Genomic DNA, 72,089 nt, shown 5'->3' with positions numbered 1-72,089 from the left:
TGTCATCTCATTTGTTCATTTTTGTTCTGTTCTTGTCTGCAGAGACAAATGAAAAGAAGAATGTTGTAAAGGCCAATGTCTTAGGAGGGGAGGCCGTCGTTGGGACACTGGCGGCATGGAACTCACAAGTCCTCTTCCAGTTCAAGCCTCTCATGGCCAGGCCCAATGGTCAGGAAGCAACATCATAGAGAGGATGAGGACGCAAAAAGTTATATCCAACCGCAACAGCGGGAATCACATAGAAACACGCTCTGGATTCCGATTTTTACGGGATTTTAAAGACCTCCCATTGCCAGGAATCTGCATTTCCCTCAATAGCATCGACCCAATCAGCTGGTGTATGATCCTCTCCACCAGCCTCTGGATGCTGGCAGTTACTAGCGCAATTTGAATCACTTAGCTCTTCTATGACACTCTCTTAGTCAGAGTATTCAGGCCAGCTTCCAGTAATCAGGTCTAACTCTCTGAACAGGAGACTCACTTATCAAGTGTCCTGTTAAATTCAGGAAGTTCTGGCCATTCCCAGACTTTCTAGTCTACTCTGCCATTCAAGGGAATCAATCAAACCGCAGACTGTCACCTTTGGACAAGACTGAAGATGCCAGTCCCTGTATTCTCGAGTCACTGTAGCAGATGCACTGAGTTGCAAGACATCGCCTCCAACTCCACTCACTTTGCAATGAGGGGGAAGCTTGTCCCAGGGGAGAAGGAGAACACAGCTCCTTGATAACTCCATGAAAAGATCCTCCCTCCCAACCCTCCCAGTTCCTAGATTATTCTTTGCCTCTTACACAGACTAAAAGAGGGTGAGGGGTTAATTCTGGAAGAACAAGCTTCTCCCTCTTAGCTAGAACTGCAGAAATAGTCCACCTCCTAGATTCATGAGGTGGGCTATCCATCACTTATTTTCAGAAACTTCAGGCCTCAAGAAAAGTTGAATTTAATATCCTCTTACCATTGCAAATGGTAAGTGAAAAGTTTGGCTTGAAGCTCAACATTCAGAAAACAAAGATCATGGCATCTGGTCCCATCACTTCATGGGAAATAGATGGGGAAACAGTGGAAGCAGTGTCAGACTTTATTTTTTGGGGCTCCAAAATCACTGCAGATGCTGATTGCAGCCAGGAAATTAAAAGACGCTTACTCCTTGGAAGGAAAGTTATAGCCAACCTAGATAGCATATTAAAAAGCAGAGACATTACTATGCCAACCAAGGTCCGTCTAGTCAAGGCTATGGTTTTTCCCGTGGTCATGTATGGATGTGAGAGTTGGACTGTGAAGAAAGCTGAGCACCGAAGAATTGATGCCTTTGAACTGTGGTGCTGGAGAAGACTCTTGAGAGTCCCTTGGACTGCAGGGAGATCCAACCAGTCCATTCTAAAGGAGATCGATCCTGGGTGTTCATTGGAAGGACTGATGCTGAAGCTGAAACTCCAGTACTTTGGCCACCTCATGTGACGAGCTGACTCACTGGAAAAGACTCTGATGCTGGGCGGGATTAGGGGTGGGAGGAGAAGGGGACGACAGAGAATGAGATGGCTGGATGGCATCACCGACTCGATGGACATGAGTTTGAGTGAACTCCGGGAGTTGGTGATGGTCAGGGAGGCCTGGCGTGCTGTGATTCATGGGGTCGTGGAGAGTCGGACATGACTGAGCGACTGCACTGAACTGAACTGAACTGAACTGAACTACCATTGCAAAAAGCACAGGGCTGGGACAGAGGGACGCGTGCAAGGCATCTAGGGCTCAGGAGTTAAGGCAGTCTCCCTCCTGAAGACGTGCAAGTACCGGGTGGGCGTTTCCTGACCCTGGCGAGACCCTTCTAAAATACTGTTTCCCTTGTGCCTTGTATGGCTCACCCTGTCCCAATCTTCACAAGCAAACATAAATCAACTAGAATTAACTGAAACAGAAAAGGTATTTGCTAGAACAGCTTTTATTTGGGCAACTCATAGAATCAAAGAGGGTTGGGGATACAGGTTTGGAGGCTACGTGATGAGGAGCAAGGCCTCAAATAACGTGATGAGGAGCAAGGCCTCAAATAACGCCACAGGTTCAGCAACAAATCCGCGGACTGTACTGTTGAACAGACACAGCCAGGCTTGGACTGTCCACCGCTCTGTCTGGAACTGGATTGCACACCAGTTTCACTGTAACCGCGGTCCCTGTCCTTTCTGGAAATGAATTTAGCCCCTGCTGCTGCTGCCACCACTGTGAGTGAAATGAATGATAAGGTCCCTCTTTTGGCTCAGAGGTTAAAGTGTCTGCCTGCAACACGGGAGACCTGGATTCGATCCCTGGGTCGGGAAGATCCCCTGGAGAAGGAAATGGCAACCCACTCCAGTATTCTTGCCTGGAGAATCCCATGGACAGAGGAGCCTGGTGGGCTACAGTCCACGGGGTCGCAAAGAGTCGGACACGACTGAGCGACTTCATTTTCACTTTCACTTTTCATGGCTTCACTAGTTTCTGAGTCAGAGGAATCCGAATGAACAATCTAGGTTAAGTGTCCAAGGTGCCAAGAGCTCACAAAGTGAGCACTGGCCATTTTCAACTTCTGTCCTGGAGATAAGCCTTCGATTCTCTAGATGGGAGTGTTTCCAAATACATGGAGGGAATTTAGAGCCTAGGTAGCCAAAAACTAATGACAAGTAGCCATCAATCAGTTAATCAATCCAGCAAAATAACTGGAAGTTGCAGAAAGTTCTATGAAAGAAACGAACATGAAAGTTAATAAAGAATGCAAGAGTGAGGATCTACTTTGGTCAGTGAGAGACCTAAGCTGAGACTTAAAGAAAAAATGATCTGGCTATGAAAGGAAGGGTTACAGCAGAGGAGAGAACGGATGTAAAGATGCCTAGGGCAGAAAGGGGCTTGATGTGGTCCTATAGCTAGCTATAGCCAGAGCATAAATGAGGAGTGTGGAGGGGGCAGGAGATGAGAATTACAGTCGGATCACACAGAGCCGTGTAGGCTGGGGGTAAAGGTTTGCATCTGAGAAAGCCATTGCAAGCTTTCAGGAAGGGGAAAAAATTGATCCAATTTCCATTATTTAAGAAAATCACTTTTGCTGCTGCCTGGAGGAGTTGGTTGGGGAGGAGTCAGATCAGAGAAACCAGCTGGGAGGCTGTGGAGGTATTCCAGGGAGAGAAAGTGAAAGAAAGAAGGAAAGTGAAGTTGCTCAGTCGCGTCAAACTCTTTGTGACCCCATGGACTTGTAGCCCGCCAGGCTTCTCCAGCCATGGAATTTATTCCAGGGAGAGAAAATGACCCTAAATAACATGGTGACAGCAGAGTTGGAGATAAACGTCTGGATCTCAGGCATATATTTGGAGAAAGAGTCAATGACTTGAATATGGGAAGTCAGGGGATAGAAAAGAAACCTGGATAACTGCTAGGTTTCTAAAGAAAGTAATCAAGTGTATGATAACTTTTGCTAAAATGGAAACGTGGAAACCAGACACAGTGGGAAAAGTTCAAGAGTTCTGTATGGAACATGTTCATCTTCCAATGTCAGTATGTCATCAAAGAGGCAAGGCTTCAGCTCAAGCTGTTAAAATAGGTCAAGAGTTGCCACAAACTAATTTGCAAACAAGTAAAACCAGTATTAAACATTACAGGACACATGGAGTCCAGAAACATGTTGGCTTTTGTCTTTGTTTCTTTGTGTTTTTCCCCTTTATTTCTTAAAAATAACCAAATGTTTCAAACATACAGAAAAGTACAGGAATAAAAATTTAGGACACACCTGTATGATCACCATCCAGATTTAACAAATGTTAGCATTTTACTATATTTGCTTCAGATCTTTTTTTAAAAAAATAAACAACACAACATACAGCTCAGCTCCCTCATCCCGTCCCTCTCAGCTGTAGGATACCATTTATATAAAATTCTAATTTATATAAAAGTCTAAAACATTCACAACAATTCTATGTATTTTTACGGATGGCTGCATATGTAGTAAAAGTATAAAAACCAGCATGTGAGGACACTCCAGCAGTCTTTATTTTTTACTTTTCCTAGGAAAAGGTGTACGTCAAGGTTGTATATTGTCACCTTGCTTATTTAACTTATATGCAGAGTACATCATGAGGAACGCTGGGCTGGAAGAAGCACAAGCTGGAATCAAGATTGCGGGGAGAAATATCAATAACCTCAGATATGCAGATGACACTACCCTTATGGCAGAAAGGGAAGAGGAACTCAAAAGCCTCTTGATGAAAGTGAAAGAGGAGAGTGAAAAGGTTGGTTTGAAGCTCAGCATTCAGAAAACAAAGATCATGGCATCTGGTCCCATCACTTCATGTGAAATAGATGGGAAAACAGTGGAAACAGTGTCAGACTTTGTTTTTTGGGGCTCCAAAATCACTGCAGATGCTGATTGCAGCCATGAAATTAAAAGACGCGTGCTCCTTGGAAGGAAAGTTATGACCAACCTTGATAGTATATTAAAAAGCAGAGACATTACTTTGCCAACCAAGGTCCGTCTAGTCAAGGCAATGGTTTTTCCCTGGTCATGTATGGTTGTGAGAGTTGGACTGTGAAGAAGGCTGATCGCCAAAGAATCGATGCTTTTGAACTGTGGTGTTGGAGAAGACTCTTGGGAGTCCCTTATACTGCAAGGAGATCCAACCAGTCCATTCTAAAGGAGATCAATCCTGGATGTTCATTGGAGGGACTGATGCTAAAGCTGAAACTGTAATACTTTGGCCACCTCATGCGACGAGTTGACTCACTGGAAAAGACTCTGATGCTGGGAAAGGTTGGGGGCGGGAGGAGAAGGGGACGACAGAGAATGAGATGGCTGGATGGCATCACCGACTCTGTGGACATGAGTGTACTCCGGGAGTTGGTGATGGACAGGGAGGCCTGGTGTGCTGTGATTCATGGGGTCGCGGAGAGTCGGACACGACTGAGCGACTGAACTGAACTGAACTGAACTGTACCACAATACCCACACACCACTTGTTCCAATAAATCATACCTTCATTCTTCTGGAGAGCAGTCCTCCCCCTCAGTTGAAATCTTACAGGAAGATTTTGCTGTGGCCACCTCGGGACACTGGAGGGGACCTCCGACTCTCGAATGACTGGGGTCACGTGTGAGATGCTCACTGCCTGAACCCCCGTGGACCGCTTGAGAGCAGGGAGGCTGGATCTCTGCAGCGTCCACCCCCGGCGTCAGGTGCGCCTGGAGAAGCTGCAGCTCCCAGCGTCACCACCACTCCGTGTTCGCGCGGCATTCACATCGCCCCGCCAACCAAGGTCCCCAAGCTTGGCACAGCTGCCTGGGCTCAAAGCAAAAGGGCTTCGCCACTGCCTCCAAGCTCCCAGGCTCAGGGACTCTAACTCTTCCCACACTTGGACCTCGCCTCTGCTCCTCGGCGTGCTGACCCTCCAGCTTTGGAGCAAGGAATCCTCAGCCCTCGCTTAGCAGAGCAAAGGCCTCCTAGCGTCCCCCCATGTTAAAGGAAGCCAGTGTTAGGGACAATACGCTCCACCAACCCTCGAATGAAAACCGAAACCTCTCTCCTCCCCGCTGAGCTTATGTCCACGTGAGTCACACTCGGTCCATTTCTGAAGGTCGCCTTGCTCGCCCCCGCTCCCGCGGCCACAGGCTCCTGCGGGGCCGGCGAGCTGCGCTTGGGGCCCCTTCCAGTGGGATTTCCTCTCCTTCCCGAGGCTTCTGCTCTGCGCGGCCGTCCTTTCGCGCGTTGGAAGCGCGTTGTGCAAACGCGGGGCCTGCAGGCTCTCCAGTCTCCCCCTTCGCCGACGGTTCCTATTCCTCCACAGTCTCCCTTGAATGCTTGGTCTCCTAAACTCCAGTCACTTCCTCTTCTCCTCAGAAAGATCTCCTTTCTGTTCGTCATTCTCCTGCCATTCATTTCCTCGGGAAACCTCCCAAATCACCTGATGAATAAACGTGTGGGGTTTTTTTTTCCCCCCCATTATATCAAGATTTGGAAAAGGAAAATAAAATACCTTCAGAAGGACTAAACCTCTCCCCACTCATCCCTTCCCAAAAGAAACAGGAAACAAATGCTCTAATTTATTCATGCCCACTGCAGAATCAAAAAATCCGTCTCCAAATTCCCGCCAAAGCTATCTACACCTATATTCTCATGTCCTTTCTAATTAAACCCACTTTTCTCAATAATAGCCAAGTAAAACAACATGGCTTCTGGCTTATTTTCATTACGAAAATATATCCATTTAACAACAACAAGCATGACACAGGATGCTTGGGGCTGGTGCACTGGGATGAACCAGAGGGATGGGATGGGCTGGGAGGTGGGAGGGGGGTTCAGGATGGGGAACACATGTACACCCGGGATGGATTCATGTCAATGTATGGCAGAACCAACACAATAATGTAAAGGAATTAGCCTCCAATTAAAATAAATAAATTTAAAAAAACAGATGTTGTAAAAAAAATTCCACATAATTCATTGAAAAGCTGTATTGCACAACTTTATGGAAGATACTGGGAACTACCCACCACTTGCAGCAATACTTCTCTGACGCAGTGAATCCCCAGTTTCCAGTTAGAGAAAAACTTGAGCAGTGTAACCTTTGATGATTCCCTGCACACACAGTGAGGTGATAAAACAAAGTCATACTCCCAGTTTGGAAATGCTTAAAGTTTCCAGAAACACATTTTTTATTTCAGCATAACTATTTTATTCAATTGTTAGAGAATTATGCAAGTAACTTTTCCCCTTAACTCTTTTATTTACAGGGTAAATATTTATTGACGACAGATTTAAGACTCTCAGAACTAAACGAACAAGATGGGCAAAACCCCGGTGTTTTAGAGACATTTTCCCTCTTCTTTCTTGTTTTTATGTCCAAAGTTGCTAAATGATAGAAGTAGAATATTTAGTTCCTCTTATTTTGAGTTCATAGAACGAAGATCACAGCTGCTAATATTTCCACATTTTCTAAAGCTTTCAGATAATAAGAAAATTCATTTTCAAATCTCTCATGCCTAGGATATGCATGGCACACAACAGGCATGCAATAAATATTTGAGAATGGAAAATTATCTGTCTAGAATCCTTTTAGATATAGCCCTGCCTAAGGGAGAAAAAAAATAATTCACAATCTCGTCCAATCCTTAGATTGTATCTTTTCAGCAGCGTGGTGGTATTCCACGTTCCCTTTTCCCACACTCTCCCAACCCCAAATCCCTAAAAGGCTGAATTCAGGAAGGCAGGACTGGACAAATCAAATGCCTCATTAAGAATGCCTGAAGAAATATGCCTAAAGATGAAATTATAGCTCTTAGACCAGCACTCAAAACCCTGGAATAAAAGAAAAGAGAGGAGGAGGGTGTGGGGGCCAAATTATGTGATTTGACCGTGGTTACTTATCCAGCAAATGTCTCCGAAAGCTGCTAACTACTGACTGTGGTGGAGGTTCTTAGGCCGAGAACTGGTGAGTGGCTCTCTCTCTCTCTGATGTTCTGTAATTCATGTGCACTTTGGGGATGGCACTCTGTCTTAAATACAATAATATTTTAGAGAAATTTTAACACTCTAAGTTAACAGGTATGCCAATTTGGAGCCATAAAAGAGATGCAACTCCAGAGGTTTCAAATAATTTAATAAGGCGTAACCATTTTTCTGAAATTCAGTGCTATTTTTTTCATCAGCTGAAAAGGCTCTACCATGTGGCCTAATTCAAAGCTACAAGCAGGAGAAATTACTGACTTCATTATGCCTGCCGGGTGCCCTCCAGTAAAAGCGGTCGGCACCAGGTACCCTCATTCTAGGAGGCTCTGTGGAAAGCTTTTGCCCTGCCAGATCCCCTTCGGCTTCTTGTGAAAAGCAGCAGAGGGGAGGAGGTTATGTTCTATTGTGTGCCAGGCCCAGAGGTTTGTGTCCCCGTCTTTGCTTAGAAAATTCCCACAGTGGCTCCTAGTCACACCTGAGTCATAATGGCCCTCAGGCCACCGAACACCATTCAGGGTTTGCTGAAGAGAGGTTAATGTTTATTATTATTGCCATTAATAGTATTACTGTTATTTTGTTATTCTCCATTGCTTAGTGGAAATGAGCACTTTGTGGCCTTTGGGAACATTCGTCTGCTTTCCCTGCAGTGCATAGAATAGTCAGTGGCTTGCCTACAAGGGAACAAGAGTAAAAGTGAAGCTATCGCTTGTCCCTGAATCCTTTTTGGTGTGACCGGGCTTGTGTTTTCCTTTGCTGGGATAGTTAAGGAAGCAGGAAAGAATGGTGTAGTGGCTAGAGTGAAGTTCGGCTTCTCTGAGAGAATAAACCCCCAAATCTCAGTGGCCCAATGTGATGTCTCTTTGCTTCCCACTCATCTGAAGCCTAAGCCAGGCAATACCCACAGGCTGACAGCATCCTTCTAAGCACCAGGCAAGGGACGGGGGCGTCTTTCTTTCTTAGACCACCAAGTTCACCTGGTGCTTGACGCCGTTCCAGCCATGTGAGGGGGGAGACCACACGTGGGAGATCTCAAAGCAGCACACGTTACTTGTACTCGCAATCTGTTGGTTGTCCTTAACAGCAAGAGAATCTAGGAAACTGCACTCTTGACGTGTAGTGAATGGGCTTCCCAGGTGGAGCCAGAGGTGAAGAACCCGCCTGCCAGCGCGGGAGACGTAAGAAATCCAGGTTCAATCCTGGGTCGGGAAGATCCCCTGGAGGAGGGCACAGGAACCCACCCCAGCACCCATCCCTGGAGCATCCCACGGACAGAGGAGCCTGACAGGCTACAGCCCACGGGGTCACCAAGAGTCAGACACGACTGAGCGGCTGAGCTCCGCACAGCAGGTAGAGGAGACAGAGGCCAGGAGCAGAGCAGCCTCGCTCCAGAGGTTTGTCCATCAAACGCTGGGGTGCTGTGTCAAAGCGCATCAGGGTTCGCTCACCTGTGGAATCCAAAAACAAAGAAGGAACAGGAACTTCGGTAGAAAATTTCAGTAGAAAATTCTACTCATAGAAAGCCGAAAGGCGATTGCCAGGGGAATGGGGAGATATTTTCAAAGGGAACGAACTTTCACTTATAAGATGAATACGTTCTGGGAACCTAACGTACAGCGTGAGAACCATAGTTAACAACACTATATTGAATATTTGAAAGTTGCTATGACAGTAGAGCTTTAATGTCCTCACTCATAACAGCAACAATGCAGAAATAGCAGTTCTGTAGGGAAAAGGCTGTGTTCACTAGTCTTATTGTGACAAGCTTGTTATGATACATACAGGCATCACATGATCACATTGTCCATCTTGAATCTATACAGTGGTGTGTGTCAATCATCCCTCCATAACGTTGAACAGAGAAACGCACAGGGAAAATTCTAGGTACCCTTCTCTGAGAAGGTGGCATTTGTGTGGATACATAACCACAATGGAAGCAAACCGAAGAGCTCTTGGCAAGTGGGACACACCTATAGCTGTTTCATTGGTTATCGTTTGAGGAAGGTCGATATGAGCTCTCCCAAAGGTAAGTTCCCCTTGAAGCAGCATTTGCTTTTCTAAGAGTCAATGATACGGTACTAGACATACAGAAGTAGTTCAAATGGCAGTGTCCTTTATCTGGGCTACAGAGATAAATTTCCAGTATGCTATCCAAAGCAGACTCCAGCGGGAAGCAGGGAGGTCAGCTGTTCCAAGCACAGCATTCGTTCAGTTCCCTTCTGGTTTTAGGCCACAACGCGCTCCTGCCGCTGTCCCGCCGCATCTGTGCCGCCGAGCATCAGCGCCCCTTCTGCGTCTCTCTCTGCAAACACGCAAGCTTGTGCCGTCCTCTGCTTTCTCGGTTCCCATGCCTTCACACACTTTCCATCTCCAGGACCTCTATTAAACCTCTCGTCTGAAAATGTCTCCCTCCCCCTCCTGTTTCTCTTGGGTTTAAATAATATTCTTAGTTTCTTGACAGGCTTTTAAAGACAGATTTCTTGGCTCAATCCTTAAAAATTCAAATAAACCTGAGTTGGAACCGAGGTATATCTTATATTATTAAAAAATTTAAATACACACACAAAAATAGAAAAAACACAACAACTCCCCATTTAGTCAATACCCAGATTTAATAATGATCAAGTTTTGAGATCATTTTTCGTTTTTCCCCTTGCTTAAGGCAATCACGAGCGTTGTGTCATTTTGTCTCTAATAATGCAATATGTATCACTTAAAATTAAAATGTTTTCTTATGTAGCCATAATATAAAATTAACCATATTTCTCTGGATTCATCTAATGTTCGAGTCCACTATCTAGTTTTCGTGATTATTTCAAAATGCACTCATAATTTTTCAAAACATGAGAAAAGAAAGAAAATTTTCTATTTTTGAAAAATCAAGTATAACGTTGACACCAAAGGTGATGAGGGTTGCCCAATAAAAGAAAATTCTCAGATCAGTCTCACGAATATCAGCTAAGACAGGATGTCATGCAAACAGGAAGCTTGAGAAGACTGCTGGCCACACTAGTAATCACATGGAAAAGACTAACACAAAAATGTGTTGTCAAGAAGGACACTTTATAATAATGAAAGAACCAATCATTAGGGATATAGAACAATCTTAAGCATGTAGGCACTTAGAAATAGAGCCTCAAAAGTGAAGCGAACGCTGGTAGAATTGAAAGGAGAAATAGACAATTTAACAATAGCACTGTGGTCTTCAGTACTTACTCTCAATAATGGAGAGATAACTGGCCTGTCAACAAAATCAATAAAAAGTTGAAGCCTTCAATACTGTAAATCAAATATCTATCAAACATCAATAGGTCACTTAACACAATAGCAGCTAAATTGTATCCTTCTCACACATGGAACGTTCTCCAAGATAGACCATATTCTAAGCCATAAAACAAGCTTCAATAAATTAAAAATTGTTTAAATCGTATAAGTATGTTCCCCGAGCACACTGAAGTGAATAATAAGTTAATCAATAATAGAAAATTTGGGAAATTCATAAATATGTGGAAATAGAAGCTCCAATTCCTAAAAAAATGAGTCAAGAAAGAAATCAAAAAGAAATTTTAAAAATATTTTGAATGAATGGAAGTTAAGATAAAATATAACAAAACTTATGTAATGCAGCTATACAGTACATAGAGAGAAATTGAGAGCTGAAAATACCATATTAAAAGAGAAGAGAGATTCAAATAAATAATGCAATCTTCCACTTTTAGACACTAGAAAGAAGAAAACTAAAGCTAAAGCAAGAGAAAGGAAGGAAATAAAGATTAGAGTGGAAATCAATGAAACAGAGAATAGAAAAGTAACAAAGAAAATGAGTGAAATATATAATTAGTTTTTGACAGTTCAGTTCAGTTCAGTTCAGTCGCTCAGTCGTGTCCGACTCTCCGCGACCCCATGAATCACAGCACGCCAGGCCTCCCTGTCCATCACCAACTCCCGGAGTTCACTCAAACTCATGTCCACAGAGTCGGTGATGCCATCCAGCCATCTCATTCTCCGTTGTCCCCTTCTCCTCCCGCCCCCAACCTTTCCCAGCATCAGAGTCTTTTCCAGTGAGTCAACTCGTCGCATGAGGTGGCCAAAGTATTGCAGTTTCAGCTTTAGCATCAGTCCCTCCAATGAACATCCAGGATTGATCTCCTCTAGAATGGACTGGTTGGATCTCCTTGCAGTATAAGGGACTCTCAAGAGTCTTCTCCAACACCACAGTTCAAAAGCATCGATTCTTCGGCGGTCAGCCTTCTTCACAGTCCAACTCTCACATCCATACATGACCACGGGAAAAACCATAGCCTTGACTAGATGGACCTTGGTTGGCAAAGTAATGTCTCTGCTTTTTAATATACTATCAAGGGTGGTCATAACTTTCCTTCCAAGGAGCAAGCGTCTTTTAATTTCATGGCTGCAATCAGCATCTGCAGTGATTTTGGAGCCCAAAAAAACAAAGTCTGACACTGTTTCCACTGTTTTTCCATCTATTTCCCATGAAGTGATGGGACCAGATGCCATGATCTTTGTTTTCTGAATGTTGAGCTTCAAACCAACCTTTTCACTCTCCTCTTTCACTTTCATCAAGAGGCTTTTGAGTTCCTCTTCACTTTCTGCCATAAGGGTAGTGTCATCTGCATATCTGAGGTTTTTGATATTTCTCCCAGCAATCTTGATTCCAGCTTGTGCTTCTTCCAGCCCAGCGTTCCTCATGATGTACTCTGCATATAAGTTAAATAAGCAAGGTGACAATATACAACCTTGACGTACATCTTTTCCTATTTGGAACCAGTCTGTTGTTCCATGTCCAGTTCTAACAGTTGCTTCCTGACCTGCATACAGGTTTCTCAAGAGGCAGGTCAGGTGGTCTGGGATTCCTATCTCTTTCAGAATGCTCCACAGTTTATTGTGATCGACACAGTCAAAGGCTTTGGCATAGTCAATAGAGCAGAAATAGATGTTTTTCTGAAACTCTCTTGCTTTCTCCATAATCCAGCGGATGTTGGCAATTTGATCTCTGGTGCCTCTGCCTTTTCTAAAACCTGCTTGAACATCTGGGAGTTCACAGTTTACATACTGCTGAAGCCTGGCTTGGAGAATTTTGAGCATGACTTTACTAGCGTGTGAGATGAGTGCAATTGTGCGGTAGTTTGAGCATTCTTTGGCATTGCCTTTCTTTGGGATTGGAATGAAGACTGACCTCTTCCAGTCCTGTGGCCACTGCTGAGTTTTCCAAATCTGCTGGCATATTTAGTGCAGCACTTTCACAGCATCATCTTTCAAGACTTGAAATAGCTCAACTGGAATTCCATCACCTCCACTAGCTTTGTTCATAGTGATGCTTTCTAAGGCCCACTTGACTTCACATTCCAAGATGTCTGGCTCTAGGTCAGTGATCACGTTATCGTGACTATCTTGGTCGTGAAGATCTTTTTTGTACAGTTCTTCTGTGTATTCCTGCCACCTCTTCTTAATATCTTCTGCTTCTGTTAGGTCCATACCATTTCTGTCCTTTATCGAGCCCATCTTTGCATGAAATGTTCCCTTGGAATCTCTAATTTTCTTGAAGAGCTCTCTTGTTTTTCCTATTCTGTTGTTTTCCTCTATTTCTTTGCATTGATCACTGAGGAAGTCTTTCTTATCTCTCCTTGCTATTCTTTGGAACTCTGCATTCAGATGCTTATATCTTTCCTTTTCTCCTTTGCTTTTCGCCTCTCTTCTTTTCACAGCTATTTGTAAGGCCTCCTCAGACAGCCATTTCGCTCTTTTGCATTTCTTTTCCATGGGGATGGTCTTGGCTCCTGTCTCCTGTACAATGTCACGAACCTCCGTCCAGAGTTCATCAGGCACTGATTGATAGAGTTTTTGACAAGATCAACTTAATTAACAGACCTTTAGCTAAACTGGCCAAGAGAAAGAGATGATTAAAATCACGAAAAGCAGGAACAAAAGGGGGCATCACTGCTGATCTTACAGGAATGAAAAGGGTTAGAAACGTGTGCTGCGAACGGTAGGATGGTAATCTAGAATGGGTGGATTCACCCAAAAGTAGAAACTTCTGAAACCGATTCAAGAAGAAATTGATACTCTGAATAAATCTACGAAATGACAGTATTCGTAGTCTGAAATTTTCCCACAAGGTCCAGATTCCTTCATGAGTGAACCGCACCAAATATTTGAAGAAAAATGTTACAGTATTATCATATGAACGTTATTCTTCCTTAATTTGATAACAGCAATAAGATTATGTAAGAGAATATTCTTGTTCTTGAGAAAGATGCTCTGAAGTATCTGCGAGTAAAGGCGTATAATGTAATTCCATGAAATGATTCTGAAAAAAAGAAGCATATATATGTGTATGCGTGGTTGGGTATGTAAGGCTATACAGAACTCTGTGTGTGTGTGTGTGTGTGTGTGTGTGTGTGTGTGTGTGTGTGACTACACTGCACACATGTGGAGAGAGATGAAAATGATGCAATAAATGTGCCGAATCTTAACAATCAGAGAAGCTGAATTAAAAGTACAGAGTTTATGTAGTTTTTCACATTTGTCTTACACTATAATAAAGTAAGTTTTTTAAAAATAATTACACATTATGACTAAATCAGAACCATCGCAGGAGTACAAGGACAATTGGATATTAGGAAATCCATACGATAATCTATCACGTTAATAGAGTTAAGGGAACATTACACAAACACCATCGGCATAGATGTGGAAAGGCATTGGACAAAGTTCAACAATCTTGATAAAATATTCACTGAAATGAAAATCAATGGATATTTCTTCGACACAATAAAGGAGAAATATAGGGCTACCAGCCCTAACAGATATTAAAACCTAGAAATAAATATTTACAAAGTCTTGAAGAGTTAAACAGTAGAGTAGATGTTGCATAAATATTAATAGATTCAGCGACCAATAAAGGAAAAGGCACAAGTCATGGCAGGAAGGAAGTGCTTTACAAAAATGGCAACATACGTCAGTGCAGGAAAGATGGAATTTTTAATAAATAGTACTGGGTTAACAGACTAGTCATTCTGAAAATAAGCAAGTATGAAATTACATGTGTACCTCATACAAACATGGATACATTTAGACTACCAGACTGCTAAATATAAACTTTGACACCGTACAGATACTGAAAGAGCATTTTATAATTTGAGCATGGGGAAATTCTTCCTAACTGTGACTCAGAGTGTAAAAGCAACTAAAGGGAGGTAAATGTTTTAAAGGCAGAACCAGCAAATATAAAAGACAAAACCACTAAAAATTTTGTATCACAAAAGACCAACATCTCTACTCTGTAAAGGACTCCTAAACTCTGAGGGGCAGAAGGAATAGCCTAGTAGATAAATAAGGAAAACATGAGCAGGGAGCTCACAAGTTAAGGCATAAAAATAGTTCTTTTAACACATGAAGTAATGCTCAACATTACAACTAATCCAGGAGTTAAAGTAGAAAGTAGTTAAAGTAGAAATAATGCTACATGAGGCTCTTTTACCTACCAGATTGGCAAAAATCACAGCTCAATAGGTGCTCTGCTGTCAGAACTGTATGGAAATAGGCAATTTCTAACCTAACTGATGGGAATATGAAACATTAAGAGGCCAGAGAAGGAAATTCTGTTAATAACTAGAAAAATTACATATGTGTTATCTTTCCAAAACTTACTCCTCTTTTAAAAATATATGCCTAAATTAAACTGACAAAAAAAAAATAGATCATGTGCAGTCATTCCAGAAATTTTTAAAATATGGAAAAGTTATAAGCAGTTCAAATGTCCATTTTGTGGAGATGGCCACACAATGGAATACTAGGTAGTTATAAAAAAAAAAAAGAAAGAAAATTCGCTACACATTGAGATGGAGTGATCTTCAGGGCATATTTTTAGGTTAAAAAGAGGCACAAAACATGAAATATGCCACCTTTTATGTAAGAAAATGGAATCCATGAGTGCATGCAAATATAATAAATTGAAGGAGAATTGGCTTTTTTATCATGATAGAGGAAGGTTAATGAGGCCTCCAGTTAAACCTGGAGGAACGTGAAAAATCGTGTTTGTATTAGGTTCTCTAACATGGAGCTTCCCTGGTGGCTCAGAGGTTAAAGCGTCTGCCTCCAATGCGGGAGACCCGGGTTCGATCCCTGGGTCGGGAAGATCCCCTGGAGAAGGAAACGGTAACCCACTCCAGTATTCTTGCCTGGAGAATCCCATGGACGGAGAAGCCTGGTAGGCTACAGTCCACGGGGTCGCAAAGAGTCGGACACGACTGAGCGACCGAACGCAACGCAACGCAACGCAACATGGAAACAAAAGGCGATAGAGACATGAATATATATAGACATAAATCTATCGAGAGAGAGATTTATTTTAGGGAGTTGACTCGTGCTATTGTAGAGGTTGTGAAGTTCAAAATCCGCAGGGTAAGCTGGCAGACTGGAAACCCAGGGAAACACTGATGGTGCATTTCTAGTTCAAAGGCAGCTTGTTGGCAGAGCCCCTGATCCGTTTCCTTAAGACCTTCAACTGATTGGATGAGGCCCATGCACATGATGGAAGGTAATCTTCTTTGCTCAAAATCTACTGATTTAAATGTTCAGTTCAGTTAGGTTCAGTCACTCAGTCGTGTCGGACTCTTTGTGACCCCATGAACCGCAGCATGCCAGGCCTCCCTGTCCATCACCAACTCCCGGAGTTCACTCAAACCCATGTCCATTGAGTTGGTGATGCCATCTAACAATCTCATCCTCTGTCATTCCCTTCTCTTCCTGCCCTCAATCTTTCCCAGCATCAGGGTCTGTTCAAATGAGTCAGCTCTCCACATCTGGTGGCCAAAGTATTAGAGTTTCAGCTTCAACATCAGTCCTTCCATGAACACCCAGGGCTGATTTCCTTTAGGACGGGCTGGTTGGATCTCCTTGCAGTCCAAGGGACTCTCAAGAGTCTTCTCCAACACCACAGTTCGAAAGCATCAATTCTTCGGCAATCAGCTTTCTTTACAGTCCAACTCTCACATCCATACACGACCACTGGACAAGACATTAATTTAGGGAGATGGCATCTGTATAACAGTGTTTGCTTTGTTTGCTTTTAAGCACAATGATGATCTCATTCAGCTCCCATGATAACCTAAAAGTCTGCTGCTGAGCCTACCTGCAGGCAGCAGTCGTCTGGTCCTCAGCAGACCAGGAAGAAACAAGCTGTCTTTCTGGCCGGCTCGTGCGTGTCCTTAAGGTGGCTCCCCAGCTTGTTGCCTGAGATGGTCCTCCGAGTCTCTGCTCCTCTATCGCTCTTCTCATCTACCAGTGCCACTGGCATCTATTCCCAGCAGCACTCCCTTCATCATCATTAGAGGATTGCCTTTGATCAGGCTCACTGATGTGATCTAGGAGAGCGCCATATAAAAACTGAGACTCTGGGTGGTATCCCAGACTCATGCTCACCCTGCTTTTCCTTCAAACAGGGCTGGATATTTGTAGAAATGCAGACAAGGGTGTACTCTTTGCAAATAACAGACTTTGATGTCTTCCGTCTGTCCGTTCCGGACGCTCAGTCGTGTCCGACTCTTTGCGACCCCGTGGACTGTAGCCTACCAGGCTTCTCCGTCTATGGGATTCTCCAGGCAAGAATACTGGAGTGGGTTGCCGTTTCCTTCTCCAGGGGATCTTCCCGACCCAGGGATCGAACCCGGGTCTCCCGCATTGGAGGCAGACACTTTAACCTCTGAGCCACCACAGACTCTCAAATGACTCCTCAGAAGATTCTACAGTGTAACCTGAAAGACAGGAGGTGTGGCATTCCAGCTCTTCCTTATGGTAAGACCATGTGAAGTGTTGCCGCAGCTTTGTCTTAACCGTCTCTGTAGCAGTGACTGTTCTCAGCTGGGTCCTCTAGCACATATCGTACTTGATAAAACAGACATGAGTTTCTTACTGATTCAGGGACATGTGACTTCTGTCTTCAACAGGAACTCACCTGGGTTCCTGGGAGTCAATGTTGACGTGAACTAAGAAAGCCAATAATTTAAATTTCATTTAATTGTTGTGAATGAAAGATAATTGTTACTATAAACATTTGGTGAATCTGTCAAAGTACTTTAATATTTGTTGAAGAATATTCTTAGCAGCTATTACATCGCTATTTTCCTGTCCCACCTTCATGATTATATTCCATATATCATATAGTTTTATTTTTGTTTGTTAGATTTTAATCTGGCAAAAAATCCATTACCAATAATACAGCTTGAATGTTTTATTTTTTTATTTTTGAGTTTCAGAGCAGCAAAATCTATTTGGCAACATTGTAACAATTTTAAACTATTAGCTTGTTAGTTTTGTTTGTGCTTTAAGCACACAAGCAAAATTTACTCTGCTTTACTTAAAATTTATCCTAAATAATCCATGAAAAGCAGAATGCAGAATATTGGTGAGTATGGAAATCTGAGCACAACCAGCAGCTTTTTTTTTGGCCTTTGTCATCATACAATCCAGCATCTGTAGCAGGGAAGTGAATGGAACATGCAATCCTAAAAACTCCCATATAGCATGGCTGCTTACTTAGCACTGTCCTTAGAGTGGGTAAACCTTACCTGAAAAGGAGTCACTCAAGGCTTTAGAGGTTAAATGATCCAGTCCTCTCAGTTATAAAGTCCACAGCTTAGTCATTGGTTGGACATTTGAAGGGTCTGAGTTGACTAAGCACTCTGCCTGCAGCAGCACTCACCACCTCCTTCAGGTCAGACTACGCTGGTCTGGACATACCACCTTTACCCCTCTGGTCTGTGCCCTGGGAGGCTGACTTGTACAGGCTTCATCAACTGATTCCCTTGTCCTCTGGCTTTCAGTCGAGATGGACCAATGGAAGCACCACTGGGGGACTGGAGTGGCTTGACTCTGTGCCTGGTGGGTCACCAAAATTTTGTTGCATCCTCTTTCAGCAGCCACAGTTCTTCCCACGTAGACTTTTTCTGCTGCCACACAAGTTCTCTCTGGACTCATTAACCATTTCCTCCACTGAATCCCTTAAGACCTAAGGGTGGCCGTGGCTCCCACTGTTGGTAGTTCTTGGGTAGCCAACCCCTCACTGGTCTCCTTAGACCTGCCCACAGCACAGTAAACAGTCCCTTTACCACATCCTTCTCAGTCCCCTTGAGTGTGCGCTGTCTTTCTTGCCCAGATCCTGACTGAAACACTGTTGTTCCTGTTACTCAGAGGTGGAGGGCTGAGCCTTGGGTCAAATCCTGGTAGACCAGAAGTTCCAATGTAGGTGCTCACTGTCACATCCAGTACACAATGTCTGCCTCCCATCAGCATCCTGGGTTTTACAGTACAAAGTGTTGCCTGTTCACACTACCACTTTGGCAAAATGTATTTCTAGAAGCGCTGAAGCCATGGCTGGCTGCAGACCTTGATTGTGAACAGACCGTGGCGGCCTCCTGAGTTTCATTTATGAACCTCTGCTTCATGTTTGCATCTTTCTCTCATCTTGTTTGGCCCGAAGACGCATCCCACTCACCAATCCCTGTTTTCTCTGCTCTTATACTTCACCACTTTGACAACCTTTCACCAAAATAAAAGACATGCTTGTCAAGGTAGCACTGACATCCAAAAATGAAGAGATTTGGGGCAGCAAATTAATATTCACTACTCATACTCTGCTCAAGTTCTCATAATAATTTAGCAGTACATATGGTAGTTATGAATAAGCATCGATAAGAGGTTTCCTAATCTTTTCCATATGAGCCAGTAAAGAAAGATTTTTTAAAACTTGAGAGAGTCGATTAAGTTGAATGAGTCAATAAATAACAGTTCCAAACCTGTGTCCAAGGCTCTAACCAGTAGAAATTTGGAGTTGGGGATTTGCTTTGTTGCAAAGTTATAGAGAAGTAATTACTAGTTTTCTTATATTACTGCCATCGGTGGCCTTTGGACTTCCGAAGGGGTCTTGGCACTGAATGAAATGTCTAGAAAGGCAAGATAGGTGACTGCAAAGAGTTTTCATTCTAAAAAGTCACAAACCAAATAAGAGTAATAGAAGAAGTAAGTTACCTTCACTGTTATTTTCTCATTTCTTTTTGTTCCTTCTTATTACACACAACTGAGGTGTCCGGCAAAAGCCGAGCGTGTGCTCACAAATTCAGATTGTCTGCAGTTCCTCAGCACTGACTGAACGTGCCTCCATCTCAAACGATATTCCTAAACATGATGAAAACAAACACTAACCTGCTCAAAAACACAAGTAAACAGGTAACTTGAAATCCCAACAGAGAAGTTCACTTGAAAAATTTTGCCTTAGCAAGAATCTCCAGCGGTCAGAAAGATCCTCCAGACCTTTGGCTAAATAGTGTCTAAAGCTAGCCAGTAAAACAACACACTGCTATTGTTTTTCTCACTTGAACATTTATTTTTAAAAATTCTCAAGGATTCAGATCATATATCAACTGTAAATTTAATAAAAAAAAGGCGCCCTTTAAAATACAGCCTACAAATACACGTGCTATATGGTTAAATCCCTGAGGAGCCTATGTTCACTTGAGGATGGTATTTTAGTCTCACTGAGAAATGCAGGCACAAGAAAAGAATAAATCATCATGCTATGAAACAATTTATAGTGTTTGGGAACCATACATTTACCTATAAACTCTAAGGACAAATTACATACCAGTTAGAGTAAGGAAGAATGACTAATAATGTTTAATAAACAATAAGAAACACATCATGTGATGAAGGGAAACAACTCCTACTTTTTCTTATTTTTGAAAATAAACCATGTAGAGACAATATTGTATCTCAAGGATAATTAATGTTGTAGAACAGGAATTGGATTTTGTTCCTAGATTCACCATGAACTAGTTGAAGAACCTTCCCTGAGTCCTCATTTTTGTCAACCTTAGAATTTGGAGGAAAAGCTGTGAGGGGGTAGACCAGATGATCTTTAAGGTTGCTTACTGTGCCAGAATCAAATGCATTCTAAATCTATCATAAGTTCCATTTCACACACACACACATGAGATAAAAACGCCAGTTGTTATCTTTTTCCTACGGCTTTGGTTTTGTTTTAGACCCTATTTTGAAAAGGAAAAAAAATCACAGATGAATCATTGCAAATTGTGGTATCAGTCATGGATCTTATCAAAATTGGCGACTCATCCATTTTTAGCAGTTTTGCTAGCCATGGGGAAAAGGCAATTTCTCTTCTTCCTCCAAAGGCCATAGGAACATGATCACATCTTTTCTCCAATCTTAAAAAAAACAAGAAACAGCTATGTCCATTTTTTTTTATATTGGTTTATATACTTCCATGCTTAGTCTATAGGAATAAAACTGTTCAAGTACATCTTGAAGTCAGTGTTTCCAAAAGATTAATGTTCATGTCTGGATTTTCTAGCTTTGGAGTAGGAATATTTATTATAACATTTATTCTAATTTGTTATTACTATTACTTGTTTAATGCTCAGTTTTATTTTGGTTCATAAATACGTGAATTTTGTGTAGTAGTAATATCATTGAATTTTGAGTTAACAACAGATATGTTTGTGTCTATCTTTGCTATTTACAGCTGGGTGAACTTAGGCTTGTCATTTGTATCATTTAGCCTTAATTTTCTTACTGGTAAAATGAGGAAGGTCTTAAAATCTGTCAAATATACTTCCCAAGGGTATTGTAAAATTAAGTAAAATAATTGTGAAAAACCGTTTAAAAGTTGCTGAGCATGATATAACTAATATTTATACTAATTATTATTTCTCTCATTGTTTTGTTCTAACTGATTCTGTACTCCAAGGAGCATGGAAATTCTATACATATTTCAAAATGGGGCTATTAATTTTATAAGTTTTTAATATTTTTGGACTTTTGGTTGTTCAGTCTTACATATGCATTCAAATTCTTAAAAACTCAAAACGTATCTAGCTAATCCAGAATCAGTATTAATATAAAGTGTGAAGAAGCAGCATGGCTCAGGTAGTGTGCTGATAGGTAGTGAACCACACACCTGAATGTCCATGACTTGTGGTTTATTTAAATGCACACTTTAGAAATGTCCTCAAAGAACTGAAATCTCAGTCAGACTACTGTAACTGTGATGGCAGTAATTTAGAAGAGCAAATTTTCAAATATGACCCTTAATCCAGTTCTGTCCAAAACTTCAGTCCTTTCAATTCAGCAAAGTTCAGTTCAGTTCAGTTCAGTTCAGTCGCTCAGTCATGTCCGACTCTCCGCGACCCCATGAATCACAGCACGCCAGGCCTCCCTGTCCATCACCAACTCCCGGAGTTCACTCAAACTCATGTCCACAGAGTCGGTGATGCCATCCAGCCATCTCATTCTCCGTCGTCCCCTTCTCCTCCCGCCCCCAACCTTTCCCAGCATCAGAGTCTTTTCCAGTGAGTCAACTTGTCGCATGAGGTGGCCAAAGTATTGCAGTTTCAGCTTTAGCATCAGTCCCTCCAATGAAGTGACTATCTTTTATTTCCCTGGGCCTCCGCAACGAAGCGGGTTTTTGGTTACCAAATCCACTGCCAGGAAATAAACTGAGAGTAGTGACTGCCATAGATCTATGGAGAGATTAAGAATTTGCAAAGACGGTGGAGAATGCTGCTGCTGCTGCTGCTGCTGCGTCACTTCAGTCGTGTCCGACTCTGTGCGACCCCATAGACGGCAGCCCACCAGGCTCCCCCATCCCTGGGATTCTCCAGGCAAGAACACTGGAGTGGGTTGCCATTTCCTTCTCCAGTGGAGAATGCTATCAAGGGCCAATTCCATATGCAGAAACACGGTGCGAAAGTTCCTTTCAGCTTTCACAAAGAAAATCACTATAGTAATTTGGAAATTTAATAAAGTTCCGTGAATATAAGCAGTCCGGGGAATTATTGGTTTTGAATTACTGGCAGTAGTGAAGAGGGTTAAATACAGTTTCAGAATGAAAATTAGTTTTATTTTGTCAGGAAGTGAGTGAGCACAGACCTGCAAAGTCAAGAAAGAGAAAGAGAAGGTCACTGGGGCCGATACCAGAAAGTACAACCTAAATTCAGAGATGACAGAGCAGGTGGAGGTGTGCAGTGTGGCCACCGCAGCGTCACCTACAGCTGAGACTCAGAGGGGGAGAGGGAGGGGAAGCCGCCATGCAAATGGGAAGCAAATTCACGGCCGTCCAGCTGGCTGCTCGGTTTCTGAATGAGATCTGATCTTCCCTCTCTTCCACTTCTTTAATGCCCTCGTCACAAACAGTACAAAGAGATAAAATCACCAAAATTGTGGTTCCTCCCTTCCTGCAGAAAACTCTGTGGAGGTACAGTTTTAATGACAATTAGTTGTGAAAGAGTAGATCTAAGTTGAAGGAAAATCTACAAGATTACCTAACAAAATGGATATTAAGTGTGAAAGGGAGGAGTAGAGAGACCTAGATTCTGGTCTGGGCAAATGAGGAAACAGAACTGTCCTCAGCCGAGATGAGGGTGGCTTTGAGTCAAGCAAGTTTCAGGGAAGAGAGATCAGGAATTCAGTTCAGGCATAACAATCTCCAGGTGTCTGTTAAGCATAAAGGAAAGCCGTCCCCTGGGCAGTTGTGTCTAGAAATCCAGCGCTCAAAAGGAAGTCTGAGTTGGGTGTTTCGACTCACAAATCATCAGCACTCAGAGATTCTAAAGCCATGAGACTAGATGGGATCAACAGGCAAGTGAATGAAATTAAAGAGGGTCAGAAAACTAACGACCAGAAAAATAGACTTCTGAGAAGTAAGATATGGGAAAACCATGGGAGTGCACCTGGAAGCCCAAATCAAGAAAGAGTATCTAGTTGGGAAGCATCAACACATAAATATTGACAGCCAAGATTACCTCCTGTAAGAAAGAGCTGACAGAAAAATCAGATAATACTAGCTACCAAGCAACAGTCTGGTTCCAGGAGAATGCCTCACATAATATCAATATTCAATATTCAACCATAATTTCTTCCAGATCAAAAGCCCTTCAGTTAACTCCACTTCTCAGGGTTCCCTGGTGGATCAGTGGTAAAAATCCACATGCCTTGCAGGTGATGCAAGCTCGATCCCTGGGTCAGAAAGAGCTCCTGGAGGATGGCATGGCAACCCAAGGAGAGTTACCATGTCCGCCTCTAGTCACTCTGGATACATCCCATCTGTACCAAGAGACGCACAGTCTCCCAGAAATGCCTCATTCTCTTCTCGACAGAACATCCACAACTTCCCCCAGAGAAACAGTCATGGAGGAGCCCGTATGCTTAGCTTAAGACTTCACACACACCTCAAACCTACAAAATTCACATTATAGTTGGAGTGCTATGGGAAGGGGATGATGAAGACTGGAAGAAATGCCGTGACTTGACGAGCAGGAATTTGATCAAGTGACTGAGACGGGACCTACATGCTCAGCAGCAGGTGGTTACCTGAGCAGGTGGGACTGGTTAAGACCTCTGCAGCTACTAGAGCGTGTGCAGCACTTGGTGATACCCAAAGCATCTGCCGGTTTTGTCCACCCGTCTCCATCCTCTGACAGTGGTCCCTTGCTTTTCCCGTGGAAACGACCCTCCATCACCACCCGCGGGCGTGGCGGCTGTAGATCGAGTTTTTGGCCCTCCTCTTGGCAAACTGTAGGCACAAATCCCAAGGCCAGTTAATCAGCTCTTCCTCCTGAAGGCAGCCACACTAGGAGAGGGAACAGCCGTTTGCCATGGGAATCCTCTTAAAACGCCGTACACTGGGCCCTGCTTCTCAGACTCAGGGCTCTCCTTCTCAGTGAGCTTTCCTACAGCCACACCGGGACCTCACACATGCTCAGTTCCATTTGGTCTATTTCTTTGCTGTACCTGTCGGTAAGTATTTTGAGTAAAACTTCCGGGTTGCCCTGGTCCCTGTCCATCCCAAGACTCCATTCTTCAGCTTTTTCTTTGTGTCCATGAACTATCACATGGCTTAAAAATGATTCCTTTTCCCTCCTTTTACTCCTTTGGATTAAATTAAGCACAGCAACTGGCTATGCAATCAAACAACAACACTAGATAGAGTGGATTAGCCTGGATGCTCAACTGCTGCTGCTGACTTTCAGAATGATGGCGCCACGGGGTCTGCCCGTGTGTGCGACTCCAGGTCCCTCCGTTTCTTTTACTCGCCGACTTGATATACTCTGACTGTTGGATAACAACTGGAATTACCTGTGAGCCAGGGACTGCTCCCCGGCTTGCCAAGTCCTCAACGATGTCAACAGATTAATGCTTAACGTCCTGTTCCCTTATTTGCTCTTGGAACCAGCAACAGCTACATAATAAATAACACTGAAACACCTAATATGAACACAGAAGGATTCTTGAAATATTGTATGTATTCTAGACTGCCATTTGGAAGGGAAGAGATCCTTTGTATATTAAAATTATTTTTAATATATAAAATGGAATTTAGTTACCTACAAGCCACTCTCAAGAGCCTTTTGCTCTTGGCTATGAAACCTTCATTTGAAAACCCTTTCCTTTGAATTCTCTGCCAGTTTTATGGGATGCTCAATGTAAACAGATGCCTCATATAAATTTCATTTTTATAGGTAGCTAATATACTAATATCCTACAGGGGTAATTTAAACTCCCAGGTGTCCAGGTTTTAACTAGGCTACAAAGAAAATTTAGCCAAGGACAACAGGACAAACCACCTAACCTAGAAATGCCATGGCTCTTTCATGAGGCACAAGGGTTTCAACAAACTTCAACATAATGTCACGCAAAGAACAGCCTGGCTAGGGGAGAGGCTCCATTAACTGAGGTGAGTCAAGTTTATAGGTTACATTAGGGCAATTTAGAAGTAGGAAATCCCTGTATCTATGATTTATATAAAGGAGCAGTAAAACATCTCACAATGAGATGGCATCAAAACGGCAAATCTTCCTAGAGGGTCACTAAATTCTGAGGCTACAGAAGATGATCCAGGCTCCTAGAAAACACATAATGCAAAAAGAGATCAACAATACTTATTATACACACACACACTGGTTATATTTCTGCATGTTCCTACTGAGATGAAATTTAAACTTTTGCAAGGGACGCCACCAGCCAAGCTTTATACCCAGAAACTAGTTGGAAGCAGATGTTTGACTCTTCTCTAACAAATAAAAGTGGTCTTTGTCAGTAATTCAAACATAAGGCTGGGAGTCCCACCTTGCCCTGGAGCAGCAGACCCTTTTACAGCTGTCTTCCCAACATACACAAGATACTGAGCTCAAAACTGGGAGGGAGGTTGTAATAGTGGCTGAGAGGGCAAGAGTGAAGTGAGGTGAAAGTCACTCAGTTGTGTCCAACTCTCTGTGACCCCAAGGACTATACAGTCCATGGAATTCTCCAGGCCTGGGGAAAAAGAGTGCCTTTTCTCTGGAGGTTGGATATTATAAAAAGCATTAGTAGTTCAGTCCTATCGGTCTCTTTCGACCCCGTGGGCTATAGCCTGACAGGCTCCTCTGTCCATGGAGTTCTCCAGCCAAGAACACTGGAGTGGATTGCCATGCCTTCCTCCATGGGATCATCCCCACCCAGGGATCAAACCCAGGTCTCCGGCCTTGAAGGCAGATTCTTTCCCGTCTGAACCAGGACCTATACAAATGATTAGCTTAGCAACTGAAGTCGATGAATACAAAGGTGTTAGAAACAAGATGTCAGATTAAGGGCTGAAATAATGCCTAGAATTAGGTTGCTCATGAGAAAATGAAGCAATTTTTTGCAGCTGGAGAATCCTCAGACATAAAAGTAATGCTCTGGGGCAGTGATCTAGCAGATGAACTGTAACTCCAATATGCAAGCATGGGATAGTTCTGCGCTGAGGGGGAGGCAAGGGAGAGAGTTTTCAACTAGCGGATGGTGTGGCTGCAACAGAAGAAACACCTCCATGAAGAGAGGGCGGGGAGAGGTCCAAAAGTCCTTCCCAGCACTCCCCAAGGAGTGGTTTGGAAGCAAGAGGAACTCTTTAGAGTGTAAGTCACAAGAAGTTTTGACAATTTGGGGGTGTAGTTGGCCTGGAAAGCAATTACTGAGTTTTCTCCTAACCAGCTGTGATAACGTTATGTGTCAGCCACTCTAGGCTGTGAGGCCCAACGGTTTGGTCAAACGCCAATCTAAGGTGTTGCTGTAAATGTATTTAGTAGATGTAACTAACAGGTACAATCAGTTGAGTTTAAGTAAAGGAGACAAACCTCGATCATCTAGGTGGGACCATATGTCACCTAATTAGTTGAAGGCCTAAAGAGCAAAAATTGAGGTCTCTTGGAGAAGAAAGAATTCTGGTACAAAACTGTAATACAGAAATCCTGCCTGAGTTTCCAGCATGCTGGCCTGCCCTACACGTGGGTTTCAGATGGCCAGCCCCACAGTCACTGGATATAGTTCCTTAAAATCTCTCTCTCTCTCTCTCTCTCTTTCACAATTTTTCACCTGACTCTAGCCCTCTGTCTTCTTTTGACTCTAGAGTTCTCCGTTTCTATAATATATATGTGTGAATATATATACATATCTGTGTGTGTGTATACACAACATATATACATGAATTGTATATAATTAGTTCTGTTTCTTTGGTGAATCCTGATACACCTAGGCAGGTGAGCTCTTGAGTGATTTTTTGGAAAATGCAAAATGTAGGGTGATGTATGTACCCCCAAGCTGCTGAGAGTCCATTTTGGTTACAGACATACACACAGAGAAACATAGATGGATATCATTCCGTCACTAGATCACTTAAACCTTAAGCGTTCACAAGGAGTTAAAATAATTTACAAGGAGTTGTACATTCTTCCGATGTAAGCTCCACTCCTCTTTCGTAACACTCCTCATCTCTCTCTTTTTAAGTACATTTTCTGTAAATTATCTTTGTAGCACTATTTTCTACTCGAAACGAAACTGCCAGAAAGGGGAATCCCAAGCAGGCTCTTCTTGTACATATATTCAAATAGCCCCAGGGTTTTGGCAGCATTCCTAAATTCTCTTCACATTTCAGAGACAGGTAGGCAGGTACCCAACAAAGTCTGGGGCTGAGTCTAGAGAACAGTAAGAACTCCAAGACCCAAAGAGCAAAGCCAGGGGACTCTTCCCTGAAGAGCGGGAAGAGCAGAAGTTCGAAACGAAGTGACAGAAAGTTTAAATCAAATTCACTCATTCAGTCACAACTTACTAAGCACTCACTCCACGCGTGCCTGTCTGGCGTCACTGGCCGGAGGAGGAGTGTGCAGCCTGCACCTTCAAGAGCAAAAGTTAAAACAAACTAAAGGAAAGCACAAAGCATGTACTTCTTATGCGTTCACTTTATACACAAGCAAAGTGAATATGAGAAAGAGAAGGAAGAGGCGCTTCTAGAATGTGTAAAGTAAGACAAGCACGAAAATAACTACACAAGGGAGGAACTGCGGTCTCCCTCATCTGTGTGAGAGGGAACCGTGATGAAAGAGCCCACCGAGGAGCAGCAACCGAGTGCTCTGGAACCCAAGATGCGGGGACGCCTGCAGGCAGAAGACGGGCATCGCCACACCAGAGCTACGGGAGGCCCTCGTGCCTCAGAGGCCCTTGCGCCCAGGAGATCACGGCAGTGGTACCCAGCCTCTCCATCACTGCCACGTATAATTCAAAACATCCTTAACTTTTTAATTAAAGAAATCCAAGGACTTTCCTGGTGGTCCAGTGGTTAAGACTTCACCTTCTAATGCAGGGGTACAGGTTCGATCCCTGCTTGGAGAGCAAAGATCTCACATGTCTTCTGGCTGAAAGACCAGAACATAATGGAAGCAGTATTGTAACAAGTTCAGTAAAGACTTTCAAAGTCAAAAAATATATACATAAAGAAACCTAACTAAGTTCTGATTGTCGCTTCCATAGTAATAACTTTACTGCTTTTCTGTGATTAACACATCTTTTCAAAAGCCATTTCGGGGAGGTGCTTCTGTCTTGCTTGTTCTCTAAATGTACTCTTAGCTTCCAAGTACCAGGATGCCTGATGCTGACTTGCATACAGCTCCTTTTACGTCATCTATGGCTGCTTTCTCACTCCAATGGCAGAGTTGAGGAGTTTCCACGGAGACCAATGGCCCTCCAGACCTAAAATATTCACCATCTGGGCATTTACAGAAAAAGTTTGCCTACGTTTGACCAATAGAGTAATTTAGCGCAGAGACAAATGCAAAAAGGTGTGCAAGTGATCACTAGGGAAAGAGACTGGCAATCTCCTAGGAAGCCTTGCTGAACGATCGTTAGTCAACTGGGTAGTCAACGAGTTGACTTAGTTAGCTTACCTTTATGGACACAACTCCAAACTCAGTGGACCTCCTGGGAGCAGATCACCCAAGGCTGGACTAGAGATGATGAGACTGACGTATGTGCAAAGTACGTACCTTTTAGCAGAACACTGATCACGTGACTCTCCTGTTGCCACTTCCCCCTGGAGAGATGGTCACGGCCAAACTGGCCATCGGAAAGCTGCTCAGTGACACAGAATCAGAGGAAGCAGATGTAACGTCAGCAGGTAGAGAGAGCGTTATAACGAGATGACCCCACGGATGGAGCCAGAATTCCAGAGCTTCTGGGCTCCTCCATGGTGCATGGGTGATCGGCACTCCCAGGATTTACCTCTGTAATCATCCTTTACACTGTGTTGCCAGCCTCCCTCTTTCTGATACACTCTCTCCTTGGAAATCTGAATTTATTCAATGAAGCTGCAGTCCTGTTTTGAAGCCCAGGGTTGGGTCTATCCCATTTCTTCAGGTCAAGATTCACTCTCCTTGGTTGCTTTTCTTCCTTAATATTCAAGGGCATCTTACAGAAGTCGTCCAGTTTGCCTCGGAGACGCTGACAACGTTTTTTTGGTGCTCATTCACACAGGTGGCCGTGGATTCAGCTCGTCTCATCGTCACGCACCTCGTCCCGTGAGCAGTTCCTCGGGGACTCGTCTGGTGCCAGGAGCGTGCGCTCACATGCTCAGGAGTGTAGTAGACACAGGGCTCATCTGGAGGCCCCAAAACCTTACCAAGGGCTTCCCTGGCAGCTCCATTGGTAAAGAATCTGCCTGCAATGCAGGAGACCCGCGTTCAATTCCTGGGTCTGGAAGATCTCCTGGAGAAGGAAATGGCAACTCACTCCAGTATTCGTGCTGGAGAATCCCACAGACTGTAGCCTGCGAGGCTCTTCTGTCCATGGGGTCGCAAGAGTCAGACATGACTTAGAGACTAAACCACCACCAGACCTTATCAAATCCTGATTTCTACATCAACCAATCCTGATGCAGTTGATTTTTATCCTTCTGGGTAGTGACAGTCAGTAAATCACTGCTGCTGCTGCTGCTAAGTCACTTCAGTCGTGTCCAACTCTGTGTGACCCCATAGACGGAAGCCCACCAGGCTCCCCCGTCCCTGGGATTCTCCAGGCAAGAACACTGGAGTGGGTTGCCATTTCCTTCTCAAATGTGTGAAAGTGAAAAGTGAAAGTGAAGTCGCTCTGTCGTGTCCGACCCTTAGCGACCCCACGGACTGCAGCCTACCAGGCTCCTCCATCCATGGGATTTGCTAGGTGAAACCAAATGCGTCCTTCCCATCTGACTCTGACTTGGGATGTCCAGCTCTCTTTCCTTCCCTGTTGGATTGTAGCACCTCTGCTCTGGGGGCAAGGCCCTCGGCCCTGCTGACCATGCTCTTTTGCTGTGTAAGGCACATTACACTGGGATTGCTGGGAACTTTCAGTCATTTCCTTGTCCGTGTGGCCAACAACTTAGTGCAACACAGAACTCACCAGTTATTATTTGCCTTCTCCCTTGTATTACACTGGCATGAGGCAGGTTAGGCTAATGCTTGCTCTTTGAAGAAATGTTTGCAAGGCAAGTAGTTTAGTCCTTGTAAACCCTTTGAAAGATGGGGAAAAAAAAAGGTGGGGGGAAATAACATTTTCAGAGCTAATCATGGCATTGTGTGCTTTCCACATAAAATATTTATTTTAAACCTCAAAGCACATACCTGTTTCATAGATGAAAGTTGAGGCTCAGATAAGTTAAGTAATGTGTTGAAGCTCTCACAGTCGGTAAGTGACGAATCCAGGAACACAAAGGCGAATTCGCCTTCACCCATGGTCTGATCTCATTCCATCACACTGTATTACTTTTTTACAACAACAGTTAGCTAGTAGGATTGGCTGCTCTTAAAGTCATGGATGCATTGCCATGAAAAGCATTTGGTTTGGAACTTGTTTTTGGTTTTGGATTTCATAAAGTCGTCACCACATGCACTGCTGTGTCAGAATCTTCCTGGAATAAGGCAAAGATCAACAATGTAAATAAACAGACATTTCATCTGTAGAGTCAGAAAGTACATCAGTAGCTGCTGGGGTGGATGGGGGTGTGGGGCAGGGGAGCGCAGACTTAGTAGTTAATGGGGACAGAGTTTCAGTTTGGGAAGATGAGAAGTTCGGGAGGTGGATGGTGATGAGAGTCGCACAGCAATGTCAGTGTACTTAGTGCCACTAAATGGCACAGTTAAATATGATTAAAATAGCATGTTCTATGCTATGTGACTTTTACCATAATAAATAAAGCGTTTAAAATAAATAAATGAACATTCCTATTATTTTCTCACAACCCTAACTCTCTCATACCTACCGAGGACCATCAGTTACAGTCAATATTCATTCAAATAATACAGCAGATACTTATTGAGTACTACTATGGGCCAGCCATCTGTGCTGAGCTTCAGAAAATATCCTTGCCACAGATTGACCCAATGGCTGAGGGCACTAGCTATGTAATGGCCAAGGAACCCAACATATGGAAGAACAGAATAGGAATCTTGAAGGTTCTGAAAAAGAAACCTATTTCTAAAGTACTGGGTTTATTTTCATGTGTAGAAACAGCAGAGAAACAGCAGAAGTGTGATTGAAAATCTGTCAGCTGCATAGGTGATTCGCACTCCATTCAGAGCCGCTGCCCCCCACCCCCGCCCTGTGAAATCCTGCTCTGGAGGGAATGCTGGTGTCTGCCAAATCACAAACAACCAGCCGTTTCCAGTCAGAGGATTCACGCAGACCCCGGCAGTGACATCAGCACTTGTTGACAATCTGCTGCCCTTCTTGGAAGCTATCTTTCTGTCTACTGACACACGTCATGGGTGTGGCAGCTGGCACCACCTACAGCATACCAGAATATGAAGCAGTTCAGATAAGACCTGGCCGTGTTGATCAGGAGGAGACTGGGAGGTCGGTTGCTCTCTGAACCTCGGGATCCTCTTTTATAAAATGGGAACGGTACCTCTGTCTCAAAAGGGTGTTAGAATGTAAATGGAAGAGGTTTCCTATGTTCGTTCACTCCACAACAACAAAAATGACCAGACAAACCGAGAACTGTGCCAGGCAATGGGGATACCAGAGCAAGCAGACAGGCCCCACTCAGGCTCTCGTAGGTCTTTTGTGCTGTGGGGCAAACAGACGTGAAATGAATAGTCACCAAATGAGCTAAGTCCCTGACATTTTTCAAAGGTCATAAAGGATGCTGTGCAGTGCAGAGTGCTTATAGGAAAATACACGAGAAGCTCCCTTGGCAGGTTGGCTAATACTGCCCCCCGCCAGAAGAGCTGCCACATCCTTGTCCTCTGAAACTGTGGCTGTGCTACTGTTTGTTGCACAGCCGCTAAGTTGGGTGCGTGACTCTGTGACCCTGGGGACTGCAGTACGCCAGGCTTCCCTGTCCTTCACCATCTCCTGCAGTTTGCTCAGATTCATGTCGCCTGAGTCACTGGTGCTCTCTAACCTGGGAATATACTCAAGGCCAAAGGGGCTTGGCAGATGTGGGTTAAGGATCTGGAGATGGAGAGATGATCCCGGCTGATTTGGGTGGGCTTATATGTAACCACGAGTGTCTTAATTGAAAGAGACACATGTACCCCAGTGTTCATCGCAGCACTGTTTATAACAGCCAGGATATGGAAGCAACCTAGATGTCCATCTGCAGACGAATGGATAAGAAAGCTTTGGTACATATACACAATGGAGCATTACTCAGCCATTAAAAAGAATACATTTGAATTAGTTCTAATGAGGTGGATGAAACTGGAGCCTATTATACAGAGTGAAGTAAGCCAGAAAGAAAAACACCAATACAGTATACTAAAGCACATATATGGAATTTAGAAAGATGGTAATGATAACCCTGCATACGAGACAGCAAAGGTGACAGAGATGTATAGAACAGTCTTTTGGACTCTGTGGGAGAGGGCGAGGGTGGGACGATTTGGGAGAATGGCATTGAAACATATATATTATCATATGTGAAACGAATCACCGGTCCAGGTTCAATGCATGATACAGGATGCTAGGGGCTCGTGCGTGGGGATGACCCAGAGGGATGGGATGGGGAGGGCGGTAGGAGGGGGATTCATGATGGGAAACTCATGTGCACTCGGGGCAGATTCATGTCAATGTATGGCAAAACCAATAAAATAATGTAAAGTAATTAGCCTCCAATTAAAATAAATACATTTATATTTTTTTAAAACGTGGAACAGGAAGGCAGAAAGGTTTTCGACTACAAACGAGGAAGCTGGAGCGATGGGATGAGGATCCAGAGACAGCCGCCTGCCATCACTGGCCCTGGGGATGGGGAGGAGGCCACACGCTGAGAGAGGCTGGAGAAGGTGCCCTGGAGCCTGCAGAGAGGGGGACGGCGGACACGTGAGCCCAGGGAGGCCTGCCTCAGACTTCGGACCTGAAGGAGGGTCAGAGGGTAGCTTCTGTTACTTCAAGACACTAGATTTGTGACAATCTGCTGATCAGTCCCTGGGCTCCACAGTCAGACAGAACTAATAAAGTCCCAAACTTCATGACAGGTAGGAGGGCCGGAGAACGCGTCTTTGGGGAGCTGAAGCGGGCCTTGACTGAGCTGCGGGCCTGGCCCCCTCCTGCCTGCAGCCTCGGTGCCCGGGGCTTCCTGCGGGGCTGCAGGTCTTCCTGGGACAGCTGGTCCAGGAGCGCCAGTTCCCCGGGGGCTCCGTGAGGCCAGCGGGCTCTGACCGGGGCCTTGTCCCCGCCCTCTGTCCCCAGGGGATCCTTTCATTCTTTCAGCAAGGGTTTATTGAGCACTTAACTGTGACAGCTTCTCTGCTAGTGCTGGGGATACAGGAGCAGACCAGAGTCACACCACACACACACACACACACACCCCACACAGAGTCTTGAAAAATGCCAAGAAACAAAGAGTTGAGTCCAACTGAGACCCCAAGAGAAATTTTAAGCCCTCGTCTAGATGGCCAAAAGTGTCAATTGACCTGGCTGTGCCCGGCTTCTGGCCATAATCTTGGAGAGATGTCAAGAAAGAGAATCCAAACTCTAGCTCTAGGAATTGTCAATGCTAGACACACAATGAGCCCCTGGATTTAAGGATGGAGAAGGTTCCTCCTCAAATCCTAGTGGTAAACCATAAGAATAGACTTTATTTTCAGTCTCAAAATTGAGAAACTTATAGATGGTTGACGAGATAGCCAGCACAAGTGGCACCACCCCAAACAGCTGGTTATAAACACAGTTCATGCAGGGCACCAACAGTGCAGATTAACAGGTGGCAATTGCCAGCACTTCATGATTTTACTTTCAAATGATCAGAAACGCAATACTAGTCCAGAATAAGCATGTGTTCTACTAAGTGGGCCCTCCAAATGCCCACCCACATTTTAGGGGAGCACTCCACCCCACTCCAGGAAGCACTGGAGATCTTGGCCGAGCGTGTCTTCATCAGACCATTCCAAGCACGTGACGATCATGCATATGAAGGAGAATTCGGAAACAGCTTCAGCTGCCTGCTGGTTTGAAAAGGTGACCTGCCAGTCCCTGGATATTTGGGTGGGAAACATTAATCAAGCATTCCTTTGTCAGTGTTGGTTAAATGCAGTTAAATGATCCTATCTGCCGGGGCTGTTTGGACCTGTCAGAAGTAATCTGCCCCTTCTTGAGAATTGCCAAACAGGTTTGCATCCCAAGTGACTCAGTCACTTATTCCTGTTCAAATACAAAACTTACTTGCTTCTGTAAGTCCCGGCTCATCCTTAAAATCTCTGTGTGTGTTTAACATGCCACACAATATAAAGTGATGAGAACGGTTACAGATTCTTCTCATTTTTCTGAAGACTACAAAGAATGTGGCCAAACTCCCCTTCGGAGAGCTGGGGAAGGTAGAAAGCAAATTGAGGGCAAACCACGGGGACAGCAGATAGAGCTTCTCAAGCTTGGCTTGGAAGCATGAACTTGAATGACATTTTATGCTCGCTCACCCAGAACCAATGCCAGGAAGGCAGGAATTATCCAAGCAACGTGCAAACAGAAGGTCAAAAAGCATAATTTCAAAATTTCTGGTTTGCATCTCATGATGAAGATTTGCAATACAGAAGATAAAGAAGAAATTCCCTGCTTGAGCTGTGGCAAAATTGGAAGGTTTGAACTGACATATACACGCTACTGTATGTAAAATAGATAACTATTAATAAGGACCTACTCTATAGCACAGGGAACTGTGCTCAATAGCCTGTAATGACCTATATCGGAAGGAAATATGGAGAAGAATGGATACATGTATTTGTATGACAGATTCACCATGCAGTAGACCTGAAACTGGCATGATATTATAAATTAATTGTACACAATAAAATTTTTTAAAAAAGAAAGCCCCTTTCACAGGGACAAGCATTTTAAAAATTGGAACAAAGAGCTGAAAGCTGTTCCCTTCCTAGTCGCAGGGGCACTGTTTGGTTTTCTTAGAGCCACCATGTTGGTTTGACCATCTTTCCTCCACTGGCCCCAGGATCTTTGCACAACGGGACTGTAGCGAGAGACCTCATCCTGCTTCCAACAGGAGGAACTGCCAGATTTCTATTCAGAATTGCTTTCTGGACATAAAAGCCGCAGAAAATGTCATCTTTCACTCCACAATTTCTCTTGTAGGAATCTCTCCTCATAGACTGACAATACAAAAAAAAAAAAAGATTTAGGTGAAAGATATTTATCTGGTTTTGTTTAAAATTGAAAGAAAAAATAAACATAAGATAAAGGAAGATGCCTACCTATTCAACAAAAAGTGCTTGGTTAAATTAATTACACTGCAGCCACAGAAAAGAAATGTTGTGTAGATATCAACAATTGTTTCAGTTGAATCAATTGGGTCACTCAGTCATGTCAGACTCTCTGGGACCCCATGGACTACAGCATGCCAGGCTTCCCTGTCCATCACCAACGCCCTGAGCTTGCTCAAACTCATGTACATCGAGTCGGTGATGCCATCCAACCATCTCATCCTCTGTCGTCCCCTTCTCCTCCCGCCTTCAATCTTTCCCAGCATCAGGGTCTTTTCAAATGAGTCAGTTCTTCATATCAGGGGGCCAAAGTAGTGGAGTTTCAGCTTCAGCATCAGTCCTTCTGATGAATATTCAGGACTGATTTCCTTTAGGATGGACTGATTGGATCTCCTTGCAGTCCAAGGGACTCTCAAGAGTCTTCTTTAACAGTACAGTTCAAAAGCATCAATTCCTTGGTGCTCAGCTTTCTTTATGGTCCAACTCTCATATCCATACATGACTACTGGAAAAACCACAGTCTTGACTAGACGGACCTTTGTTGGCAAAGTAATGTCTCTGCTTTTTAATATGCTGTCTAGTTGGTCATAGCTTTTCTTCCAAGGAGCAGAGGTATTTTAATTTCATGGCTGCAGTCACCATCTGCAGTGATTTTGAAGCCCCCAAAAATAAAGTCAGCCACTGTTTCCATTGTTTCCCCATCAATTTGCCATAAAGTGATAGGACCAGATGCCATGATCTTATTTTTTGAATGTTGAGTTTTAAGCCAACTTTTTCACCCTCCTCTTTCACTTTCATCAAGAGGCTTTTTAGTTCCTCTTCACTTTCTGCCATAATGTAGTATCATCTGCGCATCTGAGGTTATTGGTATTTCCCCGGCAATCTTGATTCCAGCTTGGGCTTCATCCAGCCCAACATTTCACATGATGTACTCTGCATATAAGTTAAATAAGCAAGGTGACAATAAACAGCCTTGACATACTCCTTTCCCAATTTGGAAGCAGTCTGTTGTTCCATGTCCAGTTCTAACTGTTGCTTCTTGACCTGCATACAGATTTCTCAGGAGGCAGGTCAGGTGGTCTGGTGTTCCCATCTCTTTAAGAATTTTCCACAGTTTATTGTGATACACACAGTCAAAGGCTTTGGCATAGTCAATAAAGCAGAAGTAGATGTTTTTCTGTAATTCTCTTGCTTTTTCAATGATCCGACAGATGTTGGCAATTTGTTCTCTGGTTCCTCTGCTTTTACTAAATCCAGCTTGAACATCTAGAAGTTCTCGGTTCACATACTGCTGAAGCCTTTTGAGCATGACTTTGCTAGTATGTGAGATAAGTGGAATTGTGTGGAAGTTTGAACTTTCTTTGGGCTTGCCTTTGGGATTGGAATGAAAACGGACTTTTTCCAGTCCTGTGGCCACTGCTGCGTTTTCCATACTTTCTGGTGTAAACAACTGCTTAAGAGCAATGCAAGTCAGAGCTATGCGCTTCCCAGGAGCCATAGTAGCAAAGAGTCCTGACATCGCAGGAGACGCGGGAGATGCGGGTCTGATCCCTGGGTCAGGAAGGTCCCCTGGAGGAGGAAATGGCGACTCACTCCAGTATTCTTGTCTGGAAAATTCCATGGTCAGAGGAACCTGACGACTACAGTCTATGGGGTCCCAAAGAGTCCGACACGGCTGAATGACTGAGTATGCATGCAAATCAAAGATATCACCTTACACCGGGCAGAATGGCCATCATCATAAAATCTACAAACAATAAATGCTGGAGAGGATGTGTGGAGAAAAGTTTACCCTCCTACAATGTTGATGCAAATCTAAATTGGTGCAGCCACTATAGAGAATAGTATGTAGGTTCCTTAAAAACTAAAAATAGAGCTACCATATGATCCAACAATCCCACTCCTTGGCCTCTATCTGGAGAAAAACACAGTTTTAAAGGATACATCCTCCTTAGTGGTCATTGCAGTGCTGTGTATGAACAATAGCCACGACATGGAAGCAACCTAAATATCCACCACAGGGGAATGGACAAAGGTGATGTGGTAAACTTATACAATAGAATATTTCTCAGCCACTGATAAGAATTAACCAATGCCATTTGCAGAGATGATCACGTTAAATGAAGCAGGTCGGATAGATAAAGAAGAATATCATGATATTGCTTATTTGCAGAGTCTTCCCTTATACTGCAAGGAGATCCAACCAGTCCATTCTAAAGGAGATCAATCCTGGGTGTTCATTGGAAAGACTGATGCTAAAGCTGAAACTGCAATACTCTGGCCACCTCATGCGACGAGTTGACTCACTGGAAAAGACTGATGCTGGGAAAGGTTGGGGGCGGGAGGAGAAGGGGACGACAGAGAATGAGATGGCTGGATGGCATCACCGACTCTGTGGACATGAGTTTGAGTGAGCTCCGGGAGTTGGTGATGGACAGGGAGGCCTGGCGTGCTGTGATTCATGGGGTCGTGGAGAGTCGGACACGACTGAGCGACTGAACTGAACTGAACTGATATATATATACACACACACACAAATGAACTTACTAACCAAACAGAAACAAACTCACAGTCTTAGAGAATTAACTTGTGGTTCCCAGAGCAGAAGTTGAGGGGAAGGGAGGAGAGATAGATTGGGAGTTTTGGATTGACATGTACACATTACTATATTTAAAACAGATAATCAATATGTACCTACTGCATAGCACAAGGAACTCTGCTCAATATTCTGCAATAACCTAAATGGGGAAAATTTTGAAAAAGAATAGATACATGTATATTTATAACTGAACCATTTTGCTGTACACTTGAAACTAACACAACATTATTAATCAACTATACGCCAAGATAAAATTAAAAAAGAAAAACTTTTTTTAAGCCACAAGGAAATATCACTTTACAATTTTTCAGTTCAGTTCACTTCAGTTCAGTCACTCAGTCATGTCCGACTCTTTGTGACCCCATGAATCACAGCACACCAGGCCTCCCTGTCCATCACCAACTCCCGGAGTTCACTCAAACTCATGTCCACAGAGTCGGTGATGCCATCCAGCCATCTCATTCTCTGTCCTCCCCTTCTCCTCCCGTCCCCAATCCTTCCCAGCATCAGAGTCTTTTCCAGTGGGTCAACTCGTCGCATGAGGTGGCCAAAGTATTGGAGTTTCAGCCATAGCATCAGTCCTTCCAATGAACACCCAGGATGGATCTCCTTTAGAATGGACTGGTTGGATCTCCTAGCAGTCCAAGGGACTCTCAAGAGTCTTCTCCAGCACCACAGTTCAAAAGCATCAATTCTTCGGCGATCAGCCTTCTTCACAGTCCAACGCTCACATCCATACATGACCACGGGAAAAACCATAGCCTTGACTAGTTAGGATGCTATTAAATACATAAATAAATATTGGCAATAGTGGGGGAAAAATTTTGCTTATAAGAAATTTTTAAGATCAAAGCAAGTTAGCTTTTACTCATCCCCACTTTTCTGTGAGTGAAGTTGCTCAGTCGTGCCCAACTCTTTGCAACCCCATGGACCATAGCCTACCAGGCTCCTCCATCCATGGGATTTTCTAGGCAAGAATACTGGAGTGGGTTGCCATTTCCTTCTCCAGGGGATCTTCCTGACCCAGGGATTGAACCCAGGTTCCTGCATTGCAGGCAGACTCTTTACCGTGAGTCACCAGGGAAGTTTTATTTCTTTCTAATATTTTCACAAAGATCATGATTTGTCCCGATTATCAGGAGACAGAAAAACCTCCAAAGGTGACCGTGAGGGATTTGATGCATAACAGAATGGACAGCACTGATAAGACTTCTCTCTTTAAAGCAGTTACACAGAAGACTCAGTATTTCTTCTTATCCCAAGCAATTCTTCATCATTCAACCCATTTTTTAAATATCTAACTACATTTAAGAACTACCAAATGGTAACACCTCTCATTCTTTTACCTGTTCTTTGTTGGGAAAAGCTGATTGTCAATTTGTGTTATTCTCTTGGGAAAAAACAGATCCGTGCTGACAAAGGACGAAAGAGCAGCTAAACCCAAGGAGGTTCTTGGAATGCAGGAACAGAAAACCAGACCCTTACAGCCCTGCCCTCGCCAGCGTTGTTAAGCATTAACCTATGTCAGGTCCTCCTGAGCAGTGTAGCCTGTTTCCCCTCCTACCCCATAGGGAGAAGGTACCTGCTTTACTCCCTGACCCTCCCACCCACCAAGATACTATGAGATCTCCGTCTGTCTGTCCGTATGGATTTACGTATGTCTCACTGTATGTCTTTTCTTTTTTTTAAAAATAATATTGCTGAAGTTGTAAATGAGTTCTAATTTAACCAGAAAACTGGTTAAAATGAATTATTTTTTCTTGGAAACTACAAAACCAGTTCTTTTTGAACATGCAATGAAAAACAACTAGCTTGTTGAAGGCCTACCCAGGGAAAAGCTTGAAGTTAGCCCTTTCCATGTCCAGGCCCAGGGAAAGCTTGAGGTTAGCCCTTTCCATGTCCTTGAAATGCACAGCCCACTCTGCTCTCAGCCTTGGGCAAATCAGAACGTCAAGCAAAGAGAAAAATAAAGGGTGGGGGGAGGAGTTGTCAAAGAGACATTTTACATCTCAAATAGAAAACTGTGAGATCTCTGTCTGTCTGGATTTATGTATGTCTCAGTGTGTGTCTTTCGGGTTTTTTTAAATAATATTGCTGAAGTTGTAAATGAGTTCTAATTTAGTTTTCCTAAAGAAAAGTAAGCACTTACAAAGCAGACAATTCCAAACACAAGAGAAATTAACCTAAATGAATTTCAGATTCACATGAACTGGGAAATATTCAATATTAAATATCTAGTATTAATGTTTGTTTGCTAACCTAATATAGACATGGCTAAGAGTCATTAACATTAAGCAAAATATTTTCATTGTACCTAGGATTAATATAAGTTAAATATTGTTATATCTGTTACAAGTTTGTCAGCAAGGAAAGTACCTGTAGGAAAAAAAAAAAAACCTAAAAAATGTAAATGAGATATGAGCTTCTAGATAAACTTTTAAGAATAATTATACTTTAGAAATGTCCAGATTTTGGTAGCCTGAATTTCTATGGTTGTGCTAAATTAAGTGATGAAAGTTTGTTGAATAGCTAGGTCATTTCCAAATAAAATAAGATTCTGGAACATTCATTTCTGAACACTAACCACTAACTTCCTCTTACAGAGAAACTAGAGACTTTGGACTATTAAGGAATAGTGTTTGGTAAATTCTGAAAGAGATGGGAATCCCAGACCACCTGACCTGCCTCTTGAGAAACCTGTATGCAGGTCAGGAAGCAACAGTTAGAATTGGACATGGAACAACAGACTGGTTCCAAATAGGAAAAGGAGTACGTCAAGGCTGTATATTGTCACCCTGCTTATTTAACTTATATGCAGAGTAGGTCATGAGGAACGCTGGGCTGGAAGCAGCACAAGCTGGAATCAAGATTGCTGGGAGATATAGCAATAACCTCAGATATGCAGATGACACCACCCTTATGGCAGAAAGTGAAGAGGAACTCAAAAGCCTCTTGATGAAAGTGAAAGAGGAGAGTGAAAAGGTTGGCTTGAAGCTCAACATTCAGAAAACCAAGTTCATGGCATCTGGTCCCATCACTTCATGGGAAATAGATGGAAAAACAGTGGAAACAGTGTCAGACTTTATTTTTCTGGGCTCCAACATCACTGCAGATGCTGATTGCAGCCATGAAATTAAAAGACACTTACTCCTTTGAAGGAAAGTTATGACCAACCTTGATAATATATTAAAAAGCAGAGACATTACTTTGCCAACAAAGGTCCGTCTAGTCAAGGCTATGGTTTTTCCCGTTGTCATGTATGGATGTGAGAGTTGGACGGTGAAGAAAGCTGATCGCCGAAGAATTGATGCTTTTGAACTGCGGCGTTGGAGAAGACTCTTGAGAGTCCCTTATACTGCAAGGAGATCCAACCAGTCCATTCTAAAGGAGATCAATCCTGGGTGTTCATTGGAAGGACTGATGCTAAAATGGAAACTCCAATACTTTGGCCACCTAATGCGACGAGTTGACTCACTGGAAAAGACTTTGATGCTGGGAAAGGTTGGGGGCGGGAGGAGAAGGGGACGACAGAGAATGAGATGGCTGGATGGCATCGCCGACTCTGTGGACATGAGTTTGAGTGAACTCCGGGAGTTGGTGATGGACAGGGAGGCCTGGTGTGCTGTGATTCATGGGGTTGCGGAGAGTTCGACACGACTGAGTGACTGAACTGAACTGAACTGAACATCCTGAGATGTTCCCTTTAAGAAAGCAAATAAAGAAAGCAATTTAAAAAAAAATTGTCGCTGGTATTTATGTTCACCAATCTACAGAATGCTAATATAAAGGTCAGTTCTTGGTTGCTTAAGGAAAGTAGGATGTGTGTTTTCAGTAAGGAAGTTATGAGGAATGAAATTACATTTTATGAAAGGAAAGGAAGCAGGTCTGACTCACAGGGGGCTGTTTCAGGACAGGAGAACAGAGTGATGGGTACAGAATGTTATAAGCAGCTTTCATGGAAAGTGGACCCCAAGAAAAGAGCTTTGTTCATAATACAAGTTTTCTTGAGATGCTGAATTGCCTTTGATAATGGATTTTAAGTTTCTTTACCTCTGAAATGATCTGTTCTGTATTTCCCTTTGAAATCTGTTTTGTTACTTTGGCTAAGTGAATATATTGCTTCACAGTGAATATACGATGCTATCTGACTGAGGCTTATAAACCCTTTTGATGTTTATCAACAAAACTTCCTGAATAACTTGACTTCTAGCTAACTTTGGGATGCTTCCAAGGGCCCCTGAGACCTCCCAAAGAGAGATATTAGACTACCTGAGTTCATTTGACATGTTAAATTACATGGGAAGTATTGTTGGAGGAGTGATGAATCTTCCCAGGTTATATGGTATAGTTGATGCTACTAATATAGATAGCCTAGAAATTTTGTGGAATTCATGAAAAAATCTGATATGTCCTGGTAAAATGTTGTCATTTATAATTCTAGTTATCATGTTAAAGTGTTACAAGTCCCAGCAACGACCAGGCCAGTCTATCAACTGTTAATCTGATTTTAAACACACCTTCTACGGTTTCACTTTAATGCCTTTGCAAGAATACTACTTCAAGAAAAAAACTAACTCCTCAGTGTCAGACTTTTGCTATCCTGGTATCCTTAAAATATGGGGGAAAATCTACTGCTAAATCGAGGAATTAAAAATGGGTGGATAACTCTAAATCGAAGAGTCAGGGCTATGGGAAACCCAAGACGGGCGCTTGACTTTTCCTGGCTCCCTGACAAACCGCATTTTCACTCGACGGGTTAAAGTCTTCCCTGGTTATGGGGTTAATGCCCTCACAATGACGAAAACTTACATTGCACGTAATATTAAGTCCTAGCCTTGTTAATTGAGGTCTGTGTTTACTACGACTCGCTTCTGAGACACTTCCTTCTTGTTATGTCATATTGCTAAAAGATTTAATTAAGCTATAAAAGAAACATTCTAACCTTGTTTCTAAAGCTTATCTCTGTACCAGTCTTTGGATAAAGGTCAGATGCTCCAAGATGTACAACCAGGAGATGGTACATAACACCTGTATGGTAAAACCTGGCTGTAATCATGCAAATAAGTCAGATGACCTGGGTATACTGGGCTAGACCTAATGAGAGTTCAGTTCAGTTCAGTGCAGTCGCTCAGTCGTGTCCGACTCTGCGACCCCATGGACTGCAGCACGCCAGTCTTCCCTGTCCATCACCAACTCCCAGAGCTTACTCAAACTCATGTCCATCGAGTCACTGATGCCATCCAACCATCTCAGCCTCTGTCATCCCCTTCTCCTCCTGTCCTCAATCTTTCCCAGCATCAGGGTCTTTTCAGATGAGTCAGTTCTTTGCATCAGGTGGCCAAAGTATTGGAGTTTCAGCTTCAACATCAATCCTTCCAAGGTGTACTCAAGATTGATTTCCTTCAGGATGGATTGGTTGGACATCCTTGCATTGAAGGGACTCTCAAAAGTCTTCTCCAACACCACACTTCAGAAGTATTTATCCTTCGGCATTCAGCTTTCTTTATAGTCCAACTCTCACATCCTTACATGACCACGGGAAAAACCATAGCCTGGACTAGACAGACCTTTGTTGGCAAAGTAATGTCTCTGCTTTTTAATACGCTTTCTAATTTGGTCATAACTCTCCCTCCAAGGATCAAGCAATTTTTCATTTCATTGCTGCAGTCAAAATCTGCAGTGATTTTGGAGTCCAAAAAATAGCCTGCCACTGTTTCCACTGTTTCCCCATCTATTTGCCATGAAGTGATAGGACTGCATTCTATGATCTTAGGTTTCTGAATGTTGAGATTTAAGCCAATTTTCTCACTCTTCTCTTCACTTTCATCAAGAGGCTCTTTAGTTCCTCTTCACTTTCTGCCATAAGGGTGGTGTCATCTGCATATCTGAGGTTATTGATATTTCTCCCAGCAATCTTGATTCCAGCTTGTGCTTCTTCCAGCCCAGCATTCCTCATGATGTACTCTGCATATAAGTTAAATAAGCAGGGTGAAAACATACAGCCTTGACATACTCCTTTTCTGATTTGGAACCAGTTTGTTGTTCCATGTCCAGTTCTAAGTGTTGCTTCCTGACCTGCATACAAATTTCTCAAGAGGCAGGTCAGGTGGTCTCATATTCCCATCTCTTTCAGAATTTTCCACAATTTGTTGCAGTCCACACAATTAGAGGCTTTGGCATAGTCAGTAAAGCAGAAGTAGATGCTTCTCTGGAATTCTCTTACTTTTTCAATGATCCAACGGATGTTGGCAATTTGATCTCTGGTTCCTCTGACTTTTCTAAATAAAGCTTGAACATGTAGAAGTTCATGGTTCATGTATTGTTGAAGCCTGCCTTGGAGAATTTTGAGCCTTACTTTGCTAGCTAGTGAGATGAGTGCAATTGTGTGGTAGTTTGAGCATTCTTTGGCATTGCCTTTCTTTGGGATTGGAATGAAGACTGACCTTTTCCAGTCCTGTGGCCACTGCTGAGTCTTCCAAATTTGTAGGCATATTGAATGCAGCATCTTTTAAGACGTGAGATAGCTCAACTGGTATTCCATCACCTCCACTAGCTTTGTTCGTAGTGATGATTCCTAAGGCCCAGTTGAATTCACATTTCAGGATGTCTGGCTCTAGGTGAGTGATTACAACCTCGTGATTACCTGGGTCATGAAGATCTTTTCTGTACAGTTCTTCTGTGTATTATTGTCACCTCTTCTTAATATCTTCTGCTTCTGTTAGGTCCATACCATTTCTGTCCTTTATCGAGCCCATCTTTGCATGAAATGTTCCCTTGGTATCTCTAATTTTCTTGAAGAGATCTCTTGTCTTTCCTATTCTGTTGTTTTCCTCTATTTCTTTGCATTGATCACTGAGGAAGGCTTTCTTATCTCTCCTTGCTATTCTTTGGAACTCTGCATTCAGATGCTTATATCTTTCCTTTTCTCTTTTGCTTTTCACCTCTTCTTTTCACAGCTATTTGTAAGGACTCCTCAGACAGTCATTTTGCTTTTTTGCATTTCTTTTTCTTGGGGTTGGTTTTGATCCCTGTCTCCGGTACAATGCCATGGAACTCCGTCCATAGTTCATCAGGCACTCTGTCTATCAGATCTAGTCCCTCAAATCTATTTCTCACTTTGACTGTATAATCATAAGGGATTTGATTTAGGTCATATCTGAATGGTCTAGTGGTTTTCCCTACTTTCTTCAATTTAAGTCTTAATTTGGCAATAAGGAGTTCATGATGTGAGCAACAGTCAGCCCCAGGTCTTCTTTTTGCTGACTGTATAGAACTTCTCCATCTTTGGCTGAAAAGAATATAATCAATCTGATTTCGTTGTTGACCATCTGGTGATTTCCATGTGTAGAGTCTTCTCTTGTGTTGTTGGAAGAAGGTGTTTGCTATGACCAGTGTATTCTCTTGGGAAAACTCTATTAGCCTTTGCTCTGTTTCATTCTGTACTCCAAGGCCAAATTTGCCTGCTACTCCAGGTGTTTCTTGACTTCCTACTTTTGCACTCCAGTCTCCTATAATGAAAAGGACATCTTTTTGGGTGTTAGTTCTAGAAGGTGTTGTAGGTCTTTATATTACCATTTAACTTCAGCTTCTTCAGCGTTACTGGTCAGGGCATAGACTTGGGTTACCGTGACGTTGAATTGTTTGCCTTGGAAACAAAGAGAGGCCATCCTGTTGCTTTTGAGAATGCATCCAAGTACTGCATTTCGGACTCTTTTGTTGACAATGATGGCAACTCCATTCCTTCTAAGGGAGTCTTGCCCATGGTAGTAGATATAATGGTCATCTAAGTTAAATTCACCCATTCCAGTCCATTTTAGTTTGCTGATTCCTAAAATGTCAATGTTCACTCTTGCCATCACCTGTATGACCATTTCCAATTTGCCTTGATTAATGGACCTAACATTCCAGGTTCCTGTGCAATATTGTTCTTTACCGCATTGGACCTTGCTTCTGTCACCAGTCACCTCCACAACTGGGGCTGTGTTTGCTTTGGCTCCATCTCTTCATTCTTTCTGGAGTTATTTCTCCACTGATCTCCAATAGCATACTGGGCACCTGCCAAGCTGGGGAGTTCATCTTTCAGTGTCCTATCTTTTTGCCTTTTCATACGAACAAAGCTAGTGGAGGCGATTGAATTCCAGTTGAGCTATTTCAAATTCTAAAAGATGATGCTGTAAAATTGCTGCATTCAATATGCCAGCAAATTTGGAAAACTCAGCAGTGGCCACAGGACTGGAAATGGTCAGTTTTCATTTTAATCCCAAAGAAAGGCAGTGCCAAAGAATGTTCAAACTACCACACAATTGCACTCATCTCACATGCTAGTAAAGTAATGCTCAAAATTCTCCAAGCCAGGCTTCAGCAGTATGTGAACCATGAACTTCCAGGTGTTCAACCTGGATTTAGAAAAGTCAGAGGAACCAGAGATCAAATTGCCAACATCCGCTGGATCACTAAAAAAGCAAGAGAGTTCCAGAAAAACATCTATTTCTGCTTCATGACTATGTCAAAGCCTTTGACTGTGTGGATCACAATAAACTGTGGAACATTCTGAAAGAGATGGGAATACCATACCACCTGACCTGCCTCTTCAGAAACCTGTATACAGGTCAGGAAGCAACAGTTAGAACTGGACATGGAACAACAGACTGGTTCCAAATAGGAAAAGGAGTAAGTCAAGGTTGTATATTGTTACCCTGCTTATTTACCTTATATGCAGAGTACATCATGAGAAACGCTGGGCTGGATGAAACACAAGCTGGAACCAAGATTGCCAGGAGAAATATCAATAACCTCAGATATGCAGATGACACCACCCTTATGGCAGAAAGTGAAGAACTAAAGAGCCTCTTGATGAAAGTGAAAGAAGAGTGAAAAAGTTGGCTTAAATCTCAACATTCAGAAAACTAAGATCATGGCATGCGGTCCCTTCACTTCATGGGAAATAGATGGGGAAACAGTGGAAACAGTGGCTGACTTTATTTTGGGGGGCTCCAAAATCACTGCAGATGGTGATTGTAGCCATGAAATTAAAAGACGCTTGCTCCCTGGAAAGAAAGTTATGACCAATTTAGATAGCATATTAAAAAGCAGAGACATTACTTTGCCAACAAAGGTCCGTCTAGTCAAGGCTATGGTTTTTCCAGTAGGCATGTAGGGATGTGAGAGTTGGACTGTGAAGACAGTTGAGCGCAGAAGAACTGTGCTTTTTAACTGTGGTGTTGGAGAAGACTCTTGAGAGTCCCTTCAACTGCAAGGAGATCCAAACAGTCCATCCTAAAGGAGATTAGACCTGAGTGTTCATTCGAGGGACTGATGTTGAAGCTGAAGCTCCAATACTTTGGCCACCTGATGCGAAGAGCTGACTCATTTGAAAGGACCCTGATGCTGGGAAAGATTGAGGGCAGGAGGAGAAGCGGACGATGAGGATGAGTTGGCTGGATGGCATCACCAACAAAATGGACATGGATTTGGGTGAACTCCAGGAGTTGGTGATAGACAGGGAGGCCTGGCGTGCCGCAGTTCATGGCATCGTGGAGAGTCGGACACGACTGAGTGACTGAACTGAATTGAACTGAACTGAACTATCCATGGGCTTGTGAAGGCAAGAATACTGCAGTGCTTTGCCATTCCCTTCTCTAGTGGACCACGTTTGGTCAGAGCTCTCCACCACGACCCATCTGTCTTGGCTGCCGCTACATGGCATGGCTCATAATTTCATTGAATTAGAGAAGGCTGTGGTGCATGTGGTTAGATTGGTTAGTTTCCTGTGATTCTGGTTTCAGTCTGTGTGCCCTCTGATGGAGAAGAGTAAGAGGCTTGTGGGAGCATCCCTATGGGAGAGGCTGACTGGGGGAAACTGGGTCTTGTTCTGATGGGCGGGGCCACGCTCAGTAAATCCTGAATCCAGTTTCCTGTTGACGGGTGGAGCTGCGTTCCCTCCTTGCCGTTTACCTGGGGCTGAACTGTGGTGGAGGTGATGAAGGTGGGGGCTCCTTCCGAAGACCCCATGTGCGTCCTGCTACACTCAGTGCCCCAGCCCTGCAGCAGGGCCCCACCCACCACGCCCCCACTGGAGTCTCCTGGGCGCTCACATACGAGTCTGGGTCAGAACGTACCTGACGTAAAATCTTGTTTGTGACCTTACTAATAACTGCTGGCTAGTTTATTTTTTATGTTGCTTGTTTCAGAAGATTGTTTCTTAAATTAGCCAATGTGTGCCTGAGCCTGTGATAAGCTGCTGATATGCATTTCCATAGGAGATCAGTGGTTGTAATAATGCAGCTCTTGATATGGCAAGAAGCAACAAGAGGTAACATTTTCCTGGGCCAAGAGGCTAGTAAGACTGGCATGACCCAGACGCTTTTACTACTTACAAGTCCTGGTCTAGTAACAGGACACTGGGTGGCTGTCAATGGAATCTTCGTTAGACCTGGGAATGAGCCTTCCCAGCACCACAGGACACAGTGGCCATGAAGTGCCCCCGAAGCACGGTCAAATAAGCAGCTGTGAAGGGGCCATGCTGACAGGAAGTTGGCACTGGCCAGCTGGCTCTACAAAGATGGTCATGACCATTACAAGCTGCTGACCTTCAACACCCCTTGAAAGGAGTTCAGGGTGGAGATCAGAGATAAGGCCCTCTGTGCTCTGGGAAAAACCTGGAAGAACTGGCCTTCAGAGAGTCAGATGTTTTCAGGTAAAGATTTTTATGAGCCCAAATTCTTGCATCTTCTGTACCTAGAGAAACATTAACGTCATGAACCAATGTCTGGTCCTGGTTCTCCTGGTAGCCCCTGAGCAGTTTTCTACTTCTATTAATTTTTGGACCATGGGCCTTTAACCTTCTTGTTAAGTTTGTTTCTTCTAGAATACAGCAAACCTCCAAGAGAGAGTACGACAAGAATATTCCCCAGTCAACACCCAGACGATGCTGAAACAAGCCACCTTGTTTCCATGGACTCTCTGTGGACTCTCCTCTCCCCCCGTAAATGCACCCTGACAGAGAGCAGGCAAAGGGAACCCAGAGCCCCATGATGCCCCTATGCAGCCTGAAGAAACCAGAGCAGTCATCGCCCCATTCCCCCTGAGGCTGGGTTCCCAAGTGCCTGAGAAGGGAAATAGGTAGATTGTTAGACATGAGCAGGGTATCAAAAGGGACCAAAGAATTGTCCCTAAAAACAAAGAGAGGGAGGAATGTGCTGACCCAAGGGCAGAAGAGATGCTAAAACCACAGAGGGTCTTGGAATGCAGGGACAGGTAAACCAGACCCTTACCGACCTTCCCTCCCCGATTTTGTAACTATTGACGGATTTCAGGTCCTCCTGAGCAGCATAACCTGTGTCCCCTCCTACTCCACATAGGGAGGAGGTATTTGCCTTACTTGCCCCACCCACCCAATAAACCTGCCTCATCCAATCAGAAAATGACCTGCAAGACCCCTACCCCACTCCTTACACACTGGGTATAAAAATGGATCAAGGGCCCCTGTTCACTGTCAGTTCGTCCTTGAGCTGGCCCGCTGTTCTAACAGCATCTCCCACTCTAATAAATTTTATTTCCCTCCCATTCTGTCCCATGTCTGGAAATCCCTTTCCAACCCTCACATGGACCGTGACAAGATCTTCTGTGATTACTTTATTAAATAAGTCCTTTACTTCCTTACTTTGACTTTGCACTGGAAGTGGCCCTCTCATTTGTTGGTGCTCATGTAAAAAGAAAATTTATATTTGTAAATTCACAAAGGTGCCTTTAAAAGGAAAATCTCCCCCAAAGTTCCAGGTCCAGACTGGGTTTCAGGCTTATTCTGAATTCCTCAGGGATTGAGATCTTAAACATACAAGACTCAGATCCAAGACTTGGAACTCAGGAATATTTCAAACTTGGTGTACCTTCTTCAAACTGAGATAAGACCATGCCCCATTTCAGCAGGAAGTAGCCAGAGTGGCCATTGCCCTAATCCCTGAAAGGGTTTGAAAATACTGAAAGGAAAGGAGGTATTAAAACTAAGTCCCTCTAAAACTGGGGCTTCCTTGGTGACTCAGCAGGAAAGAATCTGTCTGCCAATCAGGAGATGTGGGTTTGATCCCTATGTCAGGAAGATCCCCTGGAGGAGGAAATGGCAACCCACTCTAGTATTCTTCCCTGGGAAATTCCATGGACAGAGGAGCCTGAAGTGAAGTCAAGTCAAGTCACTCAGTTGTGTCTGACTCTTTGTGACCCCATGGACTCTACAGTCCATGGAATTCTCCAGGCCAGAATGCTGGAGTGGGTAGTCCTTCCTTTCTCCAGGGGATCTTCCCAACCGAGAGATCGAATTCAGGTTTGCCACATTACAGGTGGATTCTTTATCAGCTGAGCCACAAGGGAAGCCTGAGAAAAATGGAGTGAGTAGCCTATCCCTTCTCCAGCAGATCTTCCTGTCCCAGGAATCAAACTGGGGTCTCCAGAATTGCAGGCAGATTCTTTACCAACTGAGCTAACAGGAGGAGCCCGTGGGCTACAACCCATGAAGTCACAGAGTCAGACATGACTTAGCAACTAAACAACAGCAACTCGCTAAAACTTAGTTCCTCTGCCAAGTATATGGTTGACCTTTGTATCCATAACATTATTCCCTTTTTGTCCAATACCTGTTCTCCTCAAGACTGAGAAATATCAAAGGAAAAGGGGAATTAAACTGAGCAAGACCCTGTGGGGCCTTCCGGGTACAAGCCGTTTTGTATGCCCTGTTTCTTATTTGCAGGAAAAAGACTTGAGCTTCCTAGACCTTCCTGAACACCAAAGAGCAAATTCAAACAGGTGCTAATTAGAGAAGTAAGGGAATGCAGAAACAATGGAGGAATAATCAAGAAACTATTTAACACACTTTTTTTCTGTTGTAGTGGTTGCCATGCCTTTTCCAATAGACTATGAGTTCATACTATCTAGAACGAGATTTTGAGTTGACCTGTTTCAATAAAACCCGATGAACATACAAATGAAAACTTGTATATATATCAGTGAGTTTCAGTCTTTTTGCCTCAAAAGGCATTGTTTGAATAAATCTTATGCTGGACCCCAGATCTTAACTAGTTCAAAGCGGAGCTGGTCTGGTTAAAGTGGAGGCGGGAAGGACCCAAGCCGACAGTGACCATGGAGTCTGTCACACAGCCGGGACATTCCGTGAAGGACACTGAGTGAAGGGGGCACTCTTGCTAATTGCACTGGGGCGGCACATTTTACAAACAATGCTTTTCTGCTTTCAGTTCAGTTCAGTTCAATCCCTCAGTTGCTTTAGGAAAATTACAAGTTCAAAATGCCCGGGAGCAGTGAGAGAAAGAACTGGAAATTGGCTACATAAGATGGAAACTCCAATATGGGGGGATGCCTAACTGAAGTCCAGAGCCAAACAAGAAATTGGACAAAAAACATACCTGCAAAACACAGACAGTGGGCTTATTTGGTCAATTCAGAAAGTGCTTAAACAAACAATGAGGAAAGAATGACCCTCCCCCAAATGAGAAAAGATAGCTATGTAGGCAGCTTATAGGGGAAAATAATAATCCCCAAATGCTTATCTCACTTATAATGGAAGAAATATTCATCAAAAATATATTTTTTTTGATCCAGCAACAAGCGAATGTTAAAGCGTGAGAATGGCTGACATTAATTAGCCTATAGGGAAGCAGTGTCATTCTTAACACTGACCATAAACATATCACCAGGTTAATATTTTTAGATGGACATTATTCAATAGCTATTCAAATGAAAACATGTGCTGTTTTTGACCTGACAATTACACAGCTAGAAATCAAATTGATTTTGCCAAGCAAACCTGCACACCATAAACAACAGCCTGTCATAGGAGAAAGAAGCCTGGAAACACCTAAATGTCTATCAATTATAGAGGATTAAATATTTTACAGAATGGAATATCATTATGGTGGAATTTTGTGCAGCCCATAAAATAAAAACTGTGGTAGTTCTGTATGTTCTGATGCGGAAAAGCCTCGAAGATATATCATTAAAGGCCGAAAGAAACAGAAGACTGTGTTCATTACGGTCTTTACCCTGTACTCTGGTGATTTATAGGTATTTTATGAGCTTTGAAGATAATATCAGGAACCATGATCAGTGGTTGTTTTGTTAGAGGGATTGGGCAGAGGAGTGGAGATAGGGTGGGGGAGGGGACTGTATTTACTCTTTGCTTTGGTTGAATTTTCTAAATGAGTCCCTGTGCTCCTATTGTTGTGATAAATATTATAAAAGGTGGAGAAGGCTATATTTGCAGAAAACAAAACAGGAAACCCAAGTCAAGAGGTATTCTACACTTACAAAATCATGCCACCATCAATAACGATGGACGCGTTTAAGATTTAAATCTCTTCCTTTGCAGAAAGCTTAGCATTTGAGCCATCCATTCACCTAAACGTTTGCTACAATATTGAAATTATGAAGGATGCCATTCCTTGCCCTCCTGCAGGATATATAAGGGGTTACATATAACCCCTTGCATACATACATATATACATATACGGTTACATACGTAGATGTAGGGGGTTGTGGGAGCAGAGAACGTATCCATGACCGATGTCAACTTGTTCAGAAAAGAACCTGGAACATCCATGCCACCCCTGTCTGTATTCCTGAGCCTCAGGAAATGGGGTGAGGTCACTGCTTATGTGGAGCCTTTGCTGATTTCATTCTCTCAAAGCAGACAAGCTACCGTTGTGTATGAGACTGATATATCAGTGCTTTGACCTGCCACAGCCTTCAGAAGAGGTGAATGGCTGGGGTAGGTTGAAGTTATTAATAGAACTGGGAAGTAGAGACCATCTCCACTTACACAGTGAGGATCTTCTAGAAAGCTACCTGCATAACCCAAGTCAGTACAGACCAGCAGCAGCCCTTTTCAGGTCAAGTGAAGTGTGGGCAGAGGGGAAGGACATACCCCAAGCACTGAAGAGTAGACCTATGGGGGCCAAACCTCTTGATTTATACCCGCAGGTTCCTCTAGTAGATATATGACTTACTATACATAGGGTTTGTGCCATTCTTCTGTTTAATTTTCCAACCGAACATTTTTTCAGAAGCAAGAACTTGTATTTATGGTATCCACTGCAAAGTCTCATCCTCACCCAATATTTTTTAACAAATAAAATCTCCTTAGCAATCTGATGATGGGCTGTGTTATTTCACAAAAAGAATGTTAACTAACGTTCAGTTCAGTCGCTCAGTCATGTCCGACACTTTGCAGCAACATGGACTGCAGGTTGCCAGGCTTCCCTGTCTATTACCAACTCCTGGAGCTTGCTCAAATTCATGTCCATCGAGTAGGTGATGCCATCCAATCATCTCATCCAATGATGTATGCTCAATCATTCGAATGTGTTCGACTCTGTGACCTCATGGACTGTAGCCTACCAAGCTTCTCTGTCCATGGAATTTTCCAGGCAGGAAGCCTGGTTGCATTTCCTACTCCAGGGGATCTTCCTAACCCAGGAATCAAACCCAAGTCTCCTGCATTGGCAGGAGGATTTTTACCACTAGCACCACCTGGGAAAACACCAGTTCAGTTCAGTTCAGTTCAGACTCAGTCGTGTCCGGCTCTTTAGGGGCCCATGGACTGCAGTACATCAGGCCTCCCTGTCCATCACCAACTCCTGGAGCTCACTCAAACTCATGTCCACTGAGTCGGTGATGCCATCCAACCATCTCATCCTCTGTCGCCACTTCTCCTCCTGCCTTCGATCTTTCCCAGCATCAGGGTCTTTTCAAATGAGTCCGCTCTTCACATCAGGTGGCCAAGGATTGGAGTTTCAGGTTCAACATCAGTCCTTCAAATGAACACCCAGAACTGATCTCCTTTAGGATGGACTGGTTGGATCTCCTTACAGTTCAAGGGACTCTCAAGAGCCTTCTCCAACACCACAGTTCAAAAGCATCAATTCTTCAGTGTTCAGCTTTCTTTATAGTCCAACTCTCACATCAATACATGACTACTGGAAAAACCATAGCCTTGACTAGACGGACCTTTGTTGGCAAAGTAATGTCTCTGCTTTTTAATAAGCTATCTAGGTTGGTCATAACTTTCCTTCCAAGGAGTAAGCATCTTTTAATTTCATGGCCTCAGAAACCATCTGAAGTGATTTTGGAGCCCCAAAAAATAAAGTCTGTCACTGTTTCCATTGTCTCCCCATCTATTTGCCATGAAGTGATGGAACCAGATATCATGTTCTTAGTTTTCTGAATGTTGAAATTTAAACCAACTTTTTCACTCTCCTCTTTCACCTTCATCAAGAGGCTCTTTAGTTCTTCTTCACTTTCTGCCATAAGGGTGGTATCATCTGCATATCTGAGGTTATTGATATTTCTTCCAGCAACCTTGATTCCAGCTTGTGCTTCTCCCAGCCCAGCATTTCTCATGATGTACTCTGCATATAAGTTAAACAAGCAAGGTGACAATATATAGCCTTGATGTACTCTTTTTCAGATTTGGAAACCAGTCTGCTGTTCCATGTTCAGTTCTAACTGTTGCTTCCTGACCTGTATACTGATTTCTTAAGAGGCAGGTCAGGTGGTCTGGTATTCCCATCTCTTTCAGAACTTTCCACGGTTTGTTGCAATCCACACAGTTAGAGGTTTTGGCATAGTCAATAAAGCAGAAATAGATGCTTTTATGAAATTCTCTTGCTTTTCTGATGATCCAACAGATGTTGGCAATTTGATCTCTGGTTCCTCTGCCTTTTCTAAATCCAATTTGAACATCTGGAAGTTCACGGTTCATATATTGCTGAAACCTGGTATGGAGAATTTTGAGCATTACTTTACCAGCATTGAGATGCATGCAATTGTGCGGTAGTTTGAGCATTATTTGGCATTGCCTTTCTTTGGGATTGAAATGAACACTGACCTTTTCCAGTTCTGTGGCCACTGCTGTGTTTTCCAAATTTGCTGGCATATTGAGTGCAGCACTTTCACAGCATCATCTTTTACGATTTGAAAGAGCTCAACTGGAATTCCATCACCTCCACTAACTGGTTCATAGTGATGCTTCCTAAGGCCCACTTGACTTCACATTCCAGGATGTCAGGCTCTAGGTGAGTGATCACACCATCGTGATTATCTAGGTCATGAAGAAGATCTTTTTTGTACAGTTCTGTGTATTCTTGCCACCTCTTCCTAATATCTTCTGCTTCTGTTAGGTCCCTACCATTTCTGTCCTTTATTGAGCCCATCTTTGCATGAACTATTCCCTTGGAATCTATAATTTTCTTGAAGAGATCTCTAGTCTTTCCCATTCTGTTGTTTTCCTCTATTTCTTTGCACTGATCCCTGTGGAAGGCTTTCTTATCTCTCCTTGCTAGTCTTTGGAACTCTGCATTCAAATGGGTATGGCTTTTGCTTACTCCTTTGTTTTCACTTCCCTTCTTTTCACAGCTATTTTTAAGGCCTCCTCAGACAACCATCTTTCCTTTTTTCATTTCTTTTTCTTGGGGATGGTCTTGAGCCCTGCCTTCTGTACAATGTCATGAATGTCTGTCCATAATTCTTCATGTACTCTGTCTATCAGATCTGAATCCCTTGAATCTATTTCTCATTTCCACTGTGTAATTGTAAGGGATTTGATTTAGGTCGTAACTGAATGATCTAGTGGTTTTCCCCACTTTCTTCAATTTAAGTCTGAATTTGGCAATAGAGAGTTCATGATCTGAGTCACAGTCAGCTTCCAGCCTTGTTTTTGCTGTGTGTAGAGCTTCTCCATCTTTGACTGCAAAGAATACAATCAATCTGATTTCGGTGTTGACCATCTGGTGATGTCCATGTGTAGAGTCTTCTCTTGTGTTGTTGGAAGAGGGTGTTTGCTATGACCAGTGCATTCTCTTGGCCGAACTCTATTAGCCTTTGCCCTGCTTCATTCTGTACTCCATGGCCAAATTTGCCTGTTATTCCTGGTGTTTCTTGACTTCCTACTTTTGCATTCCAGTCCCCTATAATGAAAAGGGCGTCTTTTTGGGGTGTTAGGTCTAGAAGGTGTTGTAGGTCTTTATATAACCGTTCAACTTCAGCTTCTTCAGCGTTACTGGTCAGGGCATTGACTTGGATTACCGTGATACTGAATGATTTGCCTTGGAAATGAACAGAGATCATCCTGTCGTTTTTGAGATTGCATCCAAGTACTGCATTTCGGACTCTTTTGTTGACTATGATGGCTACTCCATTTCTTCTAAGTGATTCTTGCCCACGGCAGAAGATAAAATGGTCATCTGAGTTAACTTCACCCATTCCAGTCCATTTTAGTTTGCTGATTCCTAAAATGTCGGTGTTCACTGTTTCTATCTCCTGTTTGACCACTTCTAATATGCCTTGATTCATGGACCTAACATTTCAGGTTCCTGTGCAACATTTTACGCATGCACGCATGTTTAGTCATTGTATGCACCTCTTTCTGACGCTATGGGCTGTAGCCCAGCAGGCTCGTCTGTCCATGGGATTCTCCAGGGAAGAATACTGGAGTGGGCTTCCATGTCCTCCTCCAGGTGATTTTCCTGACTCAGGCATAGAACCATCTTTTTTGTCTCCTACTTTTGCAGGCAGGATCTTTACCACTAGCACCACCTGGGAAGCCCATGGATGCTATGAATATCAGTAATAAAGTGAATAAAGTTGATTTTCCAGAAAGGTTTGGCTTCTCTAATCATCATGCGTAAGTAACAGACTGGATTCTACAGAATCAAATGAGTGTAAGCATTAAAGAAAAGAACTCAGCTGCAGGTCCTTGCATGTAGAACTTTCTGCAGTGATGAAAACACTTTACACTGTGCTGTCTGATCCAGCAGCCATCAGCCATCTGTGGCTACTGACCAGTTCTATGTGGTTTAGTGTGAGTGGGGAACTGTAATTTTTTCAATGTATTTTTTATTGAAGTGTAGTCGACTTACAATGCTCTGTTAATTTCTGGTGTACAGCAAACGCATTCAGCTATACCTGTGTATGCATTATTTTTCATATTCTCTCCCATTCTGGTTTATCACGGGCAATGAACATAGCTCCCTGTGCCGTGCCATACAACAGGGCCTTGCTGTTTGCCCACCCTGTAAAAACTTCGCATCTGCTGACTCCAAACCCTCACTCGATTCTTCTCCCTGCTTTCTCCCTCAGGAACTGCACTGTTTAAATTGCATCTATTTCAGCTGACTTAAATCTAAACAGACACATGGCTACCATATTGGACAGCACAGTTCTAGCCAAAGTCATTTGAGAAACATTTACTGGTAAAGAGAATGAAAACGAGAGGATATGGAAGGACAAGTAATGACAAAAATCACAAAATATTTAGATCTAGGAAGAATCTTTATGGGACCACCTCATTCAACCATCTCATTTTAGACAGATGAGTGAAGTGAAACTCTGAGAGATGAAGCAAACCTCTCAGGTCACACAGATTAACAAGACTGCCGAGAAACCTCACCTTTTCATGAACGTGAAGCCTAGCCATGGTGTGACTTGCACAGAATTGAGCTAAATAAAGGAAAATGGTAAAAGGATTTTCTTCACACTCTTTTTGAAGTCTGTATAAGGCAGAAGAAAGTGACAAGCAGTCCTAGGCAGGATGGTTCTCCTGTCCTCTTACCAAGTCTCTATAGACCAGTAAGAAATCATTTAGGGCAAAATTTCCACCAGGCAGGGACATAAGTAAGTACAAAGGTATCCTCTAGTTAAATCCATGGCTTCCTGTTAGGAAAACACCAAACACCTTGGAATTGTGTTTTGATGTTCCAATTCTGTTAAAAAAAAAAAACAAAACTGACTTCAAATTACAGTATTCCCTAAACAATGCTCTCCTTCCCAGCCTCTACCCCCAAATGAGGAGAGCCCTATACATACATCTTCCTCACGGAGAAGCTCTTCTATTTAATTAGGTTAATAGGTTACAGATAGGTTAATTGGGTTAAATCCTGGGCAGAATGAAAGTGGTTTCTAATTGCTGCTGTTACGGCGTTACTTGGAGGAAAGATGGATCTTTCACACACACTGGCTGTAACCTGCTCACCAGAGATCTGCTGGCATGAGGCACGATCATCCCCTAAACTATTAGGCGAAGGCATTTTGAAAAAACTACTTTTGCCTTATAAATGATCTCTTCCAGGTTTCCAGTGAAACAAGTCATTTAAAAAAAAATTTTTTTTTTTTGACAAATGAAAGGGGGGGAAAATACCTTTTCAAATCCAGGGCACTTGAAAGTTTCATTTTCCTGTTTTAATTTGCTTCAGCATTTCAAGGGAATAATAATAGTTTTTTAATGCCAAAGGTGGCTTTCATCACTCAAAGCCCTCTAATTTCCTCCCATACTGCAAGTAATGTGTTAATAGTTCCAAAATGAAATATTACCTAAAACACAACTTGGTAATTTTCCTCACAGTTCAAAGTTATTTGAAAAAGAAGCATCACCTTTTACAAATATTTACTTTGCAACAGTGGAAGACGCTGGAAATGATCTGCAGTAGCTTCCATTCTGCTCTTTTTAGTGCCATCTTTGAGTATTCTTTTGGGGGAAAAAAATGAAGTAAATGGGAAAAAGAAAGAAACTTTCTTCTTTCCCTTTCATGCTCTAATACCAGGTCCCACATAAGGACCTGAATTCTCCTTTCAGATGAGATCATGCTTTGTGTACATAGGACATATACATACATATATATGTGTATATACACACGTCTAAGAGAGAGAGAGAAGCCTGGTATTGCGGTCTCATTAGAGAACACTCACCAAGGCAAGATGTGCGCAGAGGCCACAGAGAATTTAAAAGATTTATTTATGATGTATTACTGTAATTTTTAATTTAGACATGCAAATTTTTTAATTTGCACCGACTGCTTTGCCTTAATGGTTTTGATTAATACTTGGAGGTAGTGTTTGTGAAAGAGATTTATACTGTGATTCATCTGCAAAATAATCAAATCATTACCAGCTAATGACAAAGCTGTGAAAAATGATACAGATATTGTGTAACTTCCAGCTATGGCTGAGCACGTGGAGGTACCCAATCCTTCCAGCAAATGTGAACTTGTGTTAATAACTGCTGGGAAGTTCGCTCTAGGTCCACTCTAATTTGGCAACAAAAAACATTGATCTTAATAAAGCTGTCTGATAAAAGGAGCGGTGATTAACATCCTGAACCCTCTATTCTGCTGCCCATGCCAAGGTCTCTCTCCCTCTTTTTTTTTTTTTTTCCAGGAATAAAATTCCACTGCACTTCCTGCTTATCGCTCCATCTCTGCTCAGCCCTCTGCGGGTCTCCAGATAAGGCTACAGACGCCTAAGGAAGGGGACCCGGGGGCCAGAGACAGCCGTGCCGGTGGCAGCATCAGGCAGCTGCCCAGGAAAGAAAGCACAGCACATGGAATTCCCGGCGTCTCCACGCCTGACAGCCGACACCCACTCCTTCCAAAGCTCGGAAGCAAGGACTCTTCTCATGGGTCCTTCCTGCCTGGATTCAGCCATTGGGGCCTGAGTGACTCTTTTGTTGTCATGCTAATCCTGACAAAGTCAGCAAAGGTGGAGAAGAAACCTCCAGAGCATGTCCAGAGTCAGCAGAACTCACTCTCAAATGGTATCAGGAAACTGAAGAGGCAGGAAGCAGAAACCCACAGATAATCCCCAAATCTCATTGCAGCCATGACCAGTTTCTCCACTGCATCACTTGCCGAGAGGCTCGTGCGAGCAAATTCGGATTTTCCCTCCTTTCTGGCTCCCCCTCCCTTCCACCAAATAGTGAGCATTAATGCTTCTTGCAGTCTGGCTCTTCCCCACACACTCTTTCATTAGCCCTCACCACAGATGCATGAAGTGTTCATTATTAGTACTACTGCTCCCATTTTACAGATAAGTAGTGCAAATGGCAACCCACTCCAGTGTTCTTGCCTGGAGAATCCCAAGGACGGCGGAGCCTGGTGGGCTGCCGTGTATGGGGTCGCACAGAGTCGGACACGACTGAAGCGACTTAGCAGCAGTGCTCTCAGAGTTAATACAAGAAAACCAGCATGTGATGGAGACAAGACTTATTTCTGGCTTGTTCTAGAACCCCACAACCCCCAGCTGTCAAAATCACGCCTCTGTTTGTCTGAAGTTTCTACTGAAGAATGAAAATACCCCAAATGCAGGGGGCAGGGCAGTCAGACAGAGATGGGATTAAGTGGAGGAAGAGGGTTAAAAAAAAAAGAAGCTTGGAGCAGCCTGGGTTAACACTGAAGCAATCCAATTTTAACTTATTATCAAGAAACAGTTCCTCTTTCCATTTCAGCTCTCACAAAAGAAAAGCCCAGTGAGCTGATAATCATTAATATTTCATTGAAAACCAATCCATATTTTCTGTGATGGTGACATGGACATTCCACTTCATCAGGAAGCCATTTTACAAGATTAGAAAAAAGCAAGACACGATTCTGGAAAGCAGAAGCTGAGACTACTCATCATGATTATTTATTACTCTTTGGGTGCCAACTGATCCCCCACCTCAGAGAGGGAGTTACAGAAGCATCACGTGGAGGCAGACGGTCCCTGTTCCCCGGGTTCACACTCCAGTTTCCATCACACGGCTACCGTGGATATTATGTCTTTAATTACTGGTAACTGCGACTGCCGTGGAACCACAAAAGGAACATCAGAACTTTCGATCATTTTTCTGGACACGAAGACAAATGGAAAGGAGGCAAGCAGGGTAATTAATTTCAACAAGAACTGGAAGAGGAAGACTTTCAGCTTTGGTACCACACACAGCATTTATCAGGACAGCTTTTCTCCTAGTAGAGCCAGACATACTGGTTCACAGACAGGAAAGAGGATGCCATTTCATAAAGAACCAGGAGAGGCAAATCCATGTCACGTGGCTCTCATGGCGTTATTTTGGTTCAAAGTATCTATGAGAGAAACAGGTATGCCATTTAACCGTGCATGTGATCCAGGAAAAGTGGAATGAGGTAAGTTAGTAAGTTCAAAGTAAAGTTAAAATTCAAGCCATTCAGAGTGAGCCAACAGAATAAGCCCTTGAACAGATGGGCATCTTGTGTGATTCAACAGAAGACATGGTACAAGTAATGAGGTTGAAGTGTTGAAGGAAAGGGAAATGCACTCTCATAGGTAAACGTGCTGTCAAGTCGTCAGGATTTAGCTGAATAACTCTTCTTAATGCTTAGACAAATAATGCTGCTGAGTTCTTGGGAATCACAGCACGTCTCCACCCCTCAGCTTCCAGGAGCTTCTGTAGCCTGGACTGAGCAAGCGGTAGGGAAAACTGAATCCCAAATGTATTTGTCATGATTGTTTTAGAGACGGGAGATGCTCTCCATCCATCTGTAACGTGAGAAAAGGGATGAAGCTTAACTTTAAGCAACCTCAGATACTTTGGGGGAAGGTGGGAACCAAAGCATTACTGTATACAGATTCTAGAAGCCATGCTGCTGCTGCCAGCTGATGGCAAATATTCTGGAATCTTGTGCCCGTGCCGTTCCCACAAGTTCCTTCCCCCAACACCTTCCATGCTCAGAGCTTTGGTCATCTCAGAGAGCTTGAGCCGTTTTTTTATGCCGTCCGTTTTCTCCTTCTGCCAACTCTTATGCAACATTCTGCAGCTGTCGATGATTATCTGCAGTCATGCGGTAAAACTTTCTGAGCTAATGGGGATGTTCTGCATCTGTACTGCCCGATATGGTAGCCATAAGCCACATGAGGCTAGTGCTACTGAAGAAATGGATTTGTAATTCTATTTAATATTAATCAATTTGAATTTATAGAGCCACATATGCCTATTGACAGCCATAATGAGCAGAGCAGCTCTAAAGAGAGCAATGAGGATTTTACTGAAGATACATTAACACAGACGGAGGAGTTTACATCGCACATGCCACAAAATTCTCTTTCCCAGACTCTCTTGCAGCTAGGGATGACCATCTGACACAATTCAAGCCAATAAAAATAGAGCTGAGGGACAACATGTTTTCCTTTTCCGTATAAAATCCAATCTCCTATTTGCCCTTTTTTTTTCCCGCCTCAAGTATGTACATAAAACCTACATGTGTAGTAACTATCTTTTTAAAAAGCTTTTTTTTATTGAAGTATAGTTGAGTTATAATGCATGCTAGCTTCTCATATACGGCAAAGTGATTGTTATACATGTATACAGTAGTTTGCACCTGCTAATCCCAAACTCCCAATCCTTCTCCCATCTCCCACCTTGGCAAGCACCAGTCTGTTCACTGGGTCTGTAAGTCTGTTTGTTTCACAGATAAGTTCATCTGTGTCGTATTTTAGATTCCACATATAAGTGATATTGTACAGTATTTGTCTTTCTCTGTCTGATTTACTTCACTTAGTATGATCATCTTTGGGTCCATCCATGTTGCTGAAAATGCATTAGTTCATTCATTTTTAAGCTGATATAACTACATATATATATATATACTCTTTATTCATCTGCCAATGGACATTTAACTTGCTTCTATGTCTTGGCTGTTGTAGGTGGTGCTGCAGTGAACACTGGGGTGCAGATATCTTTTTGAATTATAGTTAAGTCCAGATAGAGTAGCAATCATTTTAAGTATAAATGGCCCAACATCAAGGTTGGCATAGCAGGAAGTTGGAAAGGGTGTGGGACCTTGAAAATTTCCCTCTAGTCCTAAAGCACCAACCTGTGGATTTCTGTGACATGGGACAAATAAATACTTGCTTATGTTGGACTATAAAGGAAGCTGAGTGCTAAAGAATTGATGCTTTTGAACTGTGGTTTTGGAGAAGACTCTTGAGAGTCCCTTGGACTACAAGGAGAGCCAACCAGTCCATCCTAAAGGAAATCAGTCCTGAATATTCATTGGAAGGACTGTTGCTGAAGCTGAAGCTCCAATACTCTGGCCACCTGATGTGAAGAACTGACTCATTTGAAAAGACCCAGATGCTGGGAAAGATTGAGGGCAAGAGGAGAAGGGGATGACAGAGGATGAGATGGTTGGATGGCATCACCGACTCGATGGATGAGTTTGGGTAAACTCTGGGAGTTGGTGATGGACAGGGAGGCCTGGCGTGCTTCAGTCCATGGGGTCTCAAAGCGTTGGACACGACTGAGCGACTGAACTGAACTACCTGATTTTCTATGCTTGGAGCCAAACTCATTAATGCTAAGACATGTAGCTAGATACCATGACAAAGGTTTGCCACATGATGAGCATCTTGATGTCGACAGAACTGATGCAAAGCCAAGCTGTGATCGCACTGCTATCTGCTGCCCATGTCCATCCTTACTCTTCTCTCTGGGGCCAGCCCACAGGGATGAAAACACAGATTTCATCGAGAGTCCCGCCCCTCCCCCACTCTCCTCTCTGTGTTCCTGTCCTTATCTAATCCTTTCCATCTTTCCTGTCTCCCCTCAGCCGTGCTTCTGCTATGAGTCATTACTTTTGCGATACCGTCTTAAAATTGGGGGATGGAGGGAAGCTAAGCCCTGCTAGAAGGATTTTAGTCACGGGGTAAAGATATCTGGCCATTATAAGGATGTCCCCTTCCCTAAAAATCTTTTTGGTAAGTCATCTTCTCTATGTGTCTAGAAAAGGGTTCCCCTGGTCTCACTTCTGAGGTCTTGTTCACAAGATATTGTCTTTTCAATGACTCTTAATGGGGTATCTACCATACACAAAGCCTCTGCTTGGCCCTTACATGTATATAGTTTCTTGTAATCCTCAGAACAAGCCAGCGAAGTAAAGGTTAGATAGACACTTGGGGACAAGCATGATCTCTTGAGACAAATCCACACACTGTGTCTCTGGACAGACCTTCACTAAACCTGTTAAAAATTCTTCGTCTTCTATGTATCCCAACAGCATCTATGGTTTCCACTCTATGGATTAGGGTAATGAGGCTCAGAGAGCAAGGGACGGTGGCAGGATCTCTGGTTGCAAGTTGGATCTTTTTCCAGTGGAAATGGAGAAGGCTTGGGGTTTCTTCTCCCATTTGGCCCTGTCTAGTGCCAACTGCTGGACATGAGGGCTCGGTTTCCATCCTCAGAAGAGCTCCGTTGGAGGGGAAAGGGTGAGAGTGCAAAGCAGAGGGGATCCCCGATGTGAAGAGAAGCAGGAAGCCCGTGCTCGGCCCGTGCCAGGATGCCTGGCAGAAAGGCACTTTCCCTCTGCAGACATCTGCATGATGTCAAAGCGGGTAATGTGCTTCTGAACCCCATGGGAAGCTGTGGGGGCTAATGCTTGTTTAAAGTCATTTCTGGGACTTCCCTGGCCATCCAGTGGCTAAGACTGTGCTTCACTGCAGCGGGCATGTGTTCCAACCCCGGTCAGGGAACATGCCACATGGCCAAAGAAAAAAAGGGTTCTGACCCAGCACTGAAAGAGCCTCTTATGTTCTTTTTTCCTTCCCTCTGGTTCCTCTTTCTACAGAGATGACTCATGAAAAGAAGATGGGGCAAGATGTAGGGTGGAGGGAAAATGGAGACGGCGGCTGGGAGCAAGTAGAAAGCAGTGCAGAAAAGGACCAGGAGAGCAGCACCAGGATTCTAGAAATCACATGACCAGGGCCCACTGGAGGAAGGTGCTCAGATAAGCCTTCCTTTCCCCAGACGCTCAAAAATGCAACAAGGTTTTCTCCCAACCAGCACCACCCCATCCCAAAGAAGGAAATCCAGTATCGACGTTTGGTAAGTGTGCTTCAGAGGTCAAGTTAATTCACTTCAGTTCAGTCACTCAGTCACGTCCGACTCTGTGACCCCATGAACTGCAGCACGCCAGCCCTCCCTGTCCATCACCAACTCCCAGAGTTTACCCAAACTCATGCTCACTGAGTCGGTGATGCCATCTAACCATCTCATCCTCTGTCATCCCCTTCTCCTGCTGCCCTCAATCTTTCCCAGCATCACAGTCTTTTCCAATGAGTCAGCTCTTCACATCAGGTGGCCAAAGTATTGCAGCTTCAGCTTCAACATTAGTTCTTCCAATGAACACCCTTCATTGGAAGGACTGATGCTGGAGGTCAAGTTAAGGTGCAGTCTGGGGTCCTGCTTGTCCAGGCCTCTGCCCCTTGGTACAGCTCCCTCCAGGAAAAGGAAGGGAAGGTCATTCAGTCCTTGGACATTTGGGCTGAGATGAGTTCCCAAAGCTGAAATATTTCTCATAAAATCTTTCAAAAAGTTACAGGCCTCTCCGTATTGTTTTCCCTCCTTTTCTTTGTCTACCACGGTGTCTGATTTTCCCTTTTCCTCTTTTTCTAATTTGAAAGAATGAGTGTGAAAACATAAGGGCAAGTCCTTTTCAGGGTCAGCTCAGCAATAGAGCAGCCCAAAGTCACTCCTCATGATGGAATTTAAGGAAATTAGACACCCTGAGGGACAAAGGGCTTTGAGGGTTTTTCAAATCCACACCATACAACTGTTAATAGCCCTTCACTGAATCTGTAGAGAATTCATCCTCGCGTGTATATACCAATTGTATCTCTATTCCCAACAGAGAGCTGGTACCTTGGAGCCTTAGATGATGAAACAAATAATCTACCCTCCTAGACACTGGTGAAATGTGCCCAGGATGGGGAAAAGCGAACATGCTTCCCTCACTAAATCTTTCAAGAAGAGGAAGCCCAAGGCAGAGGCAAGTTTCTAACTTGGGCAAGGAGAGTGCACCCCAGGCTTTTCTCCGGACACTGTGTACAGTTTATTCTGTGCATTGAACAGAAGGACTGGCCAAGGCCAAGCAGGCCCAGAAGTCAGCACCCCCTGCTGCCAAAATGAGAGCCAGGGGCCCATGTCTATCCAGAGGTGGTGCCCTTTCCTAAGTCACACAAAGGCGGTGTATTTTGATGCTGCCTTGCTTTCCTAGCTGGGAAGAAAACATCCGTGGTTCCAATTCACTGTTCACAAGCAGTTGTGGTGATCAGGTGTGGCCCAGAAGAAAAGAGAATCACTTCAATACAGCTCTTTACTTAACTGGTGGACTAAATAAATAAAATGCTGTATCATTGATTTCTGAGCACTAAGCTATCCAGAGATGTTGCCAGTGTCTATTTAATAGAACTGCCAAAAAAACATTTAATTTTTTCATATAAAACACACCTAGAAAATTGAGCAAATTTCATCGAAATGTTTTAAGTGCCAGAGACGACTCCAATCTAATAAAACATTAAGGCCTTGCATCGCCTGCGTTGCACATGTGGCAGACCTCCATTAACGACACAGTTGGAGCCTAGTTTCTAATTCTTTTGCACAAAATCACCAATTTAGGTTCTGCTGAGAAACCTTTGGGAAGGGTCTCTTTGTAAATAAAGCAACCAATCTCTTAAAATAAAGTTGGCCAGGAGGGGCGGCTCCTTCGAGGTCTGAGAGGCGTCTTCGCTGATCAAACGCGAGGCGGGCCTGTACCACCAAGCTGTTGTAACAGAATCTGTTGGTGTCTGCCTGTGCGCTGAGTGACAGCAGTGTGCAATCAAAGCGGCGACGCGGATACACATCAGACGGCAGGAACCCAGAAATAAGCCGTGGAACGGGAATATTTTGGAACCTAAATGGACCTTGGCACAAACCACTTTGAAACTGCCATTTTGCTGAGCCCGATCATTTTTGCTTGTTGCTTGTTGGAAAGACAGAAGGAAGGAAGAACCAAAGAGGAGAAAGGTCAGCCCGTGGAGGGTGCACCCTACGCTCCAGGCACAAAGAACTTTGCATGCATCGTGGCCTCTGACCCTCAGACTCACCATACGGCGTAGGGGATTATGCCTGTTACCGATGGGAAAACTACGCCCCAGGAGTAAAGTAACCTGCTCAAGGTCACAGAGCTACTAAGCGACAGCGCCAGAGCGGAAACCTACCGCCAGGGCTGTTGAGCCTAGACCCTCCCACCGCCTGCGTTTGCGGGCTGCGGCAGACATAGGGGGTCGCGTCTCCTTCCGTCGCGGCGGATGCCCTCCTTATCTGACGGCTTCGACGGCGTGAGCGGAGCTGTCCTCGTGAGTGCCCGCCACCCGCCCGCCTCCCCTCTCAAAGGGAAGAATCCGCCTTCTCCAAAGCGCACACTCCCCTGGAAAGCTGGGCTGGGTTTAACTGGATGATGAAGCAGCAGCTCATTTTTCTAAGCAACTGCTGTGAACCCTGGGGCCAGAATGCTGGGACAGGACGTTCAGGAGCCTTGCTCGCCTCCCAAGGTGGGTGCTCTCCCCTACATCAGATGAGGGGCCAGGCTGCAGGGGGGGCTTCCCCGGGGGCTTGGTGGTGAAGAATCGCCCACCAATGTAGGAGATGCGGGTTCAGCCCCTGGGCTGGGAGGACCCCCCCGGAGGAGGCTGTGGCAGCCCACTCCAGTGTCCTTGCCTGGGGACTCCATGGACAGGGGAACCCAGCGGGCTACATCCACGGGGTCACAGTCAAACACAACCTAGAGACCGAGGGTGTGCAGCACCGCAGGCTCGGTGGGGTCTCGCATGACACCTGCGTCCCCAGACGGTGTTCACCAGGGATGAGAGCCAGGCTCCCCCTCTGAGCAAGGGAGCGGATTTACAAGAAAGCAGTGCTGTTCTCCAAGGGGAGTGAACCCACTGTATGTAAACCTGAAAGATCAGTTAGAGTTCCCAGAATTCACCCCCAGAGTCTGCCCCTGAACTCGGCGAGTGCGGGGCTGTGAGAAACAGTGTCAATGGACTCAGAACAAAACAAGGCTCACCTGATTACGGGTTTCATTATGAACCTCGGGTTTTTTAGAGCTCGTGACATCACGTCGCTTTGAAACACTGGGAGGGGAGGAGGGGCTGGCATCTTGATTTGATGCAGTCAGAATCTTGGTGCATTAGCAGACCTCCCATCGACATCTCAGAGGACCTACGGGGCCCTTTCACTCCAGGAGCCGTCCCTGGCCCTCTCCCTCTCCCAGAGTGCTTCGCCACCACGCTGGATTCGTGTTATTTTCAAAGGCAGCCTTAGATCCTGCCTGACAGCACAATATCGTCAGAGAATGTCCAATGTCGGCTGGAAGCTGCTGGCAGTGGAAAGCGAGCTCTGAGGCCAGTCCCAGCCTCCACCCACCACAGGCCCTTTGTATTTGGGATCCAGAGGAGCCTTTCTGCTCAAAGTACGGCCCACGGATGAAGAGAAGAGGCCTCAGCCTGGAGCTTGCAAAAACTGCAGAATCCCGGGACCTCCCTGGTAGTTCACTAGCTAGGATTTGATGCTTCCACTGCAGAGAGCATGGGTTTGATCCCTGGTATGGGAACTAAGATCCCACATGCTGCTCAGCGGGGGGCCAAAAATAAATAAGTAAATGAAAAGAATAGCAATTAAAAAAAAAAAAAAAAACCCTACAGAATCACCAGTCCTCTCCTAACCCTAGGGGATCAAATGCTGCCTTTTTTTTTTTTTTTTGTAAGCAAGATCTCCAGATATTTTGTGCGCATGTTAAAATGGGAAAGTGCCAAAACAGAACAGTGGTTCTCCAACGGTGTCTACAGTTCAGTTCAGTGCAGTGCTCAGTCGTGTCTGACTCTGTGACCCCATGGACTGCAGCACGCCAGGCCTCCCTGTCCATCACCAACTCCCAGAGCTTGCTCAAACTCATGTCCATCGAGTCAGTGAGGCCATCCAACCATCTTATCCTCTGTCATCCCCTTCTTCTCCTGCCTTCAATCTTTCCCAGCATCAGGGTCTTTTCAAATGAGTCAGCTCTTCACATCAAGTGGCCAAAGTATTGGTGTCTCCAGGACCAGTAACATCAGAATCACCAGCAATTTATCATAAATGCAGAATCTCAGTTCTACCAGATCTGAATTTCCATCTTAGTGAAACCACAGGAAAAGTGGGAAAGCACTGTTCAGGGTCGGGCACGCCTGGGTTTCGGTCTTGGCGTCACCATTTACAAGGTGTTTGATTTTAGACCAAGTACGTAACTCTTGGAGTTTCAGTTTCTTCAACAGTAAAATGAAGCTAAGAGGTCCTTCACTCAGGAAATCCAAAGGGATTAAATGAGGTCATTGTCAGGAAAGCTCTTTGCACAAGGCAATGGCAAGCCACTCTAGTCCTCTTGCCTGGAAAATCACATGGACAGGGGAGCCTGGTGGGCTGCAGTCCATGGGGTCACTAGGGGTCGGACACGACTGAGCGACTTCACTTTCACTTTTCACTTTCACACATTGGAGAAGGAAATGGCAACCCACTCCAGTGTTCTTGCCTGGAGAATCCCAGGGACGGGGGAGCCTGGTGGGCTGCCGTCTATGGGGTCGCACAGAGTCGGACACGACTGAGGTGACTTAGCAGCAGCAGCGGCAATGAATACGAAGCACTTACTAAATAGCTGTCTTTAGCTTTCGTTGTTTGCTCTGCTTCCTCTTGCCTGTCATTCTCTGCCCTAGAGACATTCCCATGAGGACTTTCTGGGTCCCTTCCAGCTTTAACACACTCCAGTTTGACAATTGGTTCGTTTGTGCTAATGTTGGTGAGTAGCCACTAAACCTAGCTCCGTAAGTATAATAGCAACAAGAGTGGATTGAGAGTTGGTTCCTCATCAGGGTCCAGCTTTATTTTCTTACTGGGTCGAATGTTGTCTCCACTGTGAAACGGAAGCAGCAGGAGGGCTGAGACAGAGCACACCCCCTCAGAGTTTTGCCCGGGAAAATTTCAGACTCACGCAAAGGGACACAGAGCAGTCACGGCCCCTGTCCTTGGGGAGCTTGCTTGCTGAACCTGGGAGAGCAACAAATAAAGTTATCATTGCGATGGCCGTTGTAATAAGTATCGTGAAGTGTCGTGAATAGGACTGTAAGAGCAAGAATAGCAAGATAATCAAATCCTGGAGATGGTGAAAGTGCAGTCAGGGGTGCAAAATTACAGAGATGGCCTCTTGGAGAGAATGACACGCAAGCAGAGACTTGGAAAGGAAGAACAGAAGTTGATCAAGGGAAACAGAACCTAGGCACAAACATTGATAAATACAACAGGCCTGCGGCTGAAAGGCCGTGGCGATGAGACTAGAGCCCGGTCAGGCAAGGCGCGAGTTCCTGTGGACGCTGGGGGGTGCGTGGAGCCAGATCTGGGATCCCAGGCCATTGATTGTTGTATAATTTAGGGAGGACAGGACAAGATGCCATTGGGTCAGCCCACAGACAGAGGTGACTAGAGCACATCTCACTACGAACCGCTCACACGCGAGCTCTGGGCACTGAGGAGGGTCCCGTAAGCTTTGCGGTTAAGCACACGTGCCTACATGGATGAGACGTGCAAAGCAGAGGAAGTGAGGATATGGTAGATGTGAAGGTTACAGCCCAGGAAAAGGACCTTGCCAAAGAATGCAGGGTATCGCGCCTCCAAATGCCCCTTCTCTCTCCTGCATTTAAAATTTTTCTGGAACTGCTGAATTTTCCTATCTACATACACATTTGCCATAATATCTTCTGTGTTTACTTCCCATGTCTCTAGTACTATTTATAGCAAAACATTGAGTTGTCGGTTCCTGCTATATTCACTTCCTGTTTTCTCATTTTCCTCTCTTAAAAAAAGTCAGAAATACTATTAATACACTAAAGAATATATATAATGTATACATAGATCATACAGCTTAGTGATTAAAGTGGATACCCCATGAGTGTTCCACCCAACTCAACTATTATTAGAACTATTAGAACTTTATCAACTTCATTGAAGAGATTTGTGTTATTGTTTTTCATTCCACCCACCACCTCCTCGAACTGAGGCAATAACTGAAATTTTTGTTTATCATTTACTTTCCTTTACATGTGGTTTTGTCACAGAAGCTTATATCCCCAAACAGCATATATTTAATTTTACCTGACTTTTTGTCCCTTATAAAAATGGAAAATCAACAGTGCAAAATCAATTTCAAATGGAATTGCCAATGGCAAAATATCCAAACTTTTAGAAGAAAATACTGAGCAATACCTTTATGATTCCCAGTTAGGGAGAGACGTTTTAAATAAGACATAAAAGCAGGCATGATTAAAGGGGAAAAAGACCCCTTCCCTGTACACGTAAAACCACCTTTCTTGCACTTCTTTCCAGATGTCACACTGCCAAGCATTTGAAGCATTAGTGATTCTTCCTTTTGAGTTAAACAACCTGAACACTATGGAATTCCTTTAAAACACAAGTATGCTTCAGAGATTGGTAGTATATTAAGCCCCTGCTGTATGTGGGGACTCAGACTCTAAGACAAAAATTAGCATGCAGAAATTATATTAAGGAGGGTTCTTAATATCCACAACTGTGGGGGGGAGAGAAAGAAGCAGGATTAGCATAGGGAGAATGTGAGCTCTGGTGCAGTCTCGGGCGAGAACTCAGCCAGGGTCATGGGGTTTCGAAGCGGGGATGGGCTTCCGGTTATTCTAAGCTGCAAAACAGAGGCCTTTATCCCATCATCCACCAGTATTGAATGTAGTTGACCTGGGGCAAGATGGCTGTCTTTGGCCAAGGCCGTTTCTTTAGGAGACTGATATATAGGAGATCTCTGCGGGCAGTCCTTCCAGCATCTGGGGATATACGTTCTCATCCCTGAAGGGAATTCTGGGTGGCATATCACAATATCCGCCAAAGTCCCTCACACTTTAGACAGACTGAGGATATCTGAGGTCTTCTTGAGCCTGGGGAGACCTAATAACAAAAGAACATTAACCTTGGATATGCTAATAAAAGAGTATGAGAAGCAAATCGGCCCTGAAAGAACTTGATATGGAGACAGTTGGGAATAGAACCTTTGCTGGGTCATGGCTATTAAGTTAGGATTATGCAACGCACCAAATTTCTTTACAGCTTCAAAATACTTTCCAGAACCCACCGTGATCCTTGATTCTTATGAGGACTGAATCACCCAACTAGTAGACCAAAGTATGTTCTTAGAAAACCAGCCCCACAGGAGAAACCATCCTCCCACCCACCAGAAAAAGTTCACTTTGCAAACTTACCCAGAATTTTACTATCAGAAAATCTAGAAAGAAACTATCTTTATTACAGCGTGAACAA

This window comes from Moschus berezovskii, chromosome 1 (assembly GCF_049115385.1).
Source record: "Moschus berezovskii isolate FMDL1 chromosome 1, NW_MosBer_1.0, whole genome shotgun sequence".
In the NCBI taxonomy this organism is placed as follows: Eukaryota; Metazoa; Chordata; class Mammalia; order Artiodactyla; family Moschidae; genus Moschus; species Moschus berezovskii.
This window is presented reverse-complemented; position numbering follows the sequence as displayed.